The sequence below is a fragment of the Brassica napus genome, chromosome C1, assembly GCF_020379485.1.
Source record: "Brassica napus cultivar Da-Ae chromosome C1, Da-Ae, whole genome shotgun sequence".
NCBI lineage: Eukaryota > Viridiplantae > Streptophyta > Magnoliopsida > Brassicales > Brassicaceae > Brassica > Brassica napus.
Window position 1 is genome coordinate 41,102,355 of NC_063444.1, and position 72,089 is coordinate 41,174,443.

Below are 72,089 nucleotides of genomic sequence, written 5' to 3' on the forward strand. Positions count from 1 at the left end.
GCTGCCAGTGAGGAGCATGTCATCGACATAGAGGAGGAGGTACATTGTGTCTGAGCCATTTAAGTAGACAAAGAGAGACAGATCACGTGTGGTGCATTTGAAGCCAAATTCTAACAAAAAGGAACTGAACTTGTCAAACCACGCACGCGGAGCCTGTTTCAACCCGTAGATAGCTTTCCTTAGCTTGCATACGTAATGAGGACGAGCAGAGTCTTCAAATCCAGGTGGTTGCCTCATGTAGACACTCTCTTTTAAATCACCATGGAGGAAGGCATGCTGTACATCCAACTGTTTGATGGACCATTTGTTCACTGTGGCGACATGAAGGACAGTTCGAATGGTAGCTACACGCACCACAGGGCTGAAGGTTTCAAGGTAATCAATGCCTTCTTCCTGTTCATTTCCACGAGCCACCAACCGGGATTTGAGCTTGTCGAGAGAGCCATCTGCACAGAACTTAACTTTGTGAACCCAGACACAGTTCAGAGGTTGAACATCAGGTGGAGGAGGCACAAGATCCCACGTGTGTGAGATATGATGGTTCTCCATCTTTGTCCCCATAGCGTTGTTCTATCCCTTGTCTTGAAGAGCTGTCTTTGTAGTTCGTGGAACTTGATAGCTCGTTTTGACATTGACCAAAGCATATTTGAGATTCGGTTTTCTTATGCCATCTTTCGCCCTTGTAGTCATTGAGTGACCAGGAGCAGCGACAGCTGGTGTAGACGCAACTGAAACTGGTGCAGAAACAACTGTGACAGGAGCAGAGGAAGGAGGAGTGATGATCGTAGAGGAAAGAGGAGGGAAGTCGTCTTCAGAGAAAATCAAACCCTCAGAGCTGGAACCACTCTCTTCTGATGTGGCTTCTGGAGCGGGAGGATCAACCTCCACAGGGATCTCTGGAGTATCAACCTCCACAGGGGCCTCACTATGATGTATTGGCGTTGGTATCTCAGGAGGAGTGAAAGGCTCCGCAGGAGGAGACACAGCCTCAGAAGGAGAGCCACAGCGCCAAGCCGACATCAAAGAGGTCGAAGGATCACCACGATACTGACTGTAAATATCAGCGTAAGGAAAGGCTTGTTCCGCAAACAGAACATGACGAGAAATATAAACTCTCTTCGTTGGAGGGTGATAGCATCGGTAACCTTTGTATTTGTCATTGTAACCAAGGAAGACACATGGAAGTGACCTTGGATCAAGTTTATTTGCTGCATAGGGCTTGAGATGAGGAAAGCACTTGCAGCCGAAGACTCGCAGAGCAGTGTAGGTAGGAGATTGTTGCATCAAGACTTCATACGGGCTCTTGTGATCTTGAAGAACAGAGGAAGGAAGCAAGTTTGTAAGGTAGTTTGCAGTGAAGAAGGCTTCCACCCACAAACATTGCGGAACCTGACTTTGGAACATAAGCGTGAGCCCAAGCTCTGTGATGCTACGATGTTTACGTTCTGCGAGACTGTTTTGCTGCGGAGTGTGTGGACACGAGATTAGTGTCCTCAATACTAAATACTGTGAACACATCTTACAAAACCAAGTCACATTTATTGTTTGGTTAATTCTATAGTTGTAGAATTAGAGATTGGTAGGTGAGAGTGAGCTTGAAGGTTTGCCAGTTGCCACGTCTCATGGTGAAGCCTCTGGCTCCTCAGGCATTCTTGGTCCCTTTGTTGCTGTCTTTGGAAACAAAAAGTCGTGTAGGCTAAGGCTCGGTGACATTGGAGTGAGGCTGAGTTCAAGCACGATCCCGGAGTTACGTCCTCCTCTCATACCGCATAGCTTCTTGGACATCGTCCTTGTCCTTTTCCTCTCCCTTTTCCCCAGAGTCCTCCAAGATTGTTGTCATCACCCTAACGTGCAGGTGCAGACCAGGAAATGGTGTTTCCTTAAAGTTGTATGGAGATTCACCTGCTGCTGCTCGGTTAAATGGAGACGTGGGGAGTCTTCTCTAGATTCATAACGAGTTTCATCATCAATGAGGATGCCATCAAAGTTTCTTTTGTTCTTGAGGACTGATTTGGGCTGTAAAAGACAATATAACGCAAATTAACAGCAGAAGGTTTTTGAGTGCTCATTGATAAATATATGAGTGTTATTGACTTACGGAGCATCTAAGAAGGAGCCTCACACGAAGTCCTTTCCTCCAATTTCTTTCATCGTTCAGCTTCTCCTGCTGGTATGGATCACATTTGGTATATTTAGAAACTAATATATAAAGTTTTGGATTTGACCCCAAAAAAAATAATATATATATATATATATATATAGTTTTGGATTAAAGATGAACGTGTGAAAGAAAATATTCACTCACAGCTTTATCCGCGGCATTAGTTTTACCATACTCATTAAGTGCGTGAATCTTTGGATTAAAACACCAAGAATGTTAAGCTCTTTAAGTCCATGAAAAACTCAAGAACGGAGGAAATGATTAGAAACAGAACTTAGTACTTACTTTGTTGCTCATCAAGAAATCTCTTTTTGGACGAGAAGAGTTTAATTCTGGACGATGACAAATTCGAATGGCTTTAACGCTGAAACAAATCCATACTTGTTGTTTGTGAATATGTTTAGAAAAAAATCCATGTTAAATGAAAGTGTGAAGTAGAGATTTAAAGCCTTTTTACTTTCCAACAACTCCAAATAACTTCTCAAGGTTCTGTTAAGAGTGATCATCTGGCAAATTCTCTGCGACAACAGTCCGCCCGTGTAGAAACAATAAACTGGAAAAATAAATAATTGATATTGTTGCAATGGATGCAAGGATTGCGGAAACCAGATGACAAAATAAATGAAACAGAGATTTAACGTGGTACCATATTGGCAACATTATTCTCTTAAAATTTATTATATAGTTCTCAAAAAAAAAAAAAAAATTTGGCAACAATCACATGCAAGGAGATATGTTATTATATTGGATTGGAGGCAATTTCTGCATATAATAAAGGTTAAAAGAACACAAGAAATATATAAGAATATATGCAGATTTACGCCCAATACAAGTGACAAAACAGAATACTGTAGTTCATATAAAAATGATTCTTTACTATTTGGTCGAGATCCACATGTTGTCTAATGCTACAAGTCACAGACCAGATTCAGGACACATCAACATATATATAGTTGATTAAAAATATAAGGAAGGTTAAAATGAAGGCTTTCATGATAATTAGTTTCCTGTAAATCCTCTGTCTCTGTCAGTAAATGGAACTTTACGCTTGACTCTCTTGTTGCAACCTAAATATATCACAAAATATCTCAGTATAACTCGAGATCTCATAATAGCTTGAGAATAAATAAAGAAGCCTACAGCATCATTAACCTTATAATCCTTATGGTTTCTTAATATTTTTTTTTTGTCTGATTATAAATTAAAAAAAAAAAATTAAGAGTGCACCAATCGCGGGCCGCCACGTATCGGTGGAGTCCGCGAACAGTGCAAAAAACCCATCACAATAGATTCTTATCTCACGCCTTCTGTCACCGGTTTTATAATTTTAGTGGGGCCCACACACTAATTTTGGTAAAGAAACCCCATTAACAAACTCCGATAATCATGGCCTTAGAGCATGATTATCGCTACCGGTTTCTTAAAAACCTTTTTTTGTTTTTTTTTCTTTTTTTTTTAGTCTGAAATAAAAAAAAAATTCAAAAACTAACCAATCGCGGGTTGTCACGTGTCAGTGGGGCCCGTAAACAGTGCAAGAAACACTCTAAAATCGATCTTTATTTCATATGTTTTGTAATTGATTCTTAACTTTTTTGCGGAGTCCACGCTCTAAAAAATCCACCAGGACCCGGCGATAAAGATGGTCTTAGGAGCTTAGAGGTTTTTTTTTTTTTGAACATATTTTAGGAGCTTAGAGGTTGATAATAAAGAAAGAAGCTAAGAAGATCATGGTTGAGGCTTATTGGTTGTCAAAGCTTACAAGCTTCGCCAATATTACCAGTGAAGAACAGGAAGACGCTCGTAAGCTCCTTGGTTGAACCGCCAAAAAAATACACATCTACCAGATCTTTAGGTTTTCACGCTTCCTTGGGTAACGAATAACCCAAATACGATCTTATATATGAACAAGATTAATGAGACCCAAAAAAAAACAATTACACAGGCATAAGAGTACCCATTATCATATCAGTCACATATAGATACTATCGTGGCAAAGACTTTGGCATACTGTCTTATGAGGATTATCTAATACGAATATTATCTACTTTTACATGTTTAAGATGAATGTTATATATAAAAATAATTTTATATATTATTATTTATTTTTGTTCATTTACATATCATGTATATAATTAAATTAGAGTAACCACATAAATCAAAACAATACCTTCCGTTTATTTACGATTATTTTTTGGTAAATAAATCAAAACAATCATTTTATTTATTTTATATGGTATATAACTAAATTTCAGTGACATGGACATAGATATATATATAGAATATTTAGTATATTAAAAATATATATTAATTGCACATTAGAATATTTTTATATGTTATATAGTTTAATTTTAAATAAAAATTGCACATTATAAATTTAGAAATTAACAAATTTATGTAATAAAAAGATACAAATTTATGACATGGTATATAACTAAATTTTTTTGTAATAAAAAGATACAAATTTTATGATTATTTGTATCTTTTTATTACAAAAAAATTTAAATCATTGATCACAAAATTTTAGTGTGAGACATTTAACATTTTTTGTAATTTATAGTCGTTTTAAAAATTCAAAATATAACGTATAAAAAAAATCTAATTTTTTTAATTATATGCTTAATGTGATTGTTTAATATCTCTTAATAATATAAAATTAAACAAAAAGAGGTAAGATATAAAAATTGTAATCAAATATTTATTATTCATGACCATTAATTGTCAAATATATGTTAATCATATTAAGTAATTCCGTAGCTTTTATTTAAGGAAAGTGCGAAAATATTCTTTTGTATACTATTTATCAATTTGTTAGTAAATTTAATAAAAAAATATAATATATGTTAAGATGGACTAATCTATTTTTCTAATAATTCTGAATTTCATTCTCATGGTGACACGTGACTACAAAAAAATGTTGTAATGTTTTTCAATTAATATAAAAAGGATGGTTTAAGTCATTGGTATGAAATGGTAATTATTTTGGAAAAGTCAGGGGCTAAGTACAAAATATACTTCAGAGTTTTAATAGTATAGATTTTGTTCAAACCAACATAATTTATCCTTGAATGAATTTGTAATAACATTTGCACTAGCTTAAGATCCGCGCAATTGCGCGGGATGAATGTTATATATAAAACTAATTTATATCTATTATTATTTATTTGTATTCATTTACGTATTAGATATATAATTAAATTAGAGTAAAGACATAAATCAAAACAATACATCTTGTTTATTTATGATATTTTTTAGTAAATAAATTAAAATAATCATTTATTTATTTTATATGGTACATAACTAAATTTCAATGACATGGACCTAGATATATAGTATATTTTAATATAAATATTTATTATTGAGAATTCATACTAATATGATAAACACAAAATTTCTAATGTGCGATTTTTTGAATGCAAATTTCAAATTAAAATATTAAGGTTTTAATATTTTTTCAATACAAATTTAGAAAGTATCATATTTAAGTATTTTTCTATGTTATATAGTTTAATTTTAAACTATATTAATATATAATATGAATGTCCAGTAAATGAGACTTCATATTTATACGATTTATGATCATTTGTATCTTGTTATTACCAAAAAAAAGTTAAACCATTGATCACAACATTTTAGTGTGAGACATTTAATGTTTTTAGTCATTTATAGTCATTTTAAAAATTCAAAATATAACATATAAGAAAAAATTATTATTTTTATTATATGATTAATGTGGTTGTTTAATATCTTTTAATAATATAAAATTAAACAAAAAAGAGCTAAGATACAAAAATTATTATCAAATATTTATTATTCATAATCATTCATTATCATATATACGTTAATCATATTAGCCAATTCCGTAGATTTTATTTAAGGAAAGTGCGAAAATATTCTTCTGTACTTTATTTATCAATTTAATAGTTAGTTTAATAAAAAGTATAATATAAGTTAAGATGAGCCAACATATTTCTCTAAGAATTCTGAATTTCATTCTCATATTGACACGTGGCTACAAAACAATGTTTTAATGTTTTTCAATTAATATATAAGAGATATTTTAGCATTCAACCGATAATATCGCTACTAAGTTATTTAACTACTGTATGAGAATTATCAGAGATATTAAATTGAATGCTTATCAAAATAAGAATATAATTAGTTTAGATTTTAACTAAGAATCGTTTGGCAAATCACTAATTGGAAATGAAAATACAGGTTATCCTTTATCAATAAAAAAAGACAACGGTAGCGCCAGCATATAGTGCTGGGTTCCCGGGTCAACCCGCCCCGACCCGCCCCGCCCCGCCGCGGATCGAATCATTTTTTCGATTCAAAAACTCGACCCGCATAACCCGCAAACAAAAACTTTTATATCCGCACCCGCCCCGCCAAAACCCGCGGGTAACCCGTCAAACCCGCGGGTAATATTAATTATATTAAAAATAGTTATTTTAATTAAAAATGATTATTTTCTAATTATTTAATAATTATTTTAATTAAAAATAATTATTTTTTATTTATATAATAGTTATTTTTAAAAAATACTATTAAAAAATATATTTATAATTAAAATTATACAAATATTTATTGTTTTTTATATATTTTACGAAAAAATGTTTTTTTTTCAAAAATGTTTTTTTTTTTAATTTGCGGGTTGGCGGGTACCCGCGATTCAAATTCGGCTGACCCGCCCCGCTCAAAATAATCTCGACCCGCACCCGCACCCGCGATTTCCTGCATCCGGAAAAACGAGGTTAAATCAACCGATCATGTGGTACGCGTCAACGGTTGAGAACAGCTATTGGTAGTCTATGAATGATAGAACTATGTTGGGATCGAAAACGGTTACGACGAAGTTAACGTCCAAATCCCCGAAGAAGAAAAACACGTAGAAACCTTCTTCGACAAATACTTTTTCGTAATAGACTCTTCTTTACGAAAAGCTTTGCGGAAGAAACGCGAGTCATCGAACAAGAGGTCGAAAAGGATCGCTACGCAGCAACAGAACACACGTTCCGCTCGGTCGCTACGTAGCGGCCGAGTTCGAGCCAAAGCTCGGTCGCTACGTAGTGACCGAGCCTGAGCCAAGGCTCGGTCGCTACGTAGCGGCCGAGTTCGAGCCAAAGCTCGGTCACTACGTAGTGACCGAGCCCGAGCCAAGGCTCGGTCGCTACGTAGCGACCGGGCTCGAGCAGGAGCTCGGTCGCTACGTAGCGACCGAGCCCGAACCAAGGCTCGGTCGCTACGTAGCGACCAAGCTCGAGCAGGAGCTCGGTCGTTACGTAGCGACCGAGCTCTTCTGGAACGTCGATACAACATTAGTCCATGCGTTCTCGTCTACCCTTCGATGCTGTCTCCCGAAGACCATAGCGAACCCATTTCGCGATCCCGCGCCATTCTAAGTTATCGGTCAAACTTTATCGTGAAAACCGAGGAAAGTTCGTTCTTTATAGAAAAAAGCCGTAATAAACGCTTCGAGTCGGAAAACGGCCCAAAGGGACCTAAGACATGACTCGGAGCCCAACTTACGATTTCTTAACCAACGACCCGTAAGCCGCAGGACGGTTTACGCTTGGTTCGCAAGAAAAGATAAATGTCAAGTTTCCGCGGATAAATACGAAAATTTGAAGATAATTACGAAGATCGGAGAAAAATGGAATATCTCCATTTTTATGCTATGACTTCTTAAGGGCAGAAGGGGAAAAGCGTGAACCGACCTTGGAGCCAGTACATAAGGAGTTCTAGGCGAGAGGCATGGGGGAGGACTTTTCGCAGAGCAAACTTAGCACTTAGAGCGATTTAGGCGTTTTTCCGTTTTTGTTATTCGAGCTGCGACTCAATTAGGTTTTTGCCGTCTTAGGGTTTTAGAACTAGGAATCTCGCCGACAACTCTCGTAGCCCAGGCACCTACCTTGTTGTAAACGCTCAAACGTAGATTCAGAATAAAAACTGTCTGGCTCTCTTTTTCGATTTCTTATTTTATTACTGTTTTCGTTTCGTGTTCTGATTGCTTGGCGTGTGGTATTAGCAGATATCTGGGACCTCTGGGAAACTAGGGTTCTCCTATTTTTCTTATTTAAACGGAAATCGACAGTGCGAATTTTGGTTCCCATAGTTTGGCGCTAGAAGGAGGGGGGTACGGATCAATCTAACTCTCAACCACATCACGCTCAACCAGACATGTCGACTGACGATGCGGATAACGTGCTGACTCCTTTCAATGGAAGCAGTGGCACCGACATCCATACTCCCGCAGCGGACGTATCCGCGGCCAACGCACCAGCCAACGCCGCGGCGCTCGAGGAGTTTAAAAAGATGTTCGCCACCTACGAAAAAAGGTCGGAAGAACATGATAAGCACGTGAGCACTTTGACCAAATAAGTTGAAACCTTAACGGAAAGGACTCGAGCGATCCGCCCCCGCGGAACCACTAAAGTCCGCGGGAAAAGATTCGACATTGCAACCCCACTCAACAGGCCCGGAGCCGCGCAGGAACGACCTTCGGGTCAAAACCCTAGCGAGAAGTCTCCCGTCGAGAAGGGAAACTCCGAAAGCCCTCCGCCTCTCGCGAAGGCTTCGGAGGATAACGAAGCCAAACATGTAGACCTGGATCCTAGCGATGTCTCCGACGACACCGATGAGGATGTCGACAGACAGCCAAGGAGGACCAGAAGCCAATTCGATCGGGAAAGCTCTCCGTTCGACAAACCAATGACAGAAGAGGAGGAGATCCTCTATTGGAACGAACAAGAAGAGTTGGCTGAAAAGCAAGCCGAGCTTACTCGCAGCAAACGCCGACAGGCTCGGAAATCTGCTAGTGAGACGTCGGATATACGCGATCTTCGCGACTATATCACCAAGACTGCGGCAGAAGTAAGGGCCGTAAAATCCCAAATCCATCACGCTACTAGCGTGGCCCATGAGATCGACAGGCTGCTGGAGGGAGCTCGGAAGACCCCTTTCACTACTCGCATCTCGGATACGAGGGTATCCGATCCGGGAAAAATCAAAGTACCGAAGTACGATGGAACGACCGATCCGAGGGCGCACCTTCAGGCTTTCCACATCACGATGGGAATACCGAGGCTAAAGGATGGCGAAAGAGACGCCGGCTACTGCCGCCTGTTCGTCGAGAATCTAGAAGGAGCAGCCCTCGAGTGGTTCGCGCACCTCAAGCAAAATTCTATCGGAAGTTTCCGACAGCTCGCATCGGAGTTTCTCAAGCAATACTCTATGTTCATAGATAGGAAAACTTCCGACGTCGATCTCTGGAGTCTGTCCCAGAGGGAAGAGGAACCCCTCCGTGAGTTCATCGGCCGATTCAAATTGGTAATGTCCAGGGTCAGCGGGATAAGCGACAAGGTAGCCATCGACGCGCTCAGAAAGGCGCTCTGGTATAGGTCGAAGTTCAGAAAATGGATATCCCTCGAAAAACCGCGGACGATCCAAGACGCTCTCCACAAAGCGACAGACTACATCTTATCGCAAAAACATAAGTCGGCGAGGTCATCCTCGAAAGATGTAGACCCAAAAACGAGGAAGAAGAACCCTCGTAACGACAAGTATGTCTATCACGAGGGGGAAGGACTCCAAGGAGCGCATAATTACGCGATCAGTTCGGACCAGGGCCGAACCACGGGTAATACGTGGACTCGAAACCAAGGATACGATGAAAATACTTTCTACGAATTCCACCAATCCCGAGGACACTCCACGACTAACTGCAAGGTCTTGGGAGCAAGGCTGGCCGCGAAGCTACTAGCTGGAGAACTCTCGGAAGTGACCAGTGTGAAAGATCTCATCCTCGAGATCGATTGCCCCCCGAAGGCGGATAGAAATCCTCCAGCAGAGAGATCTCCCCAAAGAAACCAGCCTGGGGACAAACGCGGCAGGAGGCCAGACGACAAAGGGAACAATAACAACCGTCGTAGAGTCAACATGATCATCAGAGGATCGCAATTCTGCAACGATACGGTTTCGGCCATCAAGGCTTACCAGCGGAAGGCGGAGTCAAGCGCAAACTGGCCGACATGGTCGCCTACCCGAGATGATCAGAGTTGCTCGATCACCTTCACGAAGAAGGAAGCCGGTGGGATCGATCAACCTCACTGCGATCCGCTCGTCATAGACCTCGTCATACGAGATCTAGAAGTTGGAAGGGTGCTCATCGACACGGGAAGCACAGTCAATGTAATCTTCCGTGACACTCTCAATCGAATGAGCATCAAACTCGGAGAAGTAACTCCAACGCCGAAACCGCTCACAGGCTTTTCATGCGAAGTATCGATGACCCTCGGACCGATTCAGCTACCAGTTATGGCCAAGGAGATCACAAAAATCGTCGAGTTCGCGGTAGCCGATCATCCTGCCATCTACAACGTGATCATGGGAACCCCATGGCTCAACGCTATGCAAGCCGTTCCATCGACATACCATCTGGGCGCCAATTCCTGACCCCAAACGGAGTCGCAGCTATCTGGGGATGTCAGAAACAGTCGCGACTGTGCTTCCTTGCGGAACACAAGTTAAGACAAATGACGACCTCTGCAACGGCAAACTGCAAACGCACGAAGATTGATAAATCTTCGACCAACAACGTTTCGAAAAAAGATGATCTAACATCGTCTGCAGACACAGACGCTTCGGGTGTCAAAACTCAACATGAGCCCGAAGCCGACATTATAACTCAACCGGGACATCCAGAAGAGAACACTGACCCAGCCACGATCGTTTCGATCAAGGCGGTCAGCACGGCGACCACCGCCGAGTGAAAATGCTCACGGCACAAAACAGAACTACGAGATGGCTTGATCCTCGAAAGGGGTACGTAGGCAGCTCATCAAAAACGAGTTCAGCTATCCCCCTCTCTAAAAAAAGGGGGGGGAGTGGGTACGTATACTTGTATACTCCCACATAGGAAAAGATGCGTTATTGTAATCAAATTCTATAGAGATTTCGAAAATTTTTACGATCAATACGCGTCGTTCCTTTTTAAAACAATCTCACTTCAGCATCGAAATATACGTATAGTCTTCGAAATAACTGCGAGACGTCGCCAAGTTAAAAATCGAGATGATACGAACAAATTGTCCAAACGCGACCACTACAAATCTTACACTCCGTTCGTCGATTGGCCCCGACGAACACATCAGCCGTCTTAAACAAACGCAACTTGTTCACTCTTTTGATCTTCAAACGTCCAACACAAGGACGATAGCGCGCAACAAAAAAAATCTGAAATTTTGGTCTAGCACTTCCAGTTGGCTTAAAAATTGTCTCTAGAAAGATGCTCGATTCGTACCATACAAGTCGAGTAAGCCGAGAACCTATTGCGGACTTTAAATCGGTAAAAATCAGGTAGAAATCGCAACAGGAAAACCGATAGCCGGCTAGTCACCGCATAAACCTTAAAACCGAGAGTAAACCTAGGTCTTGCCCTAAACCCATCGCATTGGTCTCAGACATCTTAAAGACATGATATCTAAACGATACGAGATCCTAAAACATGTCTCTTCGTTCATATCTCAACGTTCCCAAAAAATCGTAAATAATTTTTACGAAAACTCACGTCTCGAACAAACTAACAGATTGAACGCCTCAATGAAGATAAATATGAGACGACAACTCATGTTTACTTCAGAACAAAGTAACTCAAACAAACATCTAGGGGTTCAGATCCACCAACGGCCAATCCCGGCAAAAAAATGGGCCAAAATAGGCCCATACAAAGTTCGAAAGCCACACTCGGCCAGACATATATGAACAAGGGCCACACTCGGCCGCTAAATACTAGATAAAGGGAAAAAACTCCTTCCCGTAAAATCGCTCACAGATCAAAGTTAAAACTCCTGGACAAGGAAGCTGCAAATGCATCCGCGGGAAAGTTCACTTCCTCATCGTCGCTGGCAAAATCAGTCGTAGTTTCTACGGTATCAGGGGAAACCGGGATGGGATCCCAGAATCCCTGAATCTTCCCATCGATCGGAGGAATGGTCGCCTCAGCTTGAGCATGATCCTTCATGCCACCCTTCATTAACTCCATTTCCTTCTCGAAAACGTAATCATCCTCCTGCGTCTTCCAAAGGCTCCCGATGGAGCCACGACACTCACGGAAGTCACCCAGCGAGTTGAAAGCGCCCTTAAGATTCCCGTACTCTACCTGGAATTGGGAAGCGCGAGTCTGCATCACCTCGATGATTTCCCTTTTGCCCTTCCGTTCCGCCCTACGAACAGCCCTGGCATGATCAGGAGCGAGTTGAGCGTCTCGCGCCAGCATCTCGTCTCGCATACGGGCAAGATCCTTTTCCGCTTTCTCCGCCTTAAAGCGATAAATCATTGCCTCTCTATGGCTCGCCTCAATGGCCGATCCAAGCAAGTTCAAACCCTATAAAACCGATTGACACGTTATAAGCAAAAAATAACGATCGTCAGAAATCTTAAAGTTTATACCCCGTTAATGATACGAGATCCTTCCGCAACAATTCTCGGTGTCCTCGACTCGCTCGTGGCCGGAGGAACATCAAAGCCCGACGGAAGACCAGCGAAGAAATCATCAAAGTCCGGAATAGGGACCCCGCTCGTACCGCTTCTATCGCCGAAAGAAAGGTTCGGATCCCATCCTGGAAGCGTGCAATCATCCACCGAAAACTCCAGATCGCCATGATCAATATCTTTCCCCTTCAGAGGATCCGGCCCCGTCGCAATCGCGGGAGCGATATTGGGACCTTGGTCTTCAGTTTCGGAATCCCTCCCTGTCTCTCCGTCCAAAGCAGGACTAGGATGCACAAACCTCAGCGCCTTTCGAACCCTCTTCGGCGTAAAGGAAGTCCAGAAAAAAGGACCATTCCTGAGCAGATCCCTCATCGCAATAATGTCCTCAGGAAACAGAGCGAGAGGGTTTATAAAGGGATAATCGTTCGGCAACCTCCGAAACAGTGGGATACAACTCTCCTCGAGGGACGTTGCGTCTACACAAACGAAGAAGAAAAACTTCCTCCACGAATTGAAGTTAGAAGTAAACCCCTTTATCACTGACATGAAGTTCCGAGGAACCAGCCTGTACGTGTCCGTGTCCTTGATGATCTGTAATCGAAGAAGTGCTTCGAAGTGATCAACGGTGAGGGAGAGACCATGCTCGTAACTCAGGACCAGGATCCCTACGAGATGCTGGATACTAAGAGGATTCAGTTGGCTTATCGCAACCCCGAAACGACCCAACACACGGACGATGATCTCGGGGATCGGGAACCACAAACGGCAACGCACTACGAATGCCTCGTAACAAGTAAAAAAGCCATCTGGGGGACTACTAGCGCATTCTCCTTGACGGGGAACCCTGAATTCCACCGCGTCCGAAGTATGGTAGAACGACCGCATGACCTCGAGGAATTCACTGGTACTCCTACTCGGCGCACCTGCCTCCACCGGGCGATGGTTCATGACCGGGAACGATTTTTCTTTGGGGGGCGTGATCGAACCGTAACACGCCACCCACCATGCCTCGTTCTCGACTGGGTCTACCGAGTGAGGAATGAATTCCATCTTCGGCACTCGAAACTCTCCGGAAACGTTCGCGGCCAAGGGCCCTTTCTTCGAACTCTTCTTCTTACTCGACATCTCGTGTTTTTCTTTTTTAATCAAGAAGAAAATGATAGATAGAAAGAAGATGAACTTTTCAAGAGAAATCTCTCTATGAGAATGGGTAAGTATGAAGATTGTGAAGAAATTACCTCCCTTCTTATAGGCATGAGAAGTTACTATTTACTCGTGGATTTTTGGACACGAATTTCGCTCAAATACACCAGTCTCATCCGAACTCGCCATACCGCCCATTGGGACCTCGCTAGAAATCCACACTCCCAACGAGCTGGGGGGCTAACTGTTGGGGTCGAAAACGGTTACGACGAAGTTAACGTCCAAATCCCCGAAGAAGAAAAACACGTAGAAACCTTCTTTGTTAAATACTTTTTCGTAATAGACTCTTCTTTACGAAAAGCTTTGCGGAAGAAACGCGAGTCATCGAACAAGAGCTCGAAAAGGATCGCTACGCAGCAACAGAACACACGTTCCGCTCGGTCGCTACGTAGCGGCCGAGTTCGAGCCAAAGCTCGGTCGCTACGTAGCGACCGAGCTCGAGCAGGAGCTCGATCGTTACGTAGCGACCAAGCTCGAGCAGGAGCTCGATCGTTACGTAGCGACCAAGCTCGAGTAGGAGCTCGGTCGTTACGTAGCAACCGAGCTCTTCCGGAACGTCGATACAACATTAGTCCATGCGTTCTCGTCTACCCTTCGATGCTGTCTCCCGAAGACCATAGCGAACCCATTTCGCGATCCCGCGCCATTCTAAGTTATCGGTCAAACTTTATCGTGAAAACCGTGGAAAGTTCGTTCTTTATCGAAAAAAGCCGTAATAAACGTTTCGAGTCGGAAAACGGCCCAAAGAGACCTAAGACATGACTCGGAGTCCAATTTATGATTTCTTAACCAACGACCCGTAAGCCGCGGGATGGTTTACGCTTGGTTCGCAAGAAAAGATAAATGTCAAGTTTCCGCGGATAAATACGAAAATTTGAAGATAATTACGAAGATCGGAGAAAAATGGAATATCTCCATTTTTATGCTATGACGGCTTAAGGGCAGAAGGGGAAAAGCGTGAACCAACCTTGGAGCCAGTATATAAGGAGTTCTAGGCGAGAGGCATGGGGGAGGACTTTTCTCAGAGCAAACTTAGCACTTAGAGCGATTTAGGCATTTTTCCGTTTTTGTTATTCGAGCTACGACTCAATTAGGTTTTTACCGTCTTAGGGTTTTAGAACTAGGAATCTCGCCGACAGCTCTCATAGCCCAGACACCTACCTTGTTGTAAACGCTCAAACGCAGATTCGGAATAAGAACTATCTTGCTCTTTTTTCGATTTATTATTTTATTACTGTTTTCGTTTCGTGTTCTGATTGTTTGGCGTGTGGTATTAGTAGATATCCGGGACCTCTGGAAAACTAGGGTTCTCCTATTTTCCTTATTTAAACGGAAATCGACAGTGTGAATTTCGGTTCCCACGGACTAGTAAGCGAACGCGCTGGATCGGCGGTTGATATGATGCATATTATGTAATGTTTTGACTTTAGATCATTTTGGTTGATGCTCTTTTGGGTTTTTATATATTTTTTTTTAAAAAGTCAGGGCAATTCCAACAAGAATACCAATATTAATATTGCGAAATTCTAGGTAGAGTGGTTAGCAATATATATTCCTTTTTGTGATTAGCAATATTATTATTAAAAGATAAATAGCTCTAGGGTTTTATTTGGTGAGAGATAATAAGAAGAAGAAGACAATAGAGAGAAGGTAGATCTCTTCGTCAAAATTGTGCACATGCTGTTGGGTTCCTTCTAGACCGGAGGAAACCTATTGGGTTTGGTTGGTGATAACCAAACTTGGAAATTGGACCATAGGTATTAGTCCATGAGATTAGTATTGGGTCTTGGAGGTTATTAGGGTTAGTGAGACACATATATATAGTCTCTTGACCTAATTTTTATGGTGAGACTTACAAGAATCAAAAAGACAAAAGAGAGAAAAGAGAGAAAAGAGAGAAAGAGGCAGAATTTCGTCTGGGTTTGTCAAGGCAGATTTGGAGGGACAAACGGATCCGGATCGGGCTGATATTTTTTGGGAAGCTTCTTCAGTCAGTGGATTAAAGGTTTACCAAAGGGATTTAGATTTCAACGGTTGGATCTTATGTTGTCTGGGTTTTAGTGAAGCTGGTCGTCACAGTTCTTCAGCAGTGTTGTCTTTAGTGTTTGGTAAATCCGACGGTGAGATCTTCTCTGATTGAGCTGAAATTTGGCAGAGGTGTTGTTGACTGGTTTATCTTGGATTTGTACGGTGAAATTAGTCTCTGGTTGCCGGACTCCTTGTAAGCTGAGGTCGTTTGGTTGCTGCTGGTTTTGAAGCTTTGTGTTGCTCTCTTGTTGTTGTTGTTCTTGTGTTGGAGGTAGCTCTTTGTAGCTTGAGTCTCTGTTCTGTTCAGGTTGTTGAACAGGGAGGACGTGGTTGTACTCACATACATTTATATAGTGGATTTTTGAGTGGACTACGGTCCCGTGGTTTTTCTTTCTCACATCGAGGAGGTTTTCCACGTAAAAAGTGCTTGTCTCATTTAGTTATTGCTTATACTATATTCTGCTATCGTCGAAGTATTTTTCTCACAGGTTCACACAAGTTCAGGGGAACACGATCGATCACATTCCGCTGCGCTCGTGTTGTGTGTCCATATTTTTCCCCAACAGAGTGGTATCAGAGCTTCTGGTTTTAGAGCTTTGGGTTTGATAACTTCGGGTTATTGTTGCTTGTGAGAATGATGGAAAATACGAGCAGGATGATAAGCTTGAATGGTGCTAACTATCATCTATGGAAGGGCAAGATGGATGATCTGCTCTTTGTTAAAGAATTCCATGTTCCAGTCTTCGAGGAGAAGAAACCTGAGAAGAAGACGGATGAAGAGTGGAAGTTGCTGCATCGCAAAGTGTGTGGGTTGAAAAGGCAGTGGGTAGATGATAATGTGTTGCATCATATTGAGACTGAGACGGATGCTCGTTCTTTGTGGAAGAAGCTGGAGCAGTTGTCTGCTAGGAAGACCGGAAACAACAAGATGTACATGATCAAGAAGTTGATTGAGCTGAGGTATCAGGAGGGAACTCCGATGATGGATCACTTGAATGCGTTTCAGGGATTGCTCAACAAGCTGTCTGATATGTGCATCAAGTTTGATGATGAGATTCACGGTCTGTGGCTTCTCGGTACTTTACCAGATTCTTGGGAGGTTTTCAGGATGTCTCTTTGTAACTCAGCGTCGGAAGGTGTCATTTCGATGGATTCAGTGAAGAACAGTGTTCTTAATGAGGAAGCAAGAAGACAATCGAATGCTAGCAGTTTGCGTTCAGATGTCTTTGTTACTGAGTCAAGGGGGAGGAGTTCGAGTAGAGATCCCAAGAGGTACAAGAGCAGGAGCAGGAGCAAATCTAATAAATTTGCTAATATGGAGTGCTATTTATGTCACAAGAAAGGGCATATGAAGAAGGATTGCTGGAAGTTGAAAAACAAGCAGCAAGGTAATCAAGAAGAAAAGGTGGATCGGGTGACTGTCACCGAAGATCAGTTTCTCATTCTTCTTGAGGGTGATGCCATTAATGTCGCATGCCAAGACACTAGTTGGGTGATTGATAGTAGAGCTACTACTCATGCAACATCACAGCGGAATTTGTTTTCTACCTATACTACAGGTAATTATGGTTCCGTGAAGATGGGAAATGATGCGATGGCTCAGGTTGCTGGCATTGGCGATATATGCTTGGAGACTAGTCTTGGGACTAGGTTGGTGCTTAAGGATGTTAAGCATGTTCCTGATATTAGGATGAATCTGATATCGACGGGAAGACTTGATGATGAGGGTTATTTCAGTTTGCACGGTGGTGGTAAATGGAAGCTCTCTCGCGGTTCTTTGATTGTGGCTCGAGGTGAGAAGTCTTCATCCTTCTATTGGATGCAAGCTAAGGTCTCCAAAGACGCTGTTAATGCGGTGGAGAATGATGGTGTCATGGAGTTATGGCATAAGAGACTCGGTCACATGAGTGAGAAGGGAATGTTTGTGTTGTCTAAGAATGAGGTGATTACAAGAATCTCTAGTTTGCACCTGCAGAAGTGTTCTCATTGCTTTGCGGGAAAACAACACAGGGTGTCTTTCAATTCTTCTGCGCCTTCTAAGAAACCCGAGGTACTAGATTTGGTACATTCAGATGTGTGTGGTCCAATGAGGACAAGATCTCTTGGCGGCGCATCATATTTTGTGACTTTCATTGATGATCATTCAAGGAAGTTGTGGGTATTTCCTATGAGGACGAAGGATCAGGTGTTGGGATATTTCAAGCATTTTGTGGCGTTGGTTGAGAGACAAACGGGGAAGAAGCTGAAGTGTATCCGCAGTGATAATGGTGGAGAGTATTCTGAACCATTTGATGCTTATTGCAAAGAGCATGGAATAAGGCATCAGTTCACGCCACCTAAGACTCCACAGTTGAATGGGTTGGCTGAAAGGATGAACAGGACGATTGTCGAGAGGATGAGATGTTTGATCTCACAGTCAGGCTTATCGATGACTTTCTGGGAAGAAGCTTTGAACACGGTGGTTCATGTGCTGAATTTGTCACCGAGTGCTCCACTGGATGGTGATATTCCAGAGAGGGTTTGGACTGGTAATGATGTTTCTTACAGTCACTTGAGAGTCTTTGGGTGTAAGGCATTTGTTCATATTCCCAAGGATGAGAGATTGAAGCTTGAGATGAAGTCACGGCAGTGTGTGTTCATCGGTTATGGTCAGGATGTGTTCGGGTACAGATTTTTTGATCCTGTTGAAAGGAAGCTCGTAAGGAGCATAGATGTTGTGTTCATGGAAGATCAAACGATTAAGGACATTGACAAGTCCAAAATTCCAGCTCAGGTTTATGAGAGTTTGATTGATTTAGAGGCTACTCCTTCTACATCGGTCCACGGTGAGGTTGAGGTTGAGGTTCAGGATGATACACCCAGTGCAGATGCTCCCGCACATGAAGATGGCAGTGGTGATTATGGTGACGATCATGGTGAGACGCCAGCTGCTGAGAACCAACCTAGTGTTGTTAGAAGATCCAAAAGAGGTCTTAAACCGTCGACAAGGTATGATCCTAGTGAGTATGTTTTACTTACTGATGGGGGAGAGCCGGAAAGCTATGATGAAGCTTTGGAGGATGAACACAAGGATATGTGGTTTGGAGCCATGGATGAGGAGATGGATTCTTTTGAGGAGAACCATACTTTTGAGTTGGTGGAATTGCCTAAGGGCAAGAAGGCTCTGCTTAATAAGTGGGTGTACAGAATTAAGCATGAGGATGACAATTTGCCACCTCGACACAAGGCTAGATTGGTTGTGAAAGGCTACAGCCAAAAGAAGGGAATTGATTATGATGAAATCTTTTCTCCTGTTGTGAAGATGTCATCCCTTCGGGTTGTGCTTGGATTGGCAGAGAGCCTTGATCTAGAGGTTGAGCAAATGGATGTGAAGACTGCTTTCCTTCATGGTGATTTGGAGGAAGAGATCTACATGGAATAACCAGAAGGCTATGTGAAAAAGGGCAAAGAAAATTTGGTTTGCCGCTTGAAGAAAAGCCTTTATGGATTGAAGCAAGCACCAAGGCAGTGGTACATGAAGTTCAAGTCTGTTATGGGGGAGCATGGTTATGCTGAGACTGATTCAGACCATTGTGTATTTGTGAAAGTGTTTGGTAAGGATGATTTTATCATCTTGTTGCTGTATGTCGATGATATGTTGATTGTGGGCAGGAACATAGACATAATTAAGGAGCTGAAAGAGCAGCTCAGTGAGTCTTTTACCATGAAATATATGGGTCCAGCGAAACAGATTCTCGGTATGAGAATTATTCGAGACAGAGGTGAGAAGCTGATTCACTTGTCTCAGGAGAAGTACATTGAAAAAGTACTTAAGCGGTTTCACATGAACAAGTCTAAAGTGTTGAGTACTCCTCTTGCTCCACACTTAAGACTGAGCATTCAACAAAGTCCGAAGACATATGCAGAGAAAGAAGATATGGCGAAGGTTCCATATGCTTCGGCAGTGGGTAGTTTGATGTATGCCATGGTCTGTACAAGACCGGATTTAGCTTACGCCGTTGGAGTTGTCAGCAGGTTTATCTCCAATCCAGGAAGAGAACATTGGAATGCTGTGAAGTAGATTTTGAGATATCTCAGAGAGACTTCTGATCTGAAGATTATATTTGGGGGTAAGAAGATGTCTGATCAGTTTCACTGATTCTGACATGTCTGGAGATGTTGATTCTAGCAAGTTTATTTCGGGTTACTTGGTAACATTTGCGGGTGGAGCTGTGGCATGACAGTCAAGGCTGCAAAAGTGCGTTGCACTATCTACCACTGAGGCAGAGTTCATTGCTGCAACTGAAGCTTGTAAGGAGTTGTTGTGGATGAAGAACTTCTGTGAAGAGATCGGTTTCAAGCAAGAAAATTATGTGTTGCTTTGTGATAGTCAAAGCGCCATCTGTCTCGGGAAGAACTCTACATTTCATTCAAAATAAAAACACATTCAGAGGAGGTATCATTGGATACGAGATGTGGTTGCTTCTAAGGAAGTGGAACTTGAGAAAGTTCATACGGATGATAATGGAGCTGATATGATGACAAAGTCTTTGCCGAGGGGGAAGCTTGAAGTATGCCGAGAGATAGCTGGAATGGCTGTTTCCTCCACCTAGTCGGAGGGGGAGTTTGTTGGGTTCCTTCTAGATGGAGGAAACCCATTGGGTTTGGTTGGTGATAACCAAACTTGGAAGTTGGGCCATTGGTATTAGTCCATGAGATTAGTATTGGGCCTTGGAGGTTCTTAGGGTTAGTGAGACACAAATATGTAGTCTCTTGACCTAATTTTTATGGTGAGACTTACAAGAATCAAAAAGACAAAAGAGAGAAAAGAGAGAAAGGGGCATAATTTCGTCTGGGTTTGTCAAGGCAGATTTGGAGGGTCAAACGGATCCTGATCGGGCTGATATTTTGTGGGAAGCTTCTTCAGTCAGTGGGTTAAAGGTTCACAGAAGGGATTTGGATTTCAACGATTGGATCTTCTGTTGTTTGGGTTTTAGTGAAGCTGGTCGTCACAGTTCTTCAGCAGTGCTGTCTTGAGTGTTTGGTAAATCCGATGGTGAGATCTTTTCTGATTGAGATGAAATTTGGCAGAAGTGTTGTTGACTGGTTTATCTTGTATTTATACGGTGAAATTAATCTCTGGTTGCTGGAATCCTTGTGAGCTGAGATCGTTTGGTTGCTGCTGGTTTTGAAGCTTTGTGTTGCTCTCTTGTTGTTGTTGTTCTTGTGTTGGAGGTAGCTCTTTGTAGCTTGAGTCTCTGCTCTGTTCAGGTTGTTGAACAGGGAGAACGTGGTTGTACTCACATACATTTATATAGTGGATTGTTGAGTGGACTACGGTCCCGTGGTTTTTCTTTCTCACATCGAGGAGGTTTTCCACGTAAAAAGTGCTTGTCTCATTTAATTATTGCTTATACTATATCCTTCTATCGTCGAAGTATTTTCCTCACAGGTTAGGGGAACACGATCGATCACATTCTGCTGTGCTCGTGTCGTGTGTCCATATTTTTCCCCAACACATTCATTATTCATTTGAAATCCGTCAAATCCGTTCACATTTACTCCTAATTCGTCACCCTCGTCCAACAAACCTGCGATACTTGAAGAAGATGTATTTTAAAATGTGGGTTTCATTTTTGATTTAAAACCCTTTTTCAATCTCCCTTAGTCATTCAGTCTCATTCAAATCTCCATGAAGGATTCCGGTGAGTTCATGGTAGAAATCTCAAACTTCCAGTCAGTTTCGGAAATGATATCAAAAATTGACAAACGTATAATAGAACTCGGTGAGGACAACATGAAAATTAAAAAAGGTATCTTTAAATCTCTGTTTGATTGATTATCTCTCTAATTGATTCTCTTTTTATTTATATGTATGTGTATTTCGTATTCCTATAGCCATGGCCTTAGCCGTCGAACGTAAGGCGGAGAGGCGTAGAGTCATTGAAGCAATAAAAAAGTAAGCGTAACAATGATTTACATAACTATGGTTATGGTTTATAGGTATTAACAGATTAATTTACGATTACTTTTACTATAATAGTTTAAAGGAGACTCTACTCAGGAAGATGAACTCTGAAGATCAAGGAGGGTTAAGTTTTTTTTTTTTTGTCAAACATTTCTTTCATTCATTCATATCTCAAAATAGAGTAATAGAAGAACATAGTCTGAAGAAAACACACATAGCAATTGCAACAGCCAGACATAATGCCGTGCACTGATAAAAGTTAAATGATAGAGGACTAAAGAGAGTGGCAAGGTTTGTAAGGAGACAACCTGCGATCTCGTTCAAATCCATTCCTGAATGCAGGGCAGAGAAGAGGACAATAGAGTCCCAAATTTCTTGAAGCTTTGAAAATCCAGCAGATGATGCTGAAGGAAGGGCCACCTGCAACGTCAAAGCTTCGGCTGCAAGGGTTGAGACCCCATATAGTATCCTAGCAAAGCTTTGAGAGTCATGAGCTTCATCCATACCATGGATACACTATCCAAGACCTTCATTTTTAGAAGCATCAGTCCCTGAAACCATAGAAACCAAAGCCAACAAGACAAAGGTTCTAGTACCAACCCCACACTGAGGTACTAAAGGGGGAGAATACAGTATAACATCCTCATACAGAGGTAAAGACAACAGATCGCTTGCAACATCCTCATATAGAGGTAAAGACCGATCGCTTGCAACAACCTCAAACTAAGGTAAAATAAGATTCAAAGGGAGGGAAATATCCTCCTTCAGAGGTAAAGGACTCATCTCGAGACAACTAACTCCTAAAACGAGGCAAAGTTCATACAGGTAAGACTTGTTCCACGAAGAAACAGAGACAATACCTTTTGAAAGCTTGACTAGGAGAGAGGAGGTTTCTGCAAAGATAAACTATGGCTCGAGCTGAAAAGAGGAACTGTGCTGAAATCTCAGAGGAGAAGCTGCAGCAACAGGAACCGGAGAGCTGCAACGAGGGAGGAAGACGACAGGATTGATGGAGGATTCGAGGGTTTGAAGGAGAGGAGCGAGGAGAAGGGGGGCGTCTGGAGGTTCTGGAGGGACGATGAGGAAGCGAGCTGTAAACGGACGAGACTTACACAGCGACCACGGCGGCAGATCTGGAGGAGGCGGATCTGGAGGAGGTCTGAACCGTGACAAAAAAGGAGTCACCATCAGGACCAGGGAGAGGAAGAGGAGCTGCTTCAGAGGAAAGGGGAAAGAACGGCGTTGGAGCGGAGGAGATTCATCTGAGCGGTGCCCCTTGGGAATCGGGCCAGAGAGGATTTCTTTAGGGCGAACTCTAATCTGGAGGGTTAAGTTTTAAGTATTGATAGTTTTACGTACTGATGAAATAAAATTCAATTTGAGATAAACCAGATTCATGATATTTAGCTTTCCTTTTTGATTGAAAAATCAACTGACAGGAATTATTAAATATTTTTTCAATAATAGTAATTAAATATAATATTTTTAATTTATTAAAGATACTTGTGTAATTAACAATAAAAAAACTTAACTGAATGCGACAGATATGAAATGATTTCTCAAATAATATTATAGATATATAATATTTTGCCAATTATCCCATATTTTATTCACCTGCTAAATGCTTTTAGTGGGACGTTGAAAAAGCAAAAAATGTTACGTGATTATCTGGTGTTTAATGTTTTCAATGGTTTACAACTAAACAATGTAATCCACCAGAATAACATGTCATTTTATTATTGGTGACTTAAATTGCTGATATTTTTTTACATCTTAAGTTTTTTCATATCAATTATTTTTTCATATCAATTATATAACAAATTAGTTAATTAATTTAAGTATTATAGATATCTTTAGTTTTTTCATATCAATTATATAACAAATTAATTGATTAATTTAAGTATTATAGATAAAACTTTATTATTTTGTGTTTTATAAGCAAAGACTTGTTTCATTTAGTTTGGGTACACAACTTTAAAAAAAATGAATATAAGATTTTATGTGTATTAAGTATCAGGTGAAAGAACGAGATAATGATGTTGATTGTTAGAAAGTAAAACTAGTTTGTTAAATAAAAAATCATTGTACATGTTTTAGTTACTATTTTTTCCACCAATCAATTAAAAATGGTTTTCAATTCATTTACTCCAAAAGTAACAAATGTAAAATTAATATTTTCAGTTTACTCTTCGTTTCACTTTTTGGATACTCAACTAAGAGTTTGAAATGATATGATTTTAATGAGTATTTAAATGATTTTATATGACTTAGAAAATTTATTATAATTTTTGTTAAACAACTTTAGAATTTCATCTAAAAACATAGAATTTAGATTTTTTTAAATTTTTAACTAAAAACTATATCTAAACACTCTAAATTCATTTGAAACTTTCAAAATTCATAACTTAATTTAATTTTTAATAACAGTATATTTTAGAATATATTATTAAATTTCAAGTTTAATAACGGTTGATTTAAATCAATTTTTAAAAATAGATATTTGAATAACAGTAAATTTATTATTTTGATACAAATCAATTCAAACTCTCCTTTGAATACATCCACTATTTCCTTCCTTTTCTACCTTTCTTTTTGCACTTTTTAACTCAAATTAATACCAATCAGAGCCATAGATTAATGAAGCAATATAAAATTCAAAGCCAAACTGTAACATGTAACTCAAAGTTAGTCAATATTAAATTTAAATTTAGAGCGGTCAGAGAAACACTAAAGTGTTAAGAGGATGCATGCATGTAGACATAAGTATTCGAACCATGCATGTAAGAGGAGACAGAGGGATTTGTCAAAAAAAAAAGAGGAGACAGAGGGATTGATCAACACAACAGCGAAATGAGAAGACGAAAGTTGGAAGATGCAAGAGAGAGTGGTGGATGGATCCTTTGTCTTCAATGTCTATTTGAGTAGGTATTGTCTTGCACTAGGTGACCTCTGCTGGATCGCAAGAAGTAACAAATAAGTTGTTCACAATTGCCGACATTGATATCTTCGGGTAACTTGTGCGTTCCTAAGAAATGATATTCTCATGCTAGTAAGTAGCAATGACAGGTTTAAACGCAGCGATATAAGTTGGTGAAACTTACCAAAACGTCCGGGTTGGCAGAGGCTGAAGCTCTGTACCGTTCTTCAAAGACCTGAACTCTTCACCATTCTTTTAGATATTAGAAGCGCTTTGAAACTAAGAGATTAGAGACCTTGAAGACTTAACATGAACGAAAAAATTTCAACATTATGTGTGCATGCATGAAGCAAGGTGGTTAGCATTTGTTGTAAAGAAGAAGAATAAACTTAACCACATCATAGCATGCATAACGCTTTAGATATAAAAGATTGTAAATTTAAGCTTTCTTCATACCCAATTCATCGATCAAACGAAATAAAATCTGAGTATATTATCTATGTACTGGTAAAACAATACTTCTTTTATGATTCCAAATATTCCACCAGCCGGACAACAACATTAAAACCTAATGTCGAACTCGGTAATCAATACTTGAATTCCTTGTCCTTGTTGAGGATTGACTGGAGTCTGCGTGCAAATTGAATTAGATTTGATGTCTTTTTAATGAATATCTGCATGGACCTTCTTCTCCGAGGATCAACAAAATCAGACAATTGATAGCTTACTCATGTATATTTCAAGTAGAAACAGAGTGGCGGGCGGGAAGAAGTTACAAGAGAATTGAAGAAGATCGATTTGAAAATAAAAAGACTAGTTCATTGAGAAGGTTTTACTTTCTGTATGAGTATGGGGCTGTTTGTTTTACCATTTGCCATCTCCATCCAAATGATTCATTTGTATGATCTATTCAAATGATCCATTCAGATTTTTGTGATTGTTTGTTTGTCCATCCACATAGTTCATCTAGATGAATCATCTAAATGGATCTTATGTTTGTTTCTTTATTTTCATTTCCATTCAAATGAGTTTAGTAAAGAAATTACCAAAATATCCTTGTGTTGATTTAATCATATGTTTAATATTAATTTTAACTATATTACATTTAATTATTTAGTTTAATATATTTACATTAGAATTATTTCAAAATTAACGAGTTTTCTTTTTGCGGTTTGGGCGGGAAAACAAGTTTTTTTGGTTTTAGCGAGAAAACATATTTTTTATGTTTTGGCGGAAAATAATATTTTTCGGTTCTGGCGGGAAAACGATATTTTCGGTTTTGGCGGGAAAATACAAATTTTTGGTTTTGGCGAGAAAACAAGTTTTTGCGGTTTTGGCGGGAAAACACGTTTTTGGGGAGAAAACACGTTTTTGCGGTTTTGGAGGAAACCACGTTTTTGCGATTTTGGCGGGAAAACGCATTTTTGCGATTTTGGAGGGAAAACTCGTTTTTGCGGTTTTGGCGGGAAAACGCGTTTTTGCGGTTTTGGCGGGAAAACGCATTTTTTGTGTTTTTGGAGGAAAACACATTTTTGCGATTTTGGCGGGAAAACATGCTTTTGCGGTTTAGGCGGGAAAACGCGTTTTTACGGTTTTGGTAGGAAAACGCGTTTTTGCGGTTTTGGCGGGAAAACGAGTTTTTGCGGTTTGGCGGGAAACGAGTTTTGCGATTTTGGTGGGAAAACACGTTTTGTCGGGAATACATTTTTACGATTTTCGCGGGAAAACGAGATTTTTCGGCTTTGACAGAAAAATACAAATTTTCGGTTTTGGCGGGAAAACACATTTTTTGGTTTTGGCGGGAAAACACATATTTTGGTTTTGGCGGAAAAATACGTTTTTGCAATTTTGGCGGGAAAATTTGGTTTGCGACTTTGGCGGGAAAACGTATTTTTTGTGTTTTGACGGGAAAATGTATTTTGGGGTGTTGGCGTGAAAACATTTTTTTTTGTGATTTTGGCATGAAAACATGTTTTCGTTTTTTGCGGAAAAACACGTTTTTGCAATTTTGACGGGAAAACATTTTTTTGCAATTTTAGCGGGAAAATGCATTTTGGGGTTTTGGCGGGAAAAAGTAGTTTTTAGCACGGGAAAAAGTGTTTTTGTAGTTTTGTCAGTTTTCGTTTGTGACAAAAATGATATTATGTTTAGGTTTGTAATTTGTGAATTACATTAGGGGTATAATAGACATTATACCATTTTGAATGAACCATCTCCATTCAAATGATCCAAATTGGTTCAGCTGAATGGACTTTAAAATTAAGCCTAAATTTCCAAAAGTCATCCGGATGATCCATCTGAATGAGTTGCACTTTTAGTGCCTAAACAAACGAAACTCTCATCTTCATCCAAATCGTTCATCCAGATGGAGAAACAAACAGGCCCTATAGATAATGTGGCCGTTGAGTTGGATAGCTTTTGGATTTAGTTGAGTCTGTTGACTTGAGAGCTACGTCTGGGTTAGGCCAGCGTTATTCAATAACGTTTCCATAATCAAATACATTGGATTGAGTAGATTTGTATCGGAGGAGAAATACAAGTAACTCTTATCAATAATAATATCATTAAAAACCCCTGGTCTCAAAAAAAGCCAAACCTTTTTCTACTGACATTCAAGAGAAGTAGTGACATTTATGGAAGTCCTCACAACAAGGTTAGGGAGAGGAAAAATAGAACACATGGACACCTAAACTAACACCAGCACCAAGAGCTATAAGAAGAAACCAGGAGATAGCCACTTCTATAAACTGTCCTGTTCTGAATTCAGAGATGAGAATGTAGCAATACGTACGCAAAGAAACCTGAAACCCCGTATTCCAGGTATCCCTGAAACAAGAGATGCCTAAATATAAGCAAGCAGAGAGAACACGACAAAATGATGGTGAAAAAGAGTTGAAGATTGCAGAAAACACACCAATGCAGAATAAAAGCTTGCTAGTCTCTAGTCAGTGTGGATAGATGTGCCATGCCTCCAGCTATTTGTACAGAGCTACGTACATCCAAAAGGGCCTCTGCCAAGTGCCAAAACCTCGACGGTTTGGTGAGTTCAGGTCTTCTACAAACGGTAAATGATAACATGTGGGGGTTTTGGTAATTATTAAGAAAGAGTAAGGGTTAGTTTTAAACTTTTTATTTGTGAGGGTAATTTGCTAAATTACATTTCAGTTATAAAACCCAAACCAGTCGATCAGCTTTTTCGTCGTCACAAGCAAGAGATGAGTAGTTTCAAGCTAAGCGTGGGAGATTTTCTTGACAAGCTAGACTCCGTTGCATCCTCTCAAGTGAAAATCTCCATTTTAGAAGATGTTTTGAAGAAGCTTGATCAAGAGAGGAAAGAAGATGAAAAGATGAATCAAGATCCATCTGCCGAGAGAGAAAGTGCAATTGCTCTGCTTTCTAGCGTGCGTCACAACATTCTCCAAACGATATCATCTTCCTCCAATCTTCAGCCACCGCCGCGAGACCTCTTTACGGCACCGTCATCCTCCTCTCTTCAGCCACCGACGACCGACTTCTTTAGGGAGCCATCGTCCAGTGCACAACCACCACCGACGCACTTCTTTACTACATCTCTTAGACCTCCGTCATTCTCCTCATCCTCGACACCATCAACTTTTCCATAGAAAGAACCCTCTCCTCTATGCCATCACGGCTCTCTACAAGCCCTTTTCTCCCTCTCCCGTCACAAGCCTCATCATCCTCTGCTCCCGCTCCGGTCACAGACTTATCTCTTCGTCTTGGTCCACCTTCATCAGAGTCATTCCTTGGCCTTGACCCACCACCGTCATCCTCGCAACCACTGTTCTTACATAACTCGCCCCTACCTCTACCTCTACCACAACCTCCAACAACATTTAGATACCATCACTTGCGTCTCTTCCTGGCTCGTGTTTCCAAGGCCCACCCTCATTGCTTCTTCAAAACAAGCCATCGTTTCACTGGACAGAGAAGTTGAAAAGGAGTTTTAATGTTTCCGTGATGGTACTTGGGGGACTCAATAGCTATGTTGCACCGGAACGGATACGGGGACAGATACGGGGACGGGGGCGGGGACGGAAAACGACTAAATCTAAAATTTATAGATACGGGTACGGCATGGGTACGTCTATATATATATATATATGTGTATATATATATATATGTATATATATATATATATATAAATGTGTATACACATACGTACATTACGTACATGAAACAAACCAAATACTATCTAATATTAATATTGTCTAAGACTTTCTTTTACGTGAGCATTGAAAAACCAAAACCAGAGTTTGTGATATGCTTACTGTGTTTTTCTTAGATGTGAGAAAGATGAAGAATAAGAGCTTGATTAAGACTAAGAGAAGATGGATTAAAAGTTTATAACCCTAATTGTTTTATACAAGACGTGTTTCCTTTTTTTCAATTGTTATCCAAATAAAAAAAGTATGCAAAAGTAAATAATCAAACTTTTACAAAATTATGCCGACTATACATCCTAAACGTTTTGGAAACGTTTCCAAAACCTAACCATGCCGTCCCCAGAAACCTTTGCCGTCCCCAGCCTCTCTGAAACGTTTCGGAAACGTTCCCACACCGTCCCCGCGCCGTACCCGTCCCTGAAACGCCGCTGGTACGCGAGACGTCAATGATATGCCGTCCCCGTGCATCCTAGCTCAATAGTAAGATTTAGTGCATATTCTTTTCTATACTGTTTTGATTGACACGTTGATTACTTATTTATTTGATTATTTGTGCAGGGGCACACCCACAGGAATAAAAGATTTGATGGAGGAAGATGTAACTGTGGAACAGATTGGTAGTCTCACCTGCAACGTGCCCGTCGTGCACATGTCTTAAACAACCAAGCTGAAGCTGTAGTAGACCACCAGGTTGACGCCCTAGCAGACCATCAAGATGAAGCTGTAGACGGTAGACCACCAGGTTGACGCCCTAGCAGACCTTGGCAAGAGAGCAAGAGAAGCTGAAGACCAAGACAAGGCAGAACCATCATCTAAAAGGAACAAAGATGGATAGTATCGTTGAAACTTTTTCTTTAGGTTTTCTTCTTTGTGTGCAATGCAACAATTAGTATACGGTTGAAAAGCCTAGACCGGGAAAAGATTGTTCCCAACTTTTTAGTCATAATATACTTGGGATCTTGTAAACTGTATTTTTTTGTGCTTCCAATACTTTTTCATAACCTGGCATACGCAAAAAATATACAGCTGCCGTATTACGAGAAGCAGTTTTCCACCACCGGCAGACCGTCAAGCCGATAAAAGGTTTCCTCCATCTAAAGAATACGACATGATTTCACGAAAGAAAATAAAACCAAGTTCTTCTACTTTCGATCTGAGTCGTAACTTGTCTCACAAGCAACGTGATCAAATATAAATCGTGTTTCTGGTTACTGATGGCAGTGCGGGTCTAACTTTTTTTTTTATTGCCCTAAGCCAATTTAACGACTAGGTCCATTTCTTTTCTTTTTTTTTCCCGAAAAAAGTAATTTATTTCATTTAAAAGAAACATACAAGAGCCCGCATGAAGATGGCTACAAGAACCAACACGGGGGTGACTCAAAACATAAACTCGGAGATGAATGAACAATCTCCTTCCACACAACCCCACATAAGGGCGACTACTTAAACCCACACCAAGATAGCTTACAGTACCACAAGACCAAAACCGACACTAATACTAGATAAGGCTAAGCAACCCAAGAGCGAATGAGAAGATAATTAGCAGATTTTAAACTTTTGTAGAAGCCAAAGATCGGAAATTGCCGCTGCTGCTGCCCATAGCCCGCTACGCGGTTAACTCTACCTCCTATACCACGATTTATCGCTGCTGCTACACGCCCGCCAAACGATACCGCCCAAGAACTAAAACCCTGCGACTTCATGACACGACAGGAAGAACCGCTACACGGTCAACATTGCCTTCAGATAATGGTGCGACGCTCATCGCGGCCACATACTCATAGGAAAAAGTCCATACACAAACTCAACAAAGACGAGGCTTACCAAACGGACCCTCCAGAAACACTGCCTAAGAACCGATAAGCGATCATTGCACCCACCACTCTACGAATAACCTCTGCTAACCCAACTCTCACCACTCTTTAACACTACCACCACTAACGGATTCAAGAAACCCACCAAAACACTAAGGAATATTTATAAGGACCAACGACAGCAAACCAACCTAGAACTAAACAGCAACAACAAACCAACACAAACACCACAAAGACAAGCCACCAACAACAACACCGATACCAACAACAAAGACAACAAGACCTAGAACTACGACACTCGGGATTGAAAGACAGCAGCAAAAGGGAACAAGTTGGAACGATACCGGCGGGATGAGAATCCGTCGCAAGACACCAAGAGACAGAACTTCTCACGCGCCACCAACCTCCTACACCAGCCCTTCAAACGACGGATAGAGCCATAACACACCGAGGCCGGTGAGAGGAACATCCTCAACAGATTCACGCGCCGCCTAACGGAGAGGAACACCGGAGATCTCCAAACAGAAAACGATATCTGACAATCCTCAAACCCTAAAAACCGACTCCCTGAACTGACCAACCTTACACGCCTCGCCGGGACTCCAAATACTGACAAACTCCACAACCGAACGAAACCTCATGAGCAGATCGCCGGAGAAGTGAAGTCGGAAGAAACCAGAGCCCCCTGCATCTCGGACGGAGGAGAGGAAACAGAAGCAGAGAGCAAACAAAGACGAGGACTAGAGGCTAGGGGAGACGCCTCCGACACCGCCTAATCCGGTGCCGTAGCAAGGCGGAGGTTTCTATAGTTGTTCGCAAAGATAGGAAAAGTTGTAGTACGACTAGGTCCATTTCTTTTTTTTTTTGAACGACGAGGTCCATTTCTATATTGTATAAAATTATAAACAATTACAATATAAAATAACTAATTTTTTCATAAAACAAAACATCTGATCAAATGTTTATTAAAACACTAAACTTTAAACACTAGAAATATAGTTTTTTTTTTCATTTTTCTGCAAAACCTTTAATAAAATTACTAGGATAAATTTCTGAGTTTATTTGTATATATTATACAATATTTTAATATATTTGATCATTTTATTTATACATATACAATGTTTTTTGTTGTTATTACATAATTTCTTTCCGACCTGATTTTTTGATCATTTTATTTATACATATACAATGTTTTTTGTTGTTATTATATAATTTCTTTCCGACCTGATCAATTTTTATTAAAAATCGTGGAACTAAACTATAATTATATATCATGGGTTGATCAGATTGGACATTAAACAAATTACGGCACAAAATTTTTATTTTTCCACCGAACACATTCTTGAAAAAAGTGAACGGTACTGTTTCCACAATTGAATTATTTTGACATTTATCTTCCATACAGTTTTGAAAGGTTTCAGATCAAACATCGAATTGATACATGTCATTTTAATGTTTTTAGTCATATGTTTAAGGAAAACTTACATTTTTGTAATTTAAAGTCATTTTTAAAAATTCAAAATATAACATATAAGAAAAAATCTAACATATAAGAAAAATATAACATATAAAGTTTCCTTATTTTTGTAATTTAAAGTCTTTTAAAAAAATTAAAATATAACATATAAGGTTTCCTCATTTTTGTTATTTAAAATCATTTTAAAAAATTCAAAATATAACACATAAGAAAAAATATAATTATTTTATTATATAGTTAATGTGATTGTTTATTTTTTAATAATATAAAATTAAAAAAAAATGAAGAATAATGTAAAAATTGTTATCAAATATTTATTATTCATAATCATTAATTGTCATCTATATGTTAATCATATTAGGTAATCCTGTAACTTTTATTTAAGGAAAAAATACACGCTTCTTATATTTTGGGTTAATATAATGTTTCATAGTAATTGGATGTGGACCAACATTTTTTCAATTGATTCTTAAGCTGACACGTTAGCTAAATTGTCGTCCTAATTAAATAACACCTAAACATGGTTTTTTTAATTAGTACAAATTTAAGGTTAAAACTTTTTAAATGATCCTTGATTAATATATAGGGGATATACTCAAATATTTCAATTATAGATTATAGTTGTTTCAATTGCTAAAAGGCATCTTATTTAATTTCTCTTGTGACATATTAAAATGCAAATCATTTTCAATAGAACTAATTTCTAAAAAAATCTTTCAGCTGTAGAAGTTGGTCGGCACAAAAGTAGTCGCAATAAACAATTTCAGTATTTCGATAACAATATTACTTTTTTGGAAAATTAAATAATTCAATGGGCTTTTTGTTATAAATAATATTGTGGATGTGCATAACCGGCCAGGTTCATAACCGGTCCAATGCTAGAGAGAGAGAGAGTCGACCGTGAGGAGAGAGAGAGAATCGACATCTTGTCTTTTCTTTATTAGATTATGATTTGTACTCTTTCCATGTTTGTATTTCCTTTCTTTAGTCTTTCTATTATTCTATGACGGTGTAATTCTATATATATAAATGACTCTTTATGTTTATGAGTTATACAGAAACATAGATTCAATTCTCTAGTTTCACAACACGTTATCAGCACGATAGAATCTAAATCTCTAAGCTAAAACAAACCGCCTAAAACCCTAACCCTAATCGGCGAACATCCTTACCGGCGAACCATCCTAATCCCGATCGCGAAACCTTACATCCCGATCCTTGTTTGCAATCTGTTCTGGTCAGCTTCAGCTCAAGGCGTTCCTGATCCTAGCTCAGACGATCTCGGCTTGCTCAAACTCAGCTCGCAAACAAGACGACCTCAGACAGCTCGCGACCCGATCAGCACGTTGGACAGCTCGCGTTCCCGATCTCAGCAATCAGACAGCTCACGAAAAAATCAGCTCGCGTTCCGATCAGTTCCAGCTCGCGGTTCATCTCTTTGGTGGTCCATTCAACCCTACTTGAGGTTAAGGTAATTCGAAACCTTAAAGAGAACCCATAATCGAATTTGATTGTTTGATAAGAATCGAAACCATAAAAACTACAAACCCTAATCGTATGATCTAATGTTGAAATCAAAACCATAGGGTAATAGATCAAAACCCCAATGAGTAAATCAAAGCTCATAATCATAAGTTTGATACTCCAAACCGTAATCGAGATTGATTGTTTGATCAATTAAAATCGAAACCCTAATATCCAAGATCCTAGCCGCGTACATGCTTATTGCATGAATGCATGAAATCGATTTTATTTAAAACCCTAATACTAAAACACATTCGATTTTATAAACCCTAATTCGAAATCAAATTGGTTGATTGAATGAATTAAAATCGAAACCCTAATCTAATGCTTTGAATCGAAATTGATTGTTTGAATGATTGTATGTTTGGATATAGTATGCTAGCCTTGATTAATTAAAACCGTATTGAATTTGATCACATAGAAATCGATTGCTAGGATTGATAATCTCATTCTTGAATTTGGTTGTTTGAATTGATAAAACTGATTGAATGATTTTCAAATTGAAGTCGTATTTGATCGAAACCCTAATGTCTGGCAATTAAAATTGAATACTATCTTGTTTGATTGATTAAAACCGAATGCTTGAATTGAAATAGAAATCGCTTGCTAGGTTAAATGATTTATGCATTCTCGTCTTGATAATGATCCGGCTAGTATTGATAGTTTTCACACATTCTCGAATGAACCCTAATTGTTGCATTGCTCGACTGTTTGATTGCAATTACACATTAAACTCTTATAATACCGTTTGCTAAGATTGAAAACGAATAACCATTGTATTGATTGCATTGAAACTGTTTTCTAAGATTGTAGCCGTGCGGCTTATTTGCATCATGCATGCATAATAGTACGAACTGATTGCATATAGAATCTGAATGCTAAGATTGAACATGTATGCATCATATACGAATGACCTATTTGCATCATACCTAGAATCCGGATTGCTTGAGCATATGGATTGCATTCGCTTGAACACTTTTAAATCTAAATTATGAAACATATGATTCCAGATGTCGAAAATCAACAATTTGGATTTTGCTGCCCTAAGTCTCTCTGGAGATAATTACTTGCAATGGACACTTGATGCTAAGATCATCTTAAAATCCAAGGGACTCGGTGAATGTATCACCGAGGGCAATAATGCAAGTGAGAAAGATAGATATGGAGCAATATTAATTATACGCCATCATCTTATTGAGATTCTCAAAGATCAGTATTTGACTATCGAGAATCCTCTAGACCTTTGGACATAGTTAAAAACGAGATATGATCACCAGAGAACGGTGTTATTACCAAAGGCTATGTATGATTGGAGGAGTCTCAGAATCCAGGACTTCAAGTCCGTGGACAAGTATAACTCGGCTCTGTTTAAAATTGTTTCAAAATTGAAACTGTGTGGGGAGGATATAACAGATAAGGATATGCTTGAGAAAACCTTTTCCACCTTCCACACAAGCAATGTGTTGTTACAACAACAATACCGTGAGAAGGGCTTCATTACTTATGCTAATCTGATGTCTTGTCTCTTGCTCGCTGAGCAGAACAATGAACTGTTGATGAGAAACAGTGGATTGAGACCTCCTAGAACAAACTCATTATCTGAGGCACATGCAACCATAGAGGCTAAGAATAAGTCGAACCATGTCCAGAGTGATAACCAACACAACTGTGGTCGGGGAAAATGGCATGGACGTGGTGGTAGAGACCGAAACTCGTTTGGTCGAGGCCAAGGCAACTCATATGGCTGTGGCTCCTATGGAGGCCGTGGACGTGGCCGAGGCCGTGGTACATCATTTAAACCACAAAACTCGACCAAATCTGTGTGCCATAGATGTGGTATGGATAATCATTGGGCTAAGACATGTAGGACTCTCAAACATCTCGTTGACCTCTACCAAGAGAGTTTGAAAGGGAAGAATCCTGAAGCTCATATGACTTATCAAGATGGTGAAGATGATTTCAATCATGAACGAGACGATCTTATGGATTATGAAACTTCAGATTGTTTAAAAGAATGAAGTTGAATTCGACATCTATGTTTTCGTGTTCTTTGCTTTATGTTTTCTATGTTTTGATTGCTTTGAACTTATTTTATTAATGAATGAAAGTTTTTATATGAAGTCTCTAAAGTATCATTCCGGGTATAGCCAGTCTCATAGAGGGCTACGGCTAGGCTAATATCATGTTGCCTAAGGGTACGCATCTAGAGATATCTGATGCATTTTAGTCACCCAATTCTAAGAGAAGCATATTGAGCTTTACAGACATTCGAATGAATGACTTTCATATTGAGACTAAGGGCGAAGGAAACAAACAGTTCCTTCAGATCATAGAGATCGGCCAAGGCTATAAGAAAGTCCTAGAGTTTATACATGCGCTCTCTACTGGCCTTTTACTATGCTAAGGTCGGAATGATAGAGACCAATGCTGGTGAGTTCACGTCCCAAGCGTTTAATGATTACTGTATGTCCATGGGGGTAAGTGTGGAACACTCCGTGGCACATGTACATACACAGAACGGCTTGGCCGAATCATTCATAAAACGAATTCAGCTAATAGCTAGACCATTGCTTATGAGGCCTAAGCTTCCGGCCAGAGCTTGGGGACACGCAGTCTTGCACGCGGCCGAACTGATTCGTATAAGACCGTCTAGTGAACATAGATATTCCCATTACAATTGCTTACGGGTCATGAGCCAGACATATCCCATCTTAAGACATTTGGTTGTGTCGTCTATGTGCCAATTGCACCACCACAGAGAACAAATATGGGACCTCAAAGGAGGATGAGGATATATGTTGGATATGATTCCCCCACGATTATAAAATACCTTGAGCCAACTACAGGTGATTTATTTAAGGCCAGGTATGCGGATTGTCACTTTGATGAATCAGAACATCCAACATTAAGGGAGATAACAATAAGCTGGTAAAAAAAAAAAATTACCTGGAATCAAACATACTTATCTTGGCAAGATCCTCGGACTTAGGAATGTGATTTAGAAGTCCAAAAGATTATACATTTACAAAAGCTAGCTAATCAATTGCCAGATTCCTTTGCTGACTCGAAAAGAGTGACTAAGTCATATATACCAGCTACTAATGCACCAATCAGAATTGATGTTCAAGAGGGACACAATCAAGTTGCTACAGAGTCTAGACAACGTTTGAAACGTGGTAGACCAATAGGTTCCAAAGATAAGAACCCTCGGAAAACTAAGAAAGGTGCAGAGAATGAAACCGAAGTTGTTGAAACCCTAGACACGACCGCGGCCGTTCCTAAATCCCGGGACTTAACCGCGGCCGATCCCAAAACCTTAATAGCGATCGCGGCCGATCATGAATGCTTAGATGCGGCCGACCCTGATGTATCTAATATTGATTCTTGGGACGCCAAGATTCAAGGTACTGAAGGTCCTGATAATAATGAGATCTCAATAAACTATGTCTTGTCTGGGATACAATGGAACATAAAGAATGTCGACATTGATGATATATTTGCATACAAGGTAGCACTTGAACTTATGGATTTGAATGAGGATCATGAACCCACGTCTATTTATGAGTGCACTCAACGATCAGATTGGATCAAGTGGAAAGAAGCTATAAACGTGGAGTTAAACTCTTTAAAAAAGAGAGATGTCTTTGGACCAATAGTCCGGACACCATATGATGTTAAACCAGTCGGCTATAAGTGGGTCTTTGTGAGGAAAATAAATGAACACGGCAAGGTCGTGAGATATAAAGCACGGTTTGTTGCACAACGATTCTCACAGAGACCAGGAATCGATTATGAGGAGACATACTCCCCTGTGGTGGATGCTACTACTTTTAGATTCCTGATAAGTCTGGCTATAAGAGAGAAATTAGACTTGTGGTTAATGGATGTTGTAACTGCATACTTATATGGGCCACTGGATAATGAGATTTATATGAAAGTACCAGAGGGTATAGAGTTGAAAAACAAATCGAGTACTCGAGAACAACACTGTATAAAGTTGAATAAGTCACTTTATGGATTGAAACAATCAGGCCGAATGTGGTACAATAGGTTAAGTGAGTACCTAGAGAGAAAAGGATATAAGAATGATCCGATCAGCCCTTGTATCTTTATAAAGAAATTCAGCCAGGGCTTTGTGATCATAGCAGTGTATGTTGATGATTTAAATATCCTAGGAACCTCTGGAGAGATTTCCCAAACAGTTGAATATCTTAAGAAAGAATTCGAGATGAAAGATCTTGAAAAAAAAACAAAGTTTTGTTTGGGATTACAGCTTGAGTACATAAGAGATGGAATCCTTGTGCATCAAATGACATATACAGAAAAGTACTCAAGAGATTCAACATGGCCGAGTCTCACCCATTATCTAGCCCCATTGTCGTCAGGTCCCTCGGCCTGGACACTGATCTGTTCCATCCTAAGATGGACGATAAAGATGTCCTTTGTCCCGAAGTGCCATATCTCAGTGCCATAGGAGCTTTGATGTATCTGGCTAGTCACACGACCAGATATATGTTTTGCTGTGAATCTATTGTCTAGATTAAGCTCTTGTCCAACCCAAAGGCACTGGAACGGGATTAAACATGTTCTTCGTTACCTGCAAGGAACGAAAGACTTGGATTTATTTTATACTAACCAAAACAAAGAAGGTTTAGTTGATTTTGCTGATACAGGTTATCTTTCGGATCCACACAATGCTCGATCACAGACAGGCTATGTTTTCACACATGGTGGAACGACCATATCATGGTGTTCTATGAAGCAGACGATCACGGCCACATCTTCAAACCATTCGGAGATCTTGGCTGTTCATGAGGCCAGCCGCGAGTTGTTCAGAACTGGGAGAGTACTACGTGTTGTACTCTTTTTCCTTCACCATGGTTTTGTCCCACTGGGTTTTCCTGGTAAGGTTTTAGTGAGGCAACACCTAAAGCGTATTACAATCCCTGTATGGTTATGACATCCAAGGGGAAGTGTTATAAATCATATTGTGGATGTCCATAACCGGTCCGGTTCATAACCGACCCAATGCTAGAGAGAGAGAGAGAGTCGACCATGAGGAGAGAGAGATAATCGACATCTTGCATTTTCCTTATTAGATTATGATTTGTACTCTTTCCATATTTGTATTTCCTTTCTTTAGTCTTTCTATTATTCTATGACGGTGTAATTTCCTATATATAAAGAGCTCCTTATGTTTATGAACTAGGTGATTTACCCGCACTTGCGGGATTAATAATCTTACAAATATTTGTAAATAGATATATTTTAAATTTTTTATAAGGGATAAAGTTTTTTTATTTTAAAAAAAATATATTTTATTATGTAAAATAAATTTGAAAACATTCATATATATACATAAAACTATACACATGGATTGATATTTATTTTTAAAATATTATGATGTAAATTATTTTTTGGATAACATAATATATAATATTTTTAATTTATGGTAATTATATATTAATAAATTAATCTAATATTATTATTTATTAAGGATAAACGCTCTAACTTTCAACGTGAGAAAAAAAAATCACTTCGTAAATAATATATAAATATTTTTGAAAATTTATTAACTTTTGTCAAAAATTATCAAAATGAGTGATTTTGATTCTCTTAATAAATTTATCTTAAAAGATAGATGATTCATTATATCTTATATGATATATATACTAAAATGAAAACTGATTTAATATTACTAAACCAAATATAATGTAAATATATATATATATTATTTTAATATTATTAAAGTAAATATAATATAAATTTAACTATGATATTATTGTTACAATTTTTTAATTATTTTGAAGATAATGATAAATTATCAGCTAAATTACTAAAACTATTTATTAAAATTAATAATAGAGCATAAAATATAACTAAACCTAATCCAATGTGTATATCCTCGTATCCAGCGAATAAGAAATATGTTTTCAAGCAACTTAAGTAGAATCATGATTCACTAAATAGGTTTTAAAGAAGTATTGGATTTAAGTTACAAAAAAGAAGTATTGCATTTCCACATTATTTTAAAATCATGAAGCGTTAACCTATAACTTTCTCCTACATGTCAATATGAAATTTGTTGATGGTCATCCAATCACTTTCATTCAATTCACTGGATATATTAAAACATTAGCAAATTCCTTTTTAATGCCATCAACAATATTCCTTGTTAATGTATGATCTATCTTCTCACCGTGTACTATTAGAAAACAATCAATATTTCAAAATTTTATAATATAAAAGTATAACTAACTATTAAAACTCAACAATCAATGAACATGTCAATACATATTGCAAAATCAAGGGTTTCGAAATAGTCAATGAACATCAATACATATTACAAAATCAAAGGTTTCATTATGTCCATCAATAAACAACAATACTTATATACATGTATCTACTGACGCTAACATCCACCAATACAAAATCAAGGGTTTCATTATGTCCCAGTCCCTTAGCATGGTTAAACTTTTGTAATAATTTAAAGCAAATTTCCCATATAAACTTAACAGCAAATATTATATTATCGGCAAATTCAAACATTATGCATTTAGTTTACAGTAAATAAAATAATATCAGATATTTATATAATGATGATTTTTAAGTTTTAAATAATAATATAGATCGATTATTTAAACATAGATTCAATTAAAATAATTAAAATAAGAAAATTGTTAATTAAAAGTGTTGAAAACATGACAAATAAACAAAATATCCTAAAATCATAGAGAACATGACAAGTAAGCCAAATCACTTCTCAAATAATAATATAGATAATATAGAAACATAGATTATATTCTCTAGTTTAACGACACTTTTTAGTTTCTTTTGATATTGATTCGAGGAAAATCTCAAGTTCCATAAACGAATCAGTACCAATGATGTCTAAATGCATATCCTTTTTTACAGAATTTTCAGATTCAAATATAATGCTTCAAAGTATTTTAACTAAAAGGTCTAATAAAAATTATTTAACTATAAGTACTTATCAAAACTATTCTGCTAGACTGGATCCCCTAATCAACGGTTTGGGTGGCTTTCCCTCTGGACCGGCTCTGTCTGGTGGTCCATTCCATGCATGTCATTCAGAAATTTTGCGTGTCCCAGGTGTAATCCAATCAATGATCCAATGCTGTAGTTCAAGAAATTAAAAGTCAAAAACAATCTAGACATTCTTGTTAATTATAAGAAGCGACTTGGTGCAACTAATGAACCTTCAAATTTTAGCAAAAAAAAAAAAACTAATGAACCTAGATGTATACATGACAATAATTAAACAGTGAGAAGAGTAATTCAATTGAAAGAAAAGAAAGTAAATAAAGTAATGCCATGCATGATGCCATCATGCATGATGCATGTAAAAGAAGAAGCAGATGATAACAGACATCTGAGATTGCGTCTTATGTTTTGTGCTCAGGCAAGTAGGCTTCAACACGTTTATCTGGGACGGAAGAACTGAACAGTATCGAACCAAAAAAATACGGAACAAAATCGAACCGAATTCGATATATATCTACACAAATCTTCTAATGAATTGAAAAACCAAAACTGAACAAAATTGAAAACCAAATGAATATTCAAAATTTTAAAGTAAAGTTTATATGTCTAAAAATATCATTTTTATTTAGTTTTGAAATAATAAAATATCCTAACAAGATTATTTATAAACCGAATTATCCAAAAATCTGTATTTTTTTTATATTCAAGATATATCAAATTATTCAAATTACTTGATATTTTATCCAAAGAGTCCAATTTACCATATTTTTTCTGTGAAAATTTCCATGTTATTTGTAAAATTTATCCAAATTAATTAAAGTTATCAAAAATGGAATGAATCGAAACTAAGTTGGATCCAAATTGTTTTAGATAATAGCAGGTTCTCAACTTTATTATTTGAACTGAACCACAAATAGAAATAATCAGATTGAACCAAATTTCATAAATAATCGAACGGATACTAAATTTCTAAAACCAAAAGTCGAATCAACCAAACCGAAAATTTCGAAATGACAAAACTTTCTTAAGTAATAAATTAAGTTTAAGAGGGTAGTATCGTAAATAAGCAGCAGTAGTTTGTTTTTCAAAAATGTCACGGCCCATTATATTCATCCAACGGCTAATGTTAATTGGAGATGTTGAAACAGCTTTCTCAATTGGTTGGTTTGATTTGGATCGGTTAATAACACTAATTCCGGTTGAGAACTGGACCCGGAAAATACTAAATTTTGATCGGGTCGGGTTGTAATCCTTTATAAATAAACGCCTCATACGATCCATCGAGCCCGCTAATTTGATCCCCTTGCGATTGGGTTTTCTTCCGATTCGAGCATTGCTGCCTCGGAGCTCCTCTTCGCCACCGTGCGCTCAATCGGCTTAATTCTCCGTCTCCGGTTTAAAGGTTTTCTATACTCTCAATCTCAATTAGGGTTCCAAGGTTGATTCGTGATTCTAAGAAGCGAACTTTGCAGGGCACTTTATTGGATTCGAGATGGCTGAACACAACGAGGGTTCTTCAGGTAATATATCGTTGCAATTTAGGCCAGCTCGTGACTGTTTTCGTTTTCAGCTATGTTTTTAGGGTATAGTAGTTTCATTAGATAAGAGTCTAAGAATTATTATGTAAAATCAAATGCCTGATTATAACAAACATGTTTATTGAAAACTTTTGATTTGCAGAGGACAATGAAGAGTATGCGGACAGAAGCAGGGGACTGGAGTTTATCTTTGGAAACGTTGATAACTCTGGTGATTTGGATGCTGATTACCTTAATGAGGTGATTATTATAGCTTTTACTCTTTCTGTGTGTTCATAAGTTATGATTGTGTATGCTCGATGGTTTTCAATTCAACAGGACGCCAAGGAACATCTTTCTGCATTGGCTTCGTCTCTGCCAGACATAATGGTGCCATTCTCTGACTCTTTTCTAGTCTTGTTTCTTTAAATTTATAGCGATGTTTTAATCATCTTTTTTTCTTGTACGTGTTTCTAAACTCAACAGTTGCTGGCCAGTTCAGGATGTACAACAAGTGATCCAGCTGAACAAGGTGATGTTGTCCGCTTGTCTCCTGCAGTTTTTTTTATAACCTTTCTCTTGGTTACCTTCAGTTTCCAACGTTTAGTTTTCATTTTACCCTTCTACAAATTTCTACCTTCCTGATCTTGCATTCTCTTAGCTTGGCCTTGGTCTTAGTCTATTTATAACTTGATAATGTGATGGAAATTGTCTTACATAAGTTGTATACATTAAATTTTAACAAGGTTAGGTCTGAGATTTTTAAATCTGCAACAAGTCCTGCCTTCCACGTTACCAAAGCCTGGTTATCAGTTTGACTGACTGAGGTTGTGCATCATGTAGATTACAACGAAAAAGCTGCGGATGCTGTTGATTATGGGGATATTGATGAAGAGTATGACGGGCCTGAAGTTCAAGTAGTTACTGAGGAAGATCATCTACTGCCAAAAAGAGAGTATTTTTCGTCTGCAGCTGCCTCGGGTAGTTTATATTCCAAAGCTTCTGTGTTTGATGATGACGATTATGATGAGGAAGAAGAACAAGAGGTGGAGCACATGCCATTTGAAGAAACTTTTGATTCTGAAGATAGTGAATCAGGTTTGCTATCGAAATTTCCGTTCGTGAACAAAAAGATTAGCAGATTGAGTTCTCTACTTTTGGTGTGTCATTTAATTTTCCTCGGGACCTACTGATTGTCGGACATAAAAAAATATTGCTTTGCAGTTGTCTTAAAGGAAGAAAACGCTTTGGAGTTTGAAGAGGAGGCTTCCATGTTGGGAAATGAGGAACGATTGGACACAAATGAGAAAAGCGCAACATCACTGCCTACCCTGTATGTTGAAGATGGTATGGTAGTCTTACAATTCTCTGAGATATTTGCTATTCATAAGCCACCACAGAAACGAGCAAAGAGAGAAAATAGATATATCACTTACAGAGGTACGTGATCTGGAACGGTCTTCTTATGTTTGTTTCTTCTCAAATCCTATTGAGTTCTTTTGTTCTGGACATGAGTTTCTTAAAATCTGCAACAACAATAAAATTTCTGTAGATTTTCAGCATTTCCTCTTAAAATCTTAAGGCCATTAGGTGTTGAAAGCATGCGAACTTATGTTTCTCAGTCTCTTCATGATATGTGTGTGTATTTGGTGCCTCAAAATGATGTGCTGCGTCCTTTTTGTCTTTATTTTCTCTCTTTTTGTCTCTGCATTCTTGTTTTCTGTTTATAATTCATCTCTTCTTATGGGACTCTTAAATCATAGCCTCTGTTGTACAGACAGATACAAATCTATGGAGCTTGTTGAAGATGATGAGGGGTTACTTCTTAAGAGCCATGGTAGGGTCAACACTCATGTGAAACAAGCTGATCTGATTCAGCTGGATGTTCCGTTACCAATCAGAGGGAATATACAGCTGGTAAAAGCTGGCACATTCGGAAGCATCATACCAGAATCGAGAGAATTTACCAAGCCAGGACGGGATTCATGCACCACGGGTGAACTGTTGAAGCAGGACTTAGAAGACGATAAATCATCTCTGTGCCAGTCACAATCATCAATGGAAGTTTTTCCTCTTGACCAGCATGAATGGGAAAATCGAATTATTTGGGAAAATTCTCCTGGAGTTGGTGGTAATTCTTGTGAAAGCTTCGAATCTGAAATTGAGTCAGAAAGCCTGCTTATTCAAGGAACAAACTCAGAGACTGAACAAGAAAGCTTAAACGTGGTGAATTCTGGAGAGCAAGCTCAAGCTGAAAATAATAAGCGTGTATCATTTTTTGTCAGTGCCTTGGAGTCTCTTGGTTCACACACTACTAGTGAGTCCACTAACAAAAGTAGACGTCATCCGCAACTCCTTAGGTTAGAATCTCAGTGGGATGAGGATCATCCTAGTGAAAATGACAATAGTGGAGGGAAGAACTTAAAGCAGCTTAAAGGGGACACTCTTGGACGCTTTAGCAGATTTGGATTGCAAGAGAGGGATATGGGGGATGACGCATGGTTAGATAGCATAATTTGGGAGTCAGATAAAGAGTTGAGCAGGTCGAAACTAATATTTGACCTTCAAGATGAGCAAATGGTCTTTGAAATCCCTGATAACGCGGAAAGCAAAGATCTTCAACTTCATGCTGGATCTATGATTCTATCCCGGTCTTCAAAGCCCAAGGATGAAAGATTTCAGGAAGGCTGTGGATCAAATTATGGGTGCCAATTCAATATTTCTAATGACAAGTTCTATATGAATGGGAAAAGCTGTCAGCAACTGCAAGCAAATGCTAATCAATTCGGCGTACACAGTTTAAGAGTTCTTCATTCAGCGTCAGCGATTAGACTGCAGACAATGAAGAACAAATTGAGCAAGTAAGTGGGTCACTCGTATTTACATTGTTTTCTGTCTGCACACTTCAGATTGCTATCACACTGGATATAGTTCTTTTGACATCCATCTTTTGGTAGTATCTGTTATAATGTTTTGTGTTAACTCGTTGCAGTAAAGACTTAGCAAATTTTCACCGGCCCAAAGCTTTATGGTATCCACATGACAATGAGCTAGCGATCAAGCAGCAAGGAAAGTTACCAACCCAAGGATCCATGCATATTGTAGTTAAGAGTCTGGGGGGTAAAGGAAGCAGGATACACGTTGGCATAGAGGAATCTGTCTCTTCTTTAAAAGCCAAGGCTTCTAGGAAGTTAGGTTGGTTATTTTTCCTTTCACTTTCTGTTTAGACGCGGATTCTATTTGGAGAACATGAGGTACTATTGATTTCACTGAAAATTGTTTTGCAGATTTTAAGGAAACTGAAGCAGTGAAGATTTTTTATATGGGAAAGGAACTTGAGGATGGAAAGTCGCTTGCTGAACAAAATGTTCATCCAAATTCTTTGGTCCATATTTTACGCACCAAGGTACATCTGTTACCATGGGCACAAAAGCTTCCTGACGAACATAAATCTTTGAGACCTCCGGGGGCATTCAAGAAGAAATCAGACCTATCTACTAAAGATGGCCATGTTTTCTTAATGGAGTAAGGCACAAAACTTACTTGTCTAATTGGGAACTTTTGTCTTTTTTTTTTTCTTAACCTGCATGCTACTTTGTTGCTCTTGTGGTTATTTTGTTCTATGTCCATTTAGTCACCATTACTTTTCATCAATCTGTGTTAGATATTGTGAAGAGAGGCCCTTGATGCTCAGCAATGCAGGAATGGGTGCAAATTTGTGCACGTATTATCAGAAGTCATCCCCAGCGGATCAGCATGGAAACCTGCTGTGCGATAAAAAGGACACTTTAGGGAATGTGATGATTCTAGAACCTGGGGAGAAATCTCCTTTCCTTGGGGAAATACAGGGTGGCTGCAGTCAATCATCTATTGAAACAAACATGTACAAAGCACCTGTTTTTCCTCATAAGTTGCAATCAACGGATTATCTGTTGGTCCGGTCTTCTAAAGGAAAGCTCTCTCTAAGGCGTATTGACAAGACATTTGCTGTTGGACAACAGGTTTGCCTTTTGAAATATTTATCTCTTTGTTTTGGTTTCATGTTTAAAGTCGGCGTGCTGAGATTGTATCTTCTTAGGAACCTCGAATGGAAGTAATGTCTCCTGCATCAAAGAATCTGCAGACTTATTTGGTGAACAGGATGTTGGTCTATGTGGACCGAGAATTTAAGCATCGCCGCCGTATTCCTGCAGATGAGCTGTCTTTCTTATTTTCTAGCTTATCCGATGCAGTAGTCAAGAAGACCATGAGAATTCATGGTATTTTTCTAGAGGTAGTTGTCAGATTCTTGCGCATAAGCGGCATCATGCAAGTTTCTGTTTTACATTATCACGCTGACGTCTTTCATGGACTGAAAAATGCAGAGGGATAAAAATGGCCATATTTTCTGGTACAAGAAACATAGGTTTGACAAGATTCCACATGAGATTGAGTTGAAAAATCTTGTGGCACCAGAGGATGTAAGTCTTGCTTTTGTGTTCGTTTCATGTTAGTGAGCTTTGAGAGCTATTTCTGGAAATATATATTTAAAGATGCATTCTCTGTTTTGTTGGCCTAGGTGTGTTCCTATGAGAGTATGCTAGCTGGGTTGTACCGGCTCAAACATTTAGGGATCACGCAGTTTACATTGCCTGCCAGCATATCAACTGCATTGGCTCATCTCCCAGACGAAGCCATTGCTCTTGCCGCTGCTTCACATATTGAGAGGGAGCTGCAGATTACTCCTTGGAATCTGAGTAGTAACTTTGTTGCTTGTACAACTCAGGTGAGTATCACTTATCTATCCTGAGAAGTTTTATATGCAGTGAGTTCTTATCTTTACATTGTATCCCGAATCCATAAAAGGCATGGTCACTCATCAGTTCTCACTGCTCGAGCGATACATTACTAGTACTTTGCAATAAGGAATAGAATCTATTTCAGCTCTATCGTCTCTAGTTTATTAAGAGGGTTTCTGAATCCTGTCTCTGGAAGTGGAGTCGATGTGCATTCTTTTATTACTTGGCCGGTTCGATTCTCATTTACCTGATTTTCAACTTTTTGTCTGAGTAGGACAGAGCAAATATAGAGCGTTTGGAAATTACTGGAGTGGGCGATCCCTCTGGACGAGGTCTAGGATTCAGCTACGTCCGAGCTGCGCCAAAAGTACCAGCTGCAGCTGGAAGTATGAAGAAAAAGGAAGCAGCGTGTTGCGGAGCGCCAACTGTAACTGGTACAGATGCTGATCTTCGCAGATTAAGCAGGGAAGCAGCTCGAGAGGTTCGTTTCTTTATTTTAAATGTCTAGGAACCTAAAAGGACACATATTCTCGCCTATTTTTCTAGTTTGACCAAGTGAGATATGGTTGGCTGGATCTCTTTATAGGTTCTTCTCAAGTTCAATGTTCCTGATGAGAAAATGGCCAAGCAAAATCGATGGCACCTGATAGCTATGATACGCAAGCTATCGAGCGAGCAGGCTGCATCTGGTGTACTTAAGGTTGACCCTACGACAATAGGTAAGTATGCCCGTGGCCAGAGAATGTCTTTCCTACAGTTACAACAGCAGGCCCGGGAAAAGTGTCAGGAGATTTGGGATAGGCAACTTCTGTCCCTTTCAGCTTGTGATGACGATGAGTCTGAGAGTGAAAATGACATGGACTCCTTTGTCGGAGATCTGGAAAATCTACTTGATGCTGAGGAGTGGGAAGAATCTAATACGTCTAAAAATGACAAGTTGGATGGAGTCAACGGATTCAAAATGAGACGGCGGCCATATCAAGTTGTGACAGACGAAGATGTTGAAGATGAAGCTGCTGAATGTGCCGAGTTACGCCGATTGCTGATGAAAGGTACGTGCTTTTAACTAAAGCATTAGCGCTATTCATCTTAAGATTGTTTCCGTAATGAATCACTGACCGGTGGTGTTTATCTAGATGACGAAAAAAGGAATATGAATGCTGAATTTGTCAGAAAGGACAGTGTCAGTGCCAAGAAACATATTGCCACCCGTCCTGATGCATCTTTCTTAGTGACTAAGAGCACCTTCAAAAACACAAGAAACGTCAGCGTAAGTTCGGAATTTTTTAAACCCTTTCCCTCTTTTCTTTTATTGCTTACTGTGTCAACTTATCAGGTCCTGCATTAGACATAATATGATCATTCTGAGGTGATGTTTGCTCTATCTGTCTAAACCAGGTATTCAAAGAAAGAAAACCAGTGAGAGATAACTTCTTCTGTGGAGCCTGTGGTCAGGTATAATTACTTGTTAGACTAGATTATGAAACTAATATTGAATCAAAGAAAAAACAACGCTTGACTATTATCTTCATGACCAGCCTGGACACATGAAAACCAATAAGCACTGCCCAAAATACAGAGCAACTACAGAACCACAGCCCGAAGGTATATATGTGAAGAAGTCTTCTGGGACACCGAGTTCTTCGGATCTATCAGGCCAGGTCAAGCTGGAACCTATCAAAAGCAAAAAGACCGCGCCAAAAAGTCCAACAAAAGTTTCTGTAGATGAAGCTCCGAAGGGAGATAATCCAACTTCCAAAACCGGAGGTCTTACCCTGAGGTTTAAATGTGCTATACCCGCTGGAGGGAGGTTAGATAAACCCGGTTCTGAAACTCCAAGACGCTCTATGGAAGAACCTGATAGACCTTTACCTTCATTGATGCCTGCATTTATCAGAGAGAGAGGGGAGAGCGAGTCTCACAGGCCTTCTGTTTCTGGACAATCATTTTCTAATACAGAGAGAAATCAGGCTGCATCAAGCAGGCTCACTATGTCAATCACGCAGCCATCATTACGCATGGATAAAGAACTCGTGATACAGCGGCCGAATGAAAGGGAACAGCCCCAGAAGAAACTTGTTATAAAACGTTCGAAAGTGATAACTGATAGCCTTGAACTGACTTCACAGTTTGAGTCCAGGAAGACAATGAGAATGGCAGAACCAGAAGGTTTTCAGAGTCAGCAGAGATTCAGATTGTCAGAGAACTCACTACACCGGGGACCAAAAGAGGGTAGAGTGTGGCAAGAAGAACGGGAGATAAGTACGGAAAGGCACAGGGAAGCAAGGGTGAGAAGGGATTATGATGATATGACTAAATTTGAAAAAGCCAGTGAGATAGGGAGTGAAAGGGAGGAAAAGGAACGGCAAAAGAAGCTGCAGCCGGAAGTAATAGAGAGATATCTAGAAGGTTATCCTCGTCGAAGAAACGATAGAAAATTGTTAGAAAGAGTTCAGAAAGTCAGAAGCCAGTATGACTCTGACTTTGAAAGGAACGTGGCAGAGTACGCACCTCAACCAAAACGACGCAAAAAGGGAGAGGTACAATTCTCTTTCACTTTATCTCATTGCTCTGTAACCACGTTGCATGCGTTCACTGTGATACATGATCCTATGAGAATTCATCTTTGTTTTCTCTTCTCTGTTTACTTACCAACAGGTTGGCCTAGCAAACATCTTGGAAGTCATAGTGGACACACTAAGAGCCAAAGAAGTGAACGTGTCGTACCTCTTCTTGAAACCTGTTTCGAAGAAGGAGGCTCCGGACTATCATGACGTTGTGCAACGCCCCATGGATCTCTCGATAATCAGGGATAAGGTACGGAGGGTAGAGTACAGAGACAGAGCGCAGTTTAGAAATGACGTCTGGCAGATCAAGTACAATGCTCATATTTACAACGACGGGCGTAACCCGATGATACCACCCTTGGCAGATGAGTTGCTGGTGAAATGTGATGGCTTGTTGGATAGATATAGAGATGAGTTAACAGAAGCAGAGAAAGGTATAGTAAATCACATTGACTGATTGAGAATGGAAGCTGTATCCTATTTTACACGGGATGGTATCAAGTTTCCATGTTTCAAATAAATTTCGACACTTCCTAATGAGTAGTGAAGGGTATATGGAAGAAATTACAAAAGTAAGGCAGCGTAAATGAGAATAGCAACAACAAGAATTCTTTTTATATAAACTGAAAGGGAAATTAACAAATGTCAATCTTTTATCAAAAAAAAAAAAAAAAAAAAATTAACAAATGTCTTTGTCGCCAATTTTTAGTAGCCCATGTAGGTAGGCTGACGTGAACACAGGAACTGACTGGTGAGAGTCCTCTGAAGAGAGCACTATTGGACAACCAAGGTTTTCAATTGGTGTGGCTAGGTTTAATTCAAAACTAGATTTTGAGCCATGCAGGCGCACGGATATTCTGTTTAGCATTTATATTGTTTAATTATTTTTTAATATGATTTTGAGAAAAAGACAAAAATAGCACTAAATCAAGTTTATGTTCCCAAACTAGCACTCAAGGTCAAAAGTCACAAAAATAGCACTTAATGTTTTATCAAAAGTCATAAACTTAGGGTTTAGAGTTAAATGGTGGGGTTTAGGATTTAGGGTTTAGGGTTTAGGAGGGTTTAGGGTTTAGAGTTTAGGGTTTAGGGTTTATGGTTTAGGGTTTAGGGTTTAGAATTTAGGGTTTAGGATTTAGAGTTTAGGGTTTAGGGTTTAGAGTGAGAAATGAGGTTTTGGGGATAAGATTTCAAATTTTGAAAAATAAAAAAATTAAAATTTTCAAAGGATAAACTTAGAAAGGTGCTATTTTGGTCATTTTAGTTTTTGAGTGCTATTTTTGTGATATAAACTTAGAAATGTGCTATTTTGGAGATTTGCCCTATGATTTTTTTTAAATTACTTATATTAAATATTTGTTTAATATGTATTTTGAACACAATAATTTTATTGTGGTTTTAATCGATATAATTTAGTTATTGTCTTAAACAATAAATATTGTTTCATATTGTTCTGAATGTTGTTTTGTTTCTTATTATAGACTATTTTAAGACATTATTTAATTTTTTTTGTATTGAATGTATTTTTTAGGAGAGAGAAATAGTATAATGTTAATCCCCTATATATTATTTGAGAAGCATTACAACTTCTTTTTGTAGCCACATGTTATCACTAGAATGATTCTTAGAATCATTAGAGAAATATGTTGCTCCATCCAATTATATAATAAGCTTTTTATTAAACTAACAATAAATTTATCATTAATGTACTTTATTATTTCCTTAAATAAAATTTACTGAATTGCCTAATGTGGCTAAAGTATATATGAGAATTAATGATTTTGAATAATAAAGATTTGATAAAAAATAGTGTATCTTCTATCATATTTGTTTAATTTTAAACTATTAAATAAATTAAACAACCATAATAACCATATAATAAAAATTTAGATTTTTATGTATATGTTATATTTTGAATTTTTACAAACGGCTATAAATTACTAAAACTGTTAAAAGTCTCACATTCAAATTTTATGATCCATGGTTTAAAATTTTTGTTATGGCAAAATACAAATGATTACAAAAATTATATAAGTAAAAAGTCTAATTTAATTAATTATTAAGATTAATATATATATCGTTTTAAATTAAACTATAAACCATATAAAATACAATATTTTAGTTTCAAATTTTACTTTGAACAATTTTTTTGATAAAAGTTTTGAACGATCATTGACAACTTATTTTTTTTTTTAAATTATAAATTATTAAAACTATTAATCCCACAATGAAAATTTTGTTATCAGTAATTTAAATTTTTTCTATAAAAGATACAAATGATCAAAAAACTATATGAGTAGAAATCATCATTTAATAGACATTAATATTAAAAATATACTAAAATATATTATGTATGTCAGTATCATTTAAATTTAATAACATATCCTATCAAATATAAAAAAATATTTTTGGATTAATAAAATTGATTTATATGTTTGTACCAATTTAATTATATATTTAATAGTTACTGAATTTTAATTATTTAATATATATTTATTATTTCATAATATGTAAAAAAACATTTAATACATAAAATAATTTATATATATAATGTTGATCCCGCGCAAGGCGCGGATCTTAACCTAGTTTTATATTATACTTATATCCTAATATATTGAGTTTTGAAATAAGTAATGATTTACATAAGACATTTATGCTATATATGGGATGCAAGCTTAAGAAATAAGCATAATGTAATATTATGTTTCTATATAAATCCTATTGGATATGCTCACAATATTTACCATAATAAGTGATTGTTGACTTTTTAGGAATATTTTGGTAAAATAGTTAATGTTCGTTTATTTTCAAATGATTACAAATAAAGTGTATTTAATATATGTAATTTAAATGGTTGTTATATATATTTTTTTAGGAAATCTTGTTTTGCTTAAATCTTCTAAATCAAAAAATAGTTCAATAAAAAACTAACCATAAATTAGTCTAAGAATTATGGGTATACTAACCAAATTATAGTTACAGTTTGGTTTATGAGAATTTATTTCAAAATATTTTAACATGCATAATATAATTTGGTATAGTCCCTTTTCAATAAAATCCCCTAGACTATGGTGATGATTGGTTCGACTGTGGCTTTAAAAATTTAGCTGTAGATGATTAGCTGTAGATAAATCGGTTGTAGCTGTAAAGTTGTTACTGTAGATTTTTTCTGCAGAAATTTTTGCTGTAGTTAAATTTGTTGTAGCTGTAAGCTGTAGGCTGTAGATATTTTAAAATAAAATATATGAAATATTTGTTGTATATATAAAATTATTATTTTATATCAATTAAAATAATTTATATTAATATTTTTTAATAAATTATCAAAATTTATTGTAATTTAAAATGTGATATGTAAATAATATTTATATTATTTAAATATCTTAATAATTTAAAAACCTCAAATTCAAAATTAAAATATTTATAAAAGTTTTTATTATGATTATATAATTTATTTGATATTATAGATATTTTTTTTCATTTATAGATTCTACAGCCTATAAAAAGAAGATGTAGGGTTTTTGCCTAAAATACATAAGAAAAAGTTTTGCTTTATTTTTTTTTTGCTGAGATAAAGCATGATTGGTAAAACTAAATAAAAACTTGATGTAGACTTTAATTTTTAAAAGTAAAGTTAGAACATGATTGATAAAATTTAGTGATTTAAAAATAAATAAAGCTAAAGTAGAGAGATAAAACCCAACCAATCACCTCCTGTATTTGCGAAGTGATTTTGCCACATGTCTTATTTATAATCATTTTTACAAAAAAAAATGATGACATGGCTAACAAGATTGATGACATGGCTTATAGTTAATATAACATGGACAATCACATTTATTACTCACATATATTTTGGTAACCTTTATAGAATATGACAATAACTAATACATTACATTTAATGTTGATTTATATTTTTGTTAAACTTTTTAAAATATGGTAATAATTCATAAATCATCACTAAAATAAATATATTGAAATATGCATTATAAATTTCGAGATACATTATTTAAATGTATTTTTGTAATTATACAATTTTTATTACTAATATTTTCAAAATTTTCTACATCTTTTTAAAAAAATTAATAAATTGTTAATCGTAATTTCATTAGTTTCTTTTAGATATCTACAAATTTTATAAATATTGTTTAGTTATAATTTTTAATAACTATACAATTTTTATATGATTTTTAGTAATTTTATACAGGTTGATTTAATACATTTAACCAAAATAAATAGATAAAAAAGATTCGAATTTTAATATATTACATATATATTATTAAATGTAATTTAAAATAAACAAAATTATTTTCTTAATTTTATGCTTAAATAATCAACTTTATATTAAATATTAGTCAAAATAATAAAATATATAATATTAATAAATTTTATTTTAAATATAATTTAAATTTTAAAAAATTTATCACTGCACATGGTGCAGGAAAACACCTAGTATTTATGGTATACTTTAAGTCATAAAATACGGAGGACCAAATTATTGAATTGTGGTTGTGTGGAAAAGTTGTTAATGACGGGTTAGACGTAATGTTTGGTTAAATAGTTAAATAGAATTGAGGTGATTTGTTAATCACGATACATTTTAATATTTTTTGGTTTAGTCGTGATGTAAAAAGATGTTTTTTACAAATATAGGAATTTAAACGATACGTGTAAACATTTTTTTTATGGTAAAGTGAATTTTTGAATTTAAACGATACGATACATGTAAAATTTTTCTTATGGTTGTATTTCCGTTGTTTGGTAAAGTGGTAAAAATGGTTTGGTTTAGTCGTGATGTTTGGTTTGATTATTAACAAAAATATGGGCGGTTTGTTTTACGTAATTATCGCTTTGATTGGTAGAACATTAACATTATCATTATATTCTACATTATTCAATCAACAATTGTTAGAAAGACATTTAGAGAAACATTTACTAAATGCTAATGCTCTCCAAATGCTCTATGGTCAATGCTTTCATATAAAGCTTTTATGAGAGCATTTACATATATAATTTATAAAATTAAGGAAAATATATAATTAATTAATTTATTTTATTTAATAATATCATAAAACTATTTTTCTATCCAGAAAATAAAATTTTGATACTTAAATTAATTTACAATAAAAATAATTTTTTTAAAAAAAGTAATTTTTCACGTTTAAAATATAAAATTTAATTCATATAATTTTATTTTATATAATTTAAATTATTTTAAATGTGAAATATTATTTTTTAAAATATATATTTTAACTATAAAATTTATTTTAAAATAATATTTTTCGATATAAACATAATTTTTAAATGATTAAATAAAATAAATTAATTATATATATTTTTCATTTTATATGTTACTATATTTATATATATATATATATATATTAGAAATATTTTTATTAAAAATAAATATATTATATATTATACTACTTTTATAATAATTTTAAATAGCATACTCATACTACTATACCAATCTTCCTATTAAACAGTTTAGCAAAAGAATACAATTCCTGGAACATACTGCTTCTATAGCATACTAATACTGCTAATGCTAACGCTTTACCAATCAATGTCTATGTATGGTTTAGACAGTGGCTCGTAGAACATATGGTTGGCTAATTTTAATGCTTAGTTTAATTAAGGTTTGAAGCTTAAAGCTTAAGAAACAATAGTTTTGATGCTCCTTGCAAGTCGCAACAATCTTCACTCATATTTTTTTTCGGACTTGAGCATCTTTAGCGTTTGTTGCTACGTCCCATTAACTACTCTACTGATTTTATTCTCAACCTCAGGGATTAAGTTGATTTACTTAATTCACATCTATCTTTGATTTGTATTTAAAACCCCTAATCAATACTATTAAAAGAGAAGGAGTTTTAATAAATCTACTTATGAAAGTTGTTTGGACCATTTCCTTTTATTATATTTTGGTCTTCCCATATATATTATAACAACATGTGACCAACATTTAACCTTATATATGTATCCTGTTTTTACTCTAACCAGAAAATCGGTTTACATTATTTAAATTTGTACCATTTAAATTGATTACTAAAACATTATACCAAAACTATAAGCCACAACGATTTCTAAACATGTCACATTAATATCAAGATTATAAAACATTACACTTATGAAACTTATACGAATTACACTTCATCATGCGATTGCTCAACTTCTGTTTGTTAAAATCGAAAACCTTCTTGGATGGTCTCATGTTGTCCTTGCATGTCTTCTCTTCCTGAAAAAAAAACTCATATGTCGACACACTTCTTGAAATATCACTTATTAAAAAATCAAACATGAATGTATTAAAGACCTAAACCACCATAGTTCACACGATCATACCGCATTATTCATCACATATTATGTTATACATGATGTTATATTTACGGATTCATCACATATTATGTTATACAATAAATACGATTAACTTCAAATACATAAAAAATGGTACAATTTGAAAAAGAGTGTTTCTAATCACAAATTTAAACGATAAGGTTTGTTCCTATATCACAATTTTAAGATTTAAAATTGATAATGAAAAATATGTCTCAAATTGATAATTTTGTTTATATTTATAATATAGATACTATTAAAAATAAAAAGAATATTTTTACTACTTTTTTTTTGAGAAACTAATATTTTTACTACTTGGGTTTATATTTGGGTAGTTTGGTAGTTGATATACATACAAATAAATGTAACAAAAATATTTGCTGATAACACTATATCTACCTCATTTTCAAATTTCTATACTTATAAACACAAATTAATATTCAAATAGATTTCAAACAAATTCCACAAAAACACAAACACATGATCAAATTTCATATAAACCAATAGTGCCTATGCAAACCAGGTATATTTTTCATATAATCATCAAAATTATATGATTCAAAACCTGAATTTCATAATTATTAAAAATAAATCGGTCAAAATCTAGTTCTATTGTTACGCGTCGATTTGCTTTGATTAGTCGATAGCTAACTCATTTTATATCACCTAGAATTATTCTCCCACTGTCCCACCATACATAATATATCGTTGCTTGGAACAAAAGTTTCAGAAGTATATGCTTCTGATCATATCGTTTCTAACTATACTTTGGATTTTATGACAATTTCTTCAATTTGAGTAAGTTTTGTTTCAGATTATACTTGAATATGAATTAGGATCATATTGTTTTAGCAACATGCCATGTTGTTATTTGCAAATATCGCAAAGTTAATGATACAGATTCCACTTTATGTAATAAACAACTACCAATCATTCGAGATAAATGAATGAGTAATAATCATTATCTTATGCACTTTATGATCAACACTTTTTGATTTTTTATATTGCAACCAATTGATTCCTCATAATAAAGTATCAACTTACATGATTTGATGTGTATGTAAGTATATATTAATCAAAATCTTAGTCAGCCTTACACTGCAAAGGGGAACACATATGTTTGCCTTTATTTAAAACAAGTTTGGCCACTACAAGAAAACTACAAGAAAACTGCGATATTCTGACAGACATTCCGACGGAAAATGAAATTCTCGGAATATTCCGAAGAATTTCCGAGAACATTCCGAGGAAACACAAAATTTGGTTCCCTCGGAATTTCCTCGGAATATACCGACGGAATTCCGAGGAAATATTAATCCGTCGGAATATTCTTATGGAATACCGAGGAAAAATGTATTCCTCGGAAAAAACCGATGAATTCCGAGGATATATTATAGCCGTTAGAGAGCCGTTGGGGGATTTTAAAAATTCCAAAGAAATTCCGACGAACTAGCCGTTTCCGTCGGAATTCCGTCGGAATTTCCTCGGTCTGTCGGCAGGATTTCAACTATAAATACAAGCACCCCTCTTCCTTTTCATTCACTTCATATCTTCACCCTCACTCTTACTCTCTTTACACACAAATTTGATTCATAAAAAACATGTCTTCTTCAAATTATTTTCGTTCTTGGATCGATCGACCTCATTTGGATCCGAACACGAGATTGCTTACGGAAGAATACCAACGAGGTATAACCGAATTCATGGGGTTAGTTCACCGACAACCGGAAGCAAAAACATGTATGTTAAGATGTCCTTGCTCTAATTGTAAAAATAGAAAGGTTATTAAAGAGTGGGATGTTTGGACTCTTCTATATTTGAGTGGGTTTACACGAAGATACAAAATTTGGTATCATCACGGAGAAACTGATTATGAACATGGTAGTACTAGCGAACCTCAGCCAGCGGTTAGATTAGAAGAACCAATAAGAACGGATGTAGATTATGGTGTAGGTACTGAGGAGATGGTAAATGATCATTTTAGAGGGGAAGATTTACCTAATGCACAAGCTAGGAGATTTTATGATATGTTGGATGCTGGAAAGCAACCATTGTACGAAGGTTGCAGAGATGGTCATTCAGCTTTATCATCTGCTACAAGATTGATGGGCATTAAAACAGATTATAATTTGGCTGAAGATTGTGTGGATGCGATTGCTGATTTTGTAAAAGGTATTCTACCCGAGGATAATGTAGCTCCTGGTTCATACTACGAGGTTCAGAAACTGGTAGCTGGTCTTGGTTTATCGTATCAGGTAATAGATGTATGCAGCGACAACTGCATGATTTATTGGAGGGCGGATGAACAGCGGGTTACATGCAAATTTTGTGGAAATCCTCGTTATAAAGATACGAGTGGAAGAGTTCCAGTGCCATATAAAAGGATGTGGTATTTGCCTTTGACGGAAAGGTTGCAGAGGTTGTATCTGTCTGAACGCACAGCGCAACCAATGAGATGGCATGCGGAGCACTCAACAGATGGTGAGATTAGACATCCTTCAGATGCAAAAGCGTTGAAGCATTTCCAATCAAAGTATCCCGAGTTTGCGTATGAGAGAAGAAATGTCTACCTTGGATTATGTACTGATGGTTTCAGCCCGTTTGGCAAGAGTGGAAGACAGTATTCTCTATGGCCAGTCATTCTTACACCATACAACCACTACAAGAAAACAACGACATACTGAGGGAAAAAATCATCGGTACGTCGTCAGAATAACGATATTCCGACGACATACCGACGAAACAAATCCTCAGAAATAACTCCTCGGAATTTCTTCTTTCCTCGGAAATCCCTCGGAATTTTCCGACGGAATTCCGAGGAAACAAATTTCCGAGGACATTCCGAGGACCACTAGTTCGGCGGAAAGCTCCTCGGAATATACCGAGGGAGAACGTCGTCGGGATATTTCCTCGGAACTTCGTCGATCGAAGCGTTTTTGGACATATATCCATCGATCGATCCGTTTATAAAAAAACGTTCGGAATATTCCGAGGAACATGTCCCTCGGTATAAACGGATCGATCGATGGTTATATGTCCAAAAACGCATCGATCGATCGAGTATATCAAGTGTTCCTCGGAATTTCCTCGGTATTTCATTTCCTCGGAATGTAAAAAATATTAATTTTTTTAAAAAAATAAAATTTTTGAAATTTAAATTCGAAAATATAAAATTAAAATTAAAATTGAAATCATATTAATTAATATTCAAAGTTTCACAAATAAAAATAAAACATTCCGAATTTTTAGAAAAAAAAAACTACGGGTCTGGCACGTCCGGGAACACCTCGTTCGGGTACATCCTCTGCATCATCTCCATCATTTGCTGGTTCAGCCCTCCTCTGTGCCTCATAGCCCGCCTGTTGAGCCGCCATCTGGGTCTCCAACAAAGATATGCGATCATCCTTACCATGTTTGACCCCGTACCACCACGACCACGACGCTGTCGAGGCCGGGTCTGATCATCATGAGACCTGTAAATTAAAAAAAAAATATATTTAATAAATATAGAAATATATATATTTTTTTTTTTATAAAAAAATCCCAAATAATAGTTTTTAATCATTCTAAAAAGATATATAGATATTAAAAACGTTTAATAAATATATAAAAATAGTTCTAATAAACAAAAAATAGTTTTAATAAATAAAAAATTTATATAATATAAATATATATTTTTTTTTTAAAAACAAATCTCAAATAATAGTTTTTAATCACAAAAAAAGTTTTATAGATATTAAAAATGTTTTGTAAAATCCAAAAAATCAAATTTATATACAAAAAACATTTTGTAAAATCCAAAAAATCAAATTTATATACAAAAATCGTTTTGTAAAATACAAAAATCAATTTTATATACAAAAATCGATTTTATATACAAAAATCGATTTTATAAATACAAAAAAATAAAAAAATTATAAAAAAATTCTAAATCAATTCAACAAAACAAATTATTCAACCAAATCACAATTCTAAACCTATTATACAACCAAATCACAATCCTAACCAATCACCCTAACAAAAATCTATCAAAACTACACAAAAAACCTAACAAATAGAACCTAAGAGAGTGGGATAGGGTCCTTACATGATTTGTGTAAGAGAAGGGGGAGATCGCCGGAGATATCGTCGGAATTCAGGGGGAAATCGCCGGAGAGAAGAGAGGATTCACGCAGAGGAAGAAGAGAGAAATGGGGAAGAAGAAGGGGCTCGTGGTTATAAAACCTAGGGTCCGACGGACATTATCCGTCGGAATTCCGTCGGAATTCCGTCGGAATTCTAATTTCAATTTTCGCGAAATATTTGCCCGGTAAAATGAAAATATTCCGAAGAAATACCGAGGAACTAGTGTTTGGGGTTTCAAAACATCAATTTTTTTGCCGTATTTCATTTCTTATACAATTGTAATGCATACCATTGAGGATTCTTTGTATAGATGAGCATATACCATGAAATAACAAATTTCAAAACGAATTGAAAGAATTGAAAGTATTCCCTTTACCGTTCATTGAGGAACTAGTGTTTGGGGTTTCAAAACATCAATTTTTTTGCCGTATTTCATTTCTTATACAATTGTAATGCATACCATTGATGATTCTTTGTATAGATGAGCATATACCATGAAATAACAAATTTCAAAACGAATTGAAAGTATTCACTTTACCGTTCATTAAAGTGTATAAGTGTTTCTCTTATGTTGTGGGATTTCGTTCATACAATCGAAAAAGTGTTTATTATAGGGTAAGGAACAAATTTTTGACTTCATAATGAACGTAAGACACTTAATAAGGGTTATAGAGGTGTTATTCAAACCGCAAAACGTTGTTTTCGGTTTTAAAACCCTATTTCCTCGGAATTTCCTCGGAATATTCCGAGGAAATTCCGAGGAAACCGTTTTCTTCCCTAGTGTTTGGGATTTCAAAACATCATTTTTTTTATAAAGGGATCGATCGATGGATATATGTTCAAAAACGCATCGATTGATCGAGTATATCAAATGTTCCTCGGAATTTCCTCGGAATATTCCGAGACTTTTCCGAGGAAACAGGGTTTGGGGTAACAAAGTGATCGATCGATCCCAAAATGGATCGATCGATCACTAAGATGGACCAAAGCGTAACAATGTGATCGATCGATTAGATTATCCCATCGATCGATGTGGATATCCAATAGATCGAATGAACAAAATCTCGAACGTTTTTTTATAAACGGATAGATCGATGGATATATGTCCAAAAACGCATCGATCGATCACTAAGATGGACCAAAGCGTAACAATGTGATCGATCGATTAGATTATCCGATCGATCGATGTGGATATCCAATAGATCGAATGAACAAAATCTCGAACGTTTTTTTATAAATGGATCGATCGATGGATATATGTCCAAAAACGCATCGATCGATGACTAAGATGTACCAAAGCGTAACAATGTGATCGATCGATTAGATTATCCGATCGATCGATGTGGATATCCAATAGATCGAATGAACAAAATCTCGAACGTTTTTTTATAAACGGATCGATCGATGGATATATGTTCAAAAACACATCGATCGATCGAGTATATCAAGTGTTCCTCGGAATTTCCTCGGTATTTCTTTAAAAAAAAAATCAATTGTAGTCTGTTTCCGAGTCATCATCGTCGGAATTTCCTCGGAATTTTGTAAAATCCCTCAACGGCTCTCCAACGGCTATAATATTTCCTCGGAATTCATCGGTTTTTTCCGAGGAACACATTTTTCCTCGGTATTTCATAAGAATATTCCGACGGATTGATATTTCCTCGGAATTCCGTCGGTATATTCCGAGGAAACCAAATTTTGGGTTTCCTCGGAATATCCTCGGAAATTCCTCGGGAAATTCCGAGGATTTCATTTTCCGTCGGAATGTCCGTCAGAATACCGTTGTTTTCTTGTAGTGAACCTACCCCCAAACTTGTGCTTGCGACGGCGTTGCATTCATCTAGGCTAAGCTTTTGTCAAAATATCTGCAACCTGATTGTCAGCACATGAAGTATCCGGAGCAAACCTTTCTCACCTTTCGGCTATAGGACATTTGACTTCTACCGGCTACCAGGAAAAAGAGTCCTTTTGGCGGGTATTGCTACGCGGTTTAATTACGACCACTCCCTCGGCTTAACAAAAGGGCTCGAAGTACAGTGATCTGAGACCTTCTTCCCTTAGTCTGGGAGGTAGGTTATGTAGGCGACAAACTTTAAGCTTCATAAGTGATAACAAAAAAAAAAGTCAGAATCTTATATATTAAAACAGAAGTCACAACTTTGATTCATGTGTGATTTTTTTTTTAAAATGGACCTAATGGACCTCTTCTTAGAAAATCATGTTACATTTAATCTCTAATCTTATCATTTAAATTTTGGGCATACCAGAAAATTTTATTGGGCTATCAATAATTGGATTTAAACATCTTATATATTAAAACAGAAGTCACAACTTTGATTCATGTGTGATTTTTTTTAAAATGGACCTAATGGATCTATTCCTAGAAAATCATGTTACATTTAATCTCTAATCTTATCATTTAAATTTTGGGCATACCAAAAAATTTTATTGGGCTATCAATAATTGGATTTAAATAATAGATGATTTATTGGATTTATAGATAGTATAAATTATATAGATATAATTTAATGTTGTAATACTATACCTCTATATGTTAATTATTAAAATATTTGTCAATGTTAACTTTTAAAAGTATAAAGATTTTTTTTAAATAACAAATCATATTATCTAACAATCAGTAATCTTTACTACCTTAAACCAATGAAAACAAATTTAAAACTATATAGTTTATTTTAAAAACTAAACAAAAACTAAATGTTTAATTATTTACTCGATAATATAAATCTATGAAACGAAAAATTTAATTTTTTTAAAACTTTCTAAATTTGTGAAATAGTACAATATTTTTGAATATAACAATAAAACAATATTTTACTAATTTTTATATATACAGTTACGATTTTAATAATGAAATAATAATCCGAACATATATAGATATATATATATAGAAGAAGATACAAATACATGAGAAAGTTTGAAACAATCTATTCAATGAAAAAAATATACCGTAAACTAATTATGTTTTAAAAATTGATAGACACATATATATTATAATATAGACTAATTTAGAATTGAAAACAAAATATTTATATAAAAATAAACAAAAACACGCGCGGTTGCGCGGATCGAGATATAGTGTCAATTAAAATTCAACCAAAATCAACATCAAATTGTCTTGATGTCCTCGTGTCCTATTGGTGGATAATTTCCATCCTGATCCATATCAACCAAACGCGTATGGTACTATATATATAAACATACCGTGTATAAATTTACATTAAATAATATCATAACGAGCATACATTTTCACGTGGATTATATACGTGCATGGACACGCTTCTATTTAAACGATATCTTTATTTTTTTTTTGTGTTTTAAAAACGATATCTTTATTTGAACCTTAAACTACACAACAAACCATTTGTGGACTTCAAGAAAAGCTCTCTAATTTTAGATTTAGGGAATTAGTTAAGCTAATAATCGTTGATATATAAATATCTTAATTTTAGCTATCCTCTATTTAAATTCCGTGCTCAAATATGAATATATATCAGTTACAAAAAAAAAAAGAAAAAAAAATATATATATATATATATATATATTTAATTGTATATAAATTTTACAAAATAGTTACAAAAAACCATCATAATCAGCTTCTAAAATATAAATTATAAAATTGCCGATATGATATTTTTAATAATTTATTAAACAAAATATATATTAGAAAAATCATACGTACAACCTTTCTTTTGCATGCTCGTATCTAGAACAAGTATATACAAACATGTACATAGATTATATGTTTTCTTGTCGGTATACAATAAATGTATAGTTTACAAAAAAAAAAAAAAAAATACAATAAATGTATATGTACGCCCCTATGTGTTAATGGCAACGTTAGACACATACTTACACATATGTAAGTAAAGAAATGCCCCCAAAGAATAACGGCCCTTCGTATTAACCAAAGTACACTAAAGCATCTTCCGAGAAAAATTTCTAGCGAACCAAACAGCCACGTGGTATATTAATCAACCAATTATTAAATTTATCATAATCCATACGAATAATTGTATGGCTCGACGTGAACGTGTACGTTCAGTATAAATATAGCTCGCCTTTTGCAAGTAAGACATCACAAAGACGAGAGATTTCAAGACGCGGAGAACAGAGAGAGAAGAAACATATACCTCAAAGGCGCAAAACACACACCAAAGAAGAAGAACACAATATGGTGTCTCAAAAGCTGGAGATTTGCATCGAGTTAGTGAAGTTTGCCGTCGTTTTTGTAGCCACCGTGGCTGAATCAGTAGAAAAGGCTTTCCGTAAGCCTTTGCCGGCGCTTCCGGCAGCTCATGATGGTAGTCGGAATAGTTACTCGGCCGTTCCCATTCCTCTTGTTGGATTCATGTGATGAGCTTTTTTTGTTTGTTTATTTTATTTTTCTTCTCTTTTTGGTTTTTGGCCTCGTTAAAGTTAGGAGTGGCGTTTTTGGAAGTTGTTGATATGTGTATAAGCATAATCATAGTAATCATGAAGAGTTGCAGATGAATCAAACCGTCGAACTTTACCAAAAAATTTGAGCATTAATCGCTTTAACTTTCTTTAAGATCCTTTGAAGATACTACTAATCTGCAACTTTGAAAAATTGTAAATTACAAATATATTCGATAACTTATTATATTTAGTAAGCCATCCAGTATTTGTTTTCTATTATTGACAATTTTTAAAAATTCTTCACCTGTTGCAGAGAGAATAGTTAGTCTTACAACCAGGTGGTGGTGGTTTCCACTAGAGAAGGAGTTGCCCTGTTGGTCAACGCCAGTAATCGATTCTCTTCTAGTACGAAATTATTAGCTCCACATGTAGCCACGCGGATATGGACCCATGCTTACGGTTCATTTGAATATCCGGGAGATGATCCATCCGTGTGTTGCAGCTCCCACCCGGGGGTGAGATCTATAGTTGCGAAAAAAGAAAGTCTTACACGGAAAGAATTACTACCACTTTCTAGGGAGAAACAATGCCTGAAAATAGCTAGTGAGGTGTGTGAATTAAGTTAGTTGGTTTCTGAAAAGAGTTATGTCAAACTCTTAGAAGTGGATTTGAATTGTGGGATTCTTGACACGACACGAATTCAGGTCTCAGATAAAATATGTAACCATGTTCATGTTCATCCAATCTAGTTTGGTGAAGTTAAGTTTCAGTTTATATAACGAAAAATTGGTTTCATTTAGTTTTCCGGAATTTAAAGCGAATGTATCCTAATTAATTAATAAATTTCGATTTATTGTTTTTATCCTTCTCAGGATTCATAATGTAAAGTGTTCAACTTAATTTGATTAGTTTTTTGAAAATATTTAGTCGGAGTTGCTAATGTTGAAAGTCAAACCAATTACAAAGTGATTACTGTTCTTGGTTGGCCAACCACGAAGTGATATTAAATCGGCATGTCAAATATTCTGTAGGCAAACTTATATTATCCAAAGAAAAAAGACGGTCACCGAGATCTAACGGCTTAAATATTATGATCAGGATCGTAGATATATGCTCCCCGCGGTTAGGAGGATTGTTATTGATCATTCAGAGCTGAAACTCTTTTATCAGTGGCTTATCTTTCTTGAACACCACAAAGATCCGACTTATCGACCGGAATCTCTCGATCGGGCTTGAGCATAAGTCTTGTATATTTTCGTTGCTGAACCATCGTTGTGGCTAAATCAGTAATCCCGCCAACTCAACGTCCTTCAAACTATGCATGGTGCAACTGTGCAAGTCCAAACGTTGTAATCAAGATAAGAAAATTGAGCACGAAAATAATTATTCATAAACTGTGTGTTTGTTTACCTCTTTAGCACTAAGGTCATACATAAATGAAATAAAAATTGGGCCTCAATTGGAAAGTGTATGAGGTTTAATAGGCCTGTCTCCAGAATATAATCTTTAAGTCCTGTTGTGGAGCTTGCCATCCAGTCATCCACCTAACCAACTTACAAATAGTTTAGAATTGTTGAAGAAAATATAAACACAAGTATTTAACGAGGATCAAAAAAATAAAAAAAAAGATGACTCCAGGATTGTATAAGATAGGTTTGTTTCTGGGACTGTATCTGTGCAATCACCGGATAGGGTTATATCTGTAAACCGTCGGCTCTAGATTCCCTACGACAGCCAGCTACGTTGTAACATGCCTTTTGGCTAATCTAGTTTGGAATCAATAAAACAAAAGATGACAAAAGAAATATTTAACGAGGATTGTTATTTTTGAAACCAAACGCTTCATGTTATTCTAGAAGTAAAAAAACATGTCATTGGTAACATACCTCTTAAGAAAGCATATATAGTGTAACCGAAGGTCGGACCATACATTATGGCAGTCACGAAATAGCCATACGAACCCGGAAATGGGTGGATATTAGCTGAGACGAAATCGGGATAGCAGAAAAGCGGCTTTGGTGAGACTGATCAGCAGTTGTACTCGGTGATGAGGAACTCGTCGGAGCAGAGCCGTCTAATAGCGCGTCTAATAGCATGTGCTTGTGGAACGGTTAAACCCGAATTTGAAAGTTAAAAAATTTTAAGAAAATTTCCAAAATAAACACATAAATTTGGTTTAAAATTTCAAAATTTTTAATGTATTCTTAAATTTACGAGTCTGAATATATTTGAATCATATTCATATATTTAAATATATAAACTATTTTTAGATTTAATATTCAAAAAATATCCAAAATATATAAGATATTTTGAAATTGTCCAAAACACTTGAAATATATACAAATAGTAAAAAGTAAATAGCTAAAAATATTCAAAACTCCAAAAATACTTTAAAATATATATTGATTCTCTATCTAAATATTCATGCCAAACCAATTTTATGTTAAACTTAAATATTTTGGCATATATTATTCAAATTCATATGTTATATATTAATTTTTTTTTTTGAATTTGGAAAAATTAAAGTATATAGAAATTTTAAACTTTTACAAAATAATTTACGGGTTATCTGAACCCACAAAGATTCGAACCGAACCTGTACCAAAATTTATAAATACCTCAATATGGTTGAAATCTTGAAACTCAAAAACTCACAATCCAAATAGATTTGAACCAAACCAAATTGGGGATCCGAATCCGAATGGATACCAACATCGTATAAATATATTTGAAAAAGATAACCAATCATATTTGATTTATAAAAATAAAATAAACATCCGCGCGGACGCGCTGGTCAAAGTCTCGTTTATAATTAATGAGAAAACTCAAATACATATAGATAAAACAAATTTTAATATAATTTGAGACGGCCTTGCATCTAAGTGGGGAACCCTCCAGAAAAATTTGAATCCAATGAATCCAGATCCATAATGAGTAAGCCGAGACCTTCTCATCACAGTGACGACTTGTCTCATTCTCGTGTATGAGCGAAAACTTTAGAAGAGACGGAAGAGTAAACAGAGAAGAGAGCAAATTGAGTAAAAGAAGACAAAGTAGAGAAAAGATTTCGATGTTGGCGGCTAGAAGCACCATCGACGATAAAACAAAACTTGTGGTGGTTCTTCGATTCTCATGCTTGGGAAAGTTTTAGGGCGAAATCCTTACTGGTAACGTGTTCTAAAACGCGCTAGGCGTTCAGTACGCGTTAGATGACTGTATAGCGCCTAGCCGTATATGCGGACGCCTAAACAGGGTATCACTACAAGAAAACAGCGGTATTCTGACGGACATTCCGACGGAAAATAAAATCCTCGAAATTTCCCGAGGAATTTTCGAGGATATCCCGAGGAAACCCAAATTTGGTTTCCTCGGAATTTCTTCGGAATATACCGACAGAATTCCGAGGAAATATCAATCCGTCGGAATATTCTTATGAAATACCGAGGAAAAATGTATTCCTCGGGAAAAACCGATGAATTCCGAGGATATATTATAGCCGTTGGAGAGCCGTTGGGGGATTTTAAAAATTCCAAAGAAATTCTGACGAACTAGCCTTTGGCATCGGAATTCCGTCGGAATTTCCTCGGTCTGTCGGCAGGATTTCAACTATAAATACAAGCACTTCTCTTCCTCTTCATTCACTCCATATCTTCATCCTCCCTCTTACTCTATTTACACACGAATTTGATTCATAAAAAACATGTCTTCTTCAAATTATTTTCGTTCTTGGATCGATCGACCTCATTTGGATCCGAACACGAGATTGCTTACGGAAGAATACCAACGAGGTATAACCGAATTCATGGGGTTAGTTCACCGACAACCGGAAGCAAAAACAGGTATGTTAAGATGTCCTTGCTCTAATTGTAAAAATAGAAAGGTTATTAAAGAGTGGGATGTTTGAACTCATCTATATTTGAGTGGGTTTACACGAAGTTACAAAATTTGGTATCATCATGGGGAAACTGATTATGAACATGGTAGTACTAGCGAACCTCAGCCAGCGGTTAGATTAGAAGAACCAATTAGAACGGATGTAGATTATGGTGTAGGTACTGAGGAGATGGTAAATGATCATTTTAGAGGAGAAGATTTACCCAATGCACAAGCTAGGAGATTTTATGATATGTTGGATGCTGGAAAGCAACCATTGTACGAAGGTTGCAGAGATGGTCATTCAGCTTTATCATCTGCTACAAGATTGATGGGCATTAAAACAGATTATAATTTGGCTGAAGACTGTGTGGAGGCGATTGCTGATTTTGTAAAAGGTACTCTACCCGAGGATAATGTAGCTCCTGGTTCATACTATGAGGTTCAGAAACTCGTAGCTGGTCTTGGTTTATCGTATCAGGTAATAGATGTATGCAGCGACAACTGCATGATTTATTGGAGGACGGATGAACAGCGGGTTACATGCAAATTTTGTGGAAAGCCTCGTTATAAAGATACGAGTGGAAGAGTTCCAGTGCCATATAAAAGGATGTGGTATTTGCCTTTGACGGAAAGGTTGCAGAGGTTGTATATGTCTGAACGCACAGCGTAACCAATGAGATGGCATGCAGAGCACTCAACAGATGGTGAGATCAGACATCCTTCAGATGCAAAAGCGTGGAAGCATTTCCAATCTAAGTATCCCGAGTTTGTGTATGAGAGAAAAAATGTCTACCTTGGATTATGTACTGATGGTTTCAGCCCGTTTGGCAAGAGTGGAAGACAGTATTCTCTATGGCCAGTTATTCTTACACCATACAACCTACCCCCAAACTTGTGCTTGCGACGAGAGTTTTTGTTTCTCTCGATTCTCGTTCCCGGACCAGAGCATCCTAAGAGATCACTTGATGTGTTTCTTCAGCCACTAATATATGAGTTGCAACAACTATGGGCTCAAGGTGCTGAAACATACGATGTTTTGTGTAAAGAAAACTTTCAAATGCAGGCAGTACTAATGTGGACAATAAGTGATTTTCCAGCATATGGTATGCTATCTGGATGGACAACGTATGGAAGACTATCATGTCCATATTGTCAAGATAACACTGATGCTTTCCAACTAAAACACGGAAGGAAAACGTGTTGGTTTGACTGTCACAGGAGATTCCTACCACCTGATCATCCATATCGTAGGAGTAGGAATTTGTTTACGAAGAACAAGAGGGTGTTTGACAGTCCACCTCCGGAAATTTGTGGGAATTTGAAGACACAACTAAGAGATTTTGGTGCAGAAAGGACGCCAGACGTCGGTGGACATGAGCGTTTTCCGGTAGATGTTGTTAGAGACCTACATAACTGGCACAAAAAAAGTATTTTCTGGGATCTGCCATACTGGGAGGATCATGCATATTGAGAAGAACTTTTTTGACAATCTCATGAACACGATCCTTAATGTTCAAGATAAAACAAAGGATAATTTGAAGTCAAGACTGGATTTAGTCGATATATGTGCTCGTTCAGAACTTCATGTTGATGAGAATGGTAGGGCTCCTTTTCCCATATACCGACTTGATGCAGAGGGAAAAGATGCGTTCTTTGATTGGATTTCAAACGATGTGGAATTTCCAGACGGTTACGCATCTAATTTGCGTAACTGTATCGACAGAAAGGAAGGAAAGTTTACTGGCTTGAAAAGCCACGATTGCCATGTAATGATGCAGCGCCTCCTTCCGTTTGCCTTCAAGGAACTATTACCACGAAATGTTCGTGAAGCAATTGCAGGGATAAGTGGTTTCTTCCGCGATTTATGCACGAGATCAGTGACTCTTGAAGGTATTGAAAATTTGAAGACTAACATAGCCGTGATTCAGTGCAACCTTGAGAAGATATTTCCTCCCTCATTTTTTGATGTTATGGAGCATCTTGTTATTCACCTGGCAAGAGAATTGGAACTTAGTGGTCCTGTGCAGTATAGATGGATGTATCTGTATGAGCGGTATATGTTCCATTTGAAGAAGATGGTGAAAAATTTAAGTAGGGTGGAAGGTTCTATAGTCGCACAGATGATCAATGAAGAAACTTCAAACTTTGCCGAGTACTACTTTCCAGTAGAAGTTCAGACCAAAAACAGAAGACCTGCTCGGCATGATGATAGAGGCGAACGAGCAACATATCATGTTACGGTTCCAGACATTTTCACAGACGTTGGATGACTTAGCGGAAAACCAAAGGACCGTCGACTTACTGAGCAGGAGCGCAATAATTTGCAAACATATTTGCTCACCAACTGCGAAGATGTTCTTCAATATGAGAGGTAAATAAATAAGCTTACAAATTTTTATTTTAACAAGTTGAAATTTAAATCTTAATTAATTACATTATTGTCATCATATGTACAGGATTTTCATGGCAGAAAAGAGGTTCGAATATAGATACGCCACAGAGGACGAACTAGAAGAAATGAAGCAGAGAGAATTTTATAGATGGATGTTTACTTATGTGAGTGCTTTAAACAAATTAAAATATCATTTATCACATATTTATACTAATTCACATTTATTGATATATAGGTGTCTGCTGGTTTGGCCAGAAGTGAAACATTTGAGATTGGATACGCGAGATGGTCGTTGGTCCAAAATTTGTTGTGAAGTCATATCCGAGATTTTGTACTCGAGGATATGCATTAACAACTCAGAAGAGGAGACGTTCGAGTACGACTTATGATGCTGGCGTTTGTTCTGCATCAGGAGATGATGTATACTACGGACACATACATGAGATTTTGGAAATCAAGTATTTGGGCATGGTTGGATTGCGCTGTACTGTTTTCTATTGTGATTGAACGACAACACTCTAGATCGAGGTGTGAGAACAGATGCATTTGGTGTTACATCAGTAAATTCGAGGCGAACGCTGCAATATTATGATCCTTTTATTCTTGCTTCTCAGGCCGATCAGGTAATTAAATGTTAATTATTTAGAATGATTCATCATCATGTGTATTAATTTATAATTTTACTAATAATTTTTTAAATGTTGCAGGTTTGTTATATCAAGTACCCCCAGGTAAGGAACAGAGATGATCCATGGGTTACTGTTACAAGACTCAACCCGAGAGGCCGAGTTCAGGGAAATTCTGAGCTGGAAGACCCACTACAACCAAGCACATCTAGCAACTTAAGTGCAGCAGAAGATTTAGCAGGAGTTTGGCCTTGTAGTCGATTTAACCGACTTCGGAGAGGAAGCCGTCGTTCACGTAGAGGATGAACCAGTGATTGGAGAGTTTCACCAAGATCCAGATTCAGATTCATCTGGTGATGATGACTCGGAAACAGACTAGCATCGACTTTTTTTTTTTTTTTTGGAATATTCCGACGGAATTCCGAGGAAGATAAGGGTTTCCTCGGAATTTCCTCGGAATATTCCGAGGAAATAGGGTTTTTAAACCGAAAACAACATTTTGCAGTTTGAATAACACTTATATAACCCTTATTAAGTGTCTTAGACTGATTATGAAGTCAAACATTTGTTCTTTACCCTATAATAAACACTTTTCCGATTGTATGAACGAAATCCCCACAACGTAAGAGAAACACTTATACACTTTAATGAACGGTAAAGGGAATACTTTCAATTCGTTTTGAAATTTGTTATTTCATGGTTTATGATCATCTATACAAAGAA

The 72,089-nt window shown here is 36.9% G+C and overlaps 3 protein-coding genes and 1 long non-coding RNA gene across 4 annotated transcripts; 3 read left to right on the forward strand and 1 right to left on the reverse strand.

Moving 5' to 3' along the window:
• Nucleotides 1–27,962: 27,962 nt before the first annotated feature.
• LOC125580029 lies at nucleotides 27,963–28,370 on the forward strand. The gene has a single exon (XM_048743968.1). The coding sequence runs from the start codon at nucleotides 27,963–27,965 to the stop codon at nucleotides 28,368–28,370; it is 408 nt and encodes a 135-aa protein (XP_048599925.1).
• Nucleotides 28,371–30,215: 1,845 nt separating this feature from the next.
• Nucleotides 30,216–31,634, reverse strand: LOC125580265. The gene is made up of 2 exons (XR_007318030.1): nucleotides 31,090–31,634; nucleotides 30,216–30,628 (listed from the first exon to the last, which is right to left on the reverse strand). It is a non-coding gene; the product is annotated as an uncharacterized LOC125580265 (long non-coding RNA).
• Nucleotides 31,635–42,013: 10,379 nt separating this feature from the next.
• LOC106433033 (transcription initiation factor TFIID subunit 1) lies at nucleotides 42,014–50,256 on the forward strand. Its single transcript, XM_013873880.3, has 20 exons — nucleotides 42,014–42,153; nucleotides 42,224–42,271; nucleotides 42,432–42,529; nucleotides 42,608–42,658; nucleotides 42,755–42,800; nucleotides 43,112–43,366; nucleotides 43,493–43,708; nucleotides 44,046–45,129; nucleotides 45,261–45,463; nucleotides 45,556–45,793; nucleotides 45,933–46,269; nucleotides 46,347–46,541; nucleotides 46,633–46,728; nucleotides 46,827–47,033; nucleotides 47,321–47,527; nucleotides 47,633–48,098; nucleotides 48,183–48,316; nucleotides 48,445–48,501; nucleotides 48,585–49,586; nucleotides 49,705–50,256. The coding sequence occupies exons 2-20, from the start codon at nucleotides 42,244–42,246 to the stop codon at nucleotides 50,068–50,070; spliced, it is 5,286 nt and encodes a 1,761-aa protein (XP_013729334.2). The 5' UTR covers nucleotides 42,014–42,153; nucleotides 42,224–42,243; the 3' UTR covers nucleotides 50,071–50,256.
• Nucleotides 50,257–64,093: 13,837 nt separating this feature from the next.
• Nucleotides 64,094–64,730, forward strand: LOC111212410. The gene has a single exon (XM_022713952.2). It carries the CDS (start codon nucleotides 64,267–64,269, stop codon nucleotides 64,447–64,449), a length of 183 nt encoding a protein of 60 aa, XP_022569673.1. The 5' UTR covers nucleotides 64,094–64,266; the 3' UTR covers nucleotides 64,450–64,730.
• Nucleotides 64,731–72,089: the final 7,359 nt, after the last annotated feature.

What these genes read in the sequence shown, in the direction of transcription:
- LOC125580029 (XM_048743968.1), top strand. Translation starts at nt 27,963, where the DNA reads ATGAGTAGTTTCAAGCTAAGCGTGGGAGATTTTCTTGACAAGCTAGAC.
- LOC111212410 (XM_022713952.2), top strand. Translation starts at nt 64,267, where the DNA reads ATGGTGTCTCAAAAGCTGGAGATTTGCATCGAGTTAGTGAAGTTTGCC.
- LOC106433033 (XM_013873880.3), top strand. Translation starts at nt 42,244, where the DNA reads ATGGCTGAACACAACGAGGGTTCTTCAG. An exon ending in TTGTTGCTTGTACAACTCAG is followed by an intron (nt 47,034 to 47,320) that starts GTGAGTATCACT and finishes TTGTCTGAGTAG; the next exon opens with GACAGAGCAAATATAGAGCG. An exon ending in TCTGTGGAGCCTGTGGTCAG is followed by an intron (nt 48,502 to 48,584) that starts GTATAATTACTT and finishes CTTCATGACCAG; the next exon opens with CCTGGACACATGAAAACCAA.